Raw genomic sequence first — 72089 nt, 5'->3', positions numbered from 1 at the left:
ACATATTATCATATGAAGATGGATTGTGTTCGCAGGAGATATCCCATCACTCAAATAAAGGATATCTTACTGTATGATGAAGTGAAAGAACAGCTCTGTGAAGAGCATCTCACTAAACTACATTGGCCTAAGCTTCCATTAACATACATGTGGCTTTGAAGAAATTACAATAGGGAGATACTCTGGCAAGCAGATGTAAATGTTGAAATGGAGATTATGACAGTGTTCTTTTTTCTTCCCTTTTTTTGCACAAGTGGAAGAGTCAATGTAAACAGAAGAGGGAAAAAGAGAGAAAAAGTGTTGTGTTTTGTCACCCCCTCTGTTTAGACATTTGTTTGTAAATCTGATGAATAAATACAAAAAGGCTTTGCAGGACAATCTTAAATACAAATATTGAATCAGATTACTGCTCATCTGACCAAGATTCTATGCTAAAGGACATTGGTGTTTGATAGTTAAAGAAAAAAGAAATAAAACTGAAGTGAGAGGTTTGCTTAAATTTTTGTTCTTGAGAGAAATTTTGCAAATACCAACATTTTGTTTGTACACTTACATGTACATAGCCAGCCTTCAAAAATACATGTATGTACCTTGGTAGGAATTGGTGTCGAAAGCTTTTTGTGTGCTATAATATAGCTACAAGTTTACTTTCTTGCCTCCTTAGTTTACAACATGATTTGATCGAGATAAAGATCACAGATAGAAGCTACCACATGTAAGAAGGACTATGTGAATGATTTAATCAGATGTTGAAAATGAGGGGCATTTTCTCATTTGAAGGACAGCTTTTGTATGTTACAGATACTATCTTTTACTATTCTTGTATTTTACTCTGAAAGAGAGGTGTGCTTATCAGACCTTGCCTGTGGCAATCAACATTGATATCCTTTTTCCACAAGTTTACTTTCTTGCCTCCTTAGTTTACAACATGATTTGATCGAGATAAAAGATCACAGATAGAAGCTACCACATGTAAGAAGGACTATGTGATTAATTATTTAATCAGATGTTGAAAATGAGGGGCATTTTCTCATTTGAAGGACAGCTTTTGTATGTTACAGATACTATCTTTTACTATTCTTGTATTTTACTCTGAAAGAGAGGTGTGCTTATCAGACCTTGCCTGTGGCAATCAACATTGATATCCTTTTTCCACAAGTTTACTTTCTGGCCTCCATAGTTTACAACATGATTTGATCGAGATAAAAGATCACAGATAGAAGCTACATGTAAGAAGGACTATGTGAATGATTTAATCAGATGTTGAAAATGAGGGGCATTTTCTCATTTGAAGGACAGTGTTTGTATGTTACAGATATTATGGTTTACCATTCTTGTATTTTACTTTGAAAAAGAGGTGTGCTTATCAGACCTTGCCTGTGGCAATCAACATTGATATCATTTTTCTTTTTTATCAATGCATAGTGACAGGTCATTTTGTGATGCGAAAACCTTAAGTACAGGTAACAACCAAAGACAATTTCTGTATTGAGAAAAGTTGTCGCTTTCCTATAAAATTGTTATGCTTCTCTTGATGTAGAAGTATGTACCATGGTATTCATTTGAATAGTTTTAGTTATCCATTATCGTTGTTGTTTGAATATACAGTCGACTAGTGTTTATTTTCTTCAGAAAATATTGACAGATGGGTGTGTGTGTATTGAAATGCGACTGCATTGAAAAATACATTACAAAGAAATGGAGTACTGGACTGGTACATCTGCCATTCAGAAAGTAATTTGTACAGTATTGCCTCAGCCTACATTCCCATGCATACCATGGGATCACATAAGTAATTCTGTGTCAGATTTTACCCGTGCTGAAAATCCAGTCTTAATGCTAAACGGGTGTTGCAGACGATTTTCAGAATTTTGTGCCTGAAAAGTATATGAATTGATTACATCTGGTACAGTGTTCAGAGATGTGTAGCTGTCAGGAAGAGGATTAATGATGTGTTCAAATCTCATTACAAAACGCATCGAACAAAGATGATGACATTGCAAATGCAAAAATTCATATTATGTGGCAGTGTATTTCCATTTCGATAGAACGGCGGAACACAACTTTTGTGTGAATAACACCGGACAGTATCAGGTTATGTTGTACGTGCAAGGTGATGTATTTGAATCAAACATCAGATAAGAGACAGACAGTTTTTGAATGCTATTTGTTAACTTTCTTGCCTATATTGTGTCAAGCTGTGTTCCTAAAGCAAGATGTTCATTTTAGCTGCTTGAATATTTGTATTTAGTTGTTTTTAATTTCCTTCAGAGTTCTTACCTGTATGCATTTTGAAGACCATGTGAATGTGATCAAGTGGGATGTTATAAGATCATCGTGCCACTCAACTTATGTGTGAACTAGAAATGTCGCTTTGGCGACTGGTATGCCTCCGCCATAATGCATGATTTTCCCAATAGGTCTAGATAGTACATGTGGACAATGTGTGATTACATTTTCACAAAATTGGCAAAATATTGAAATGACAAGTTTGTCACAAATGTGTTGCATGTTCACCTTCCTTGACCTAGGTTTAATTGGATGAATAGGAGAGCATGTATCTAGGGATTTAAGGACTTTAACTTGACTTTGACCCATTCATACATTTAGGCATTGAGTAATTTTCAAAGTACAGGTGTGGAGAAAAAGTGCAATTTCTGAACTGAATAGTAAATTGTTACCATTTTCATCTGGCCCTTGACCCTAAAATTCATAAGATAATCACTTTCAGGTAGAACATGCATAATATGTACTAAGTTTCAAGATAACTTGAGCCACTTCGAGATATGGAGGAAAAAGTTAGTTCAGCACTTTCACTTGATCTTTGACCTTTTGACCTTTGAGGCAAAAAAAGAAGATAAAAAAAAAACTTTCCAGAGAATTTCTAGGTTACACATACATACACCAAGTGTAAAAAAATAATAACCCTGCTGGCATTGCATAAATATGAGGGAAATAGTAAAATTTTGAAGTGTTGCACTTGACCTTTGACCCCTGACCTTTGACCCCATGAACCCTACATTCTCTAGATAATCACTTCCAGTCAGTACATGTATATACTATGTTCCATGAAGATACCTTGAACAATTTTCCAAGGCACGGAGAAAAAAAAGAAGTTTTGATATTTTTACTTGACCTTTTGACCTTTGACCTTTGACCTCATGACCCAAACTTTCACCAGAGAATCTTAATTGGGTAATACATGTATACACTAAGTTTCAAGAAAATATCTTCAGGCATTCAATAGATATGGCGAAAATAGTGAAATTTCATGTATTTGACCCTGACCTTTTGACCTTTGACCTCATGACGCAAACTTTCACCAGAGAATCTTAATTGGGTAATACATGTATACACTAAGTTTCAAGAAAATATCTTCAGGCATTCAATAGATATGGTAGAAATAGTGAAATTTTATGTATTTGACCTTGACCTTTTGACCTTTGACCTTGAGCATGTGCACCCAAAAGTTGATAGGCACAACTTCACCCCCTAATACACATACATGCCAAGTTTCATTAGGATACCTCAACAGGTTTTGATAGTTACCTTGCCCACAAAATTCATTACGGACGGACGGAAGGACGGACGGACGGAAGGACGGACGGACGGACGGACGGACAACCCGAAAACATAATGCCTCCGGCACCACTTCGTGGCGGAGGCATAAAAATACTTCTTCTGGACAAGATTTGCGTGTGTGTGTGTAAAATAGCAACTTGTTTGGGGGTTTCCTCGTTAATACTTGCACGACTTTTGGTTCACAGAGAAAAAGAAGTTTTTCTTCCTGGGTAGCATGTTATGAAACCTCATGTGACTTTTTAGTTTATTTGGAATTAAAAAAATGAAGGAATGTACAACTTGAAGAAGAAGGTTACTTTGTTTACTTTTTGCTTCTCAGGTGTGTATGTTTGCAAGGAAAAACATTACTTTCTCTTCCAAACTGACATCAGCTTGCAAAAGGTCATGTGACTTTGTAGCAGTATGACTGATTTTAGTTCATTTGAAAAAAAAAGTAGTAAAAGTTGAGGAAGAAAGTTACTTTTTTTTTTACTTTATAGTTCTCAGGTGTGTATGTTTGCAAAGCATTAGTTTCTCTTCCAAACTGACATCTGCTTGCAAAAGGTCATGTGACTTGGTAGCAGTATGACTGATTTTAGCTTATCTGAAATAAAAAAAAAAAAAGTTCTAAAAGTTGAAGAAAGTTACTTTTTTGTTTGTTTGTGTTTGTTTGTTTGTTTGTTTGTGTGGGAGGGGGATACCCCTCCCACGGTAGGGACTTTTTGTAAAAACAGAGTATAAAAGTCGCTTTTGTAGAGCATTTTAAATCAAATATCTGAGGCATTAAACATAGTAAAAGAAATCACTGCGAAGGACTATGATAATAACTTATATGAAAACTTTTCATTTTACTATAAGTACGGGCAGAACGAGCGAGCCACTTTTACTTTGCAATCTATCTGAAATGTACTCATTAAAAGCTTAAACGTGATCGCATCGTTCGAACAATAAAACATATTCTTATATGCTAGAAAGCAAAGAAGAAAATGAAATGTGTAAGGTTTACTAAAGGTATGTTTCAGCGGGCACACTCAAGGACACGAGGCTACCATCTATACACTAAATTTACTCATAAGTTACTATTATTGTATAGATACAATAATGTATGTTGTTAGTGTATAAGGGGCGAAAATTTTTGCATTTTCAGTTATGAAATTACAACATTTAGACAAGAAATATGCCTTTATTGTTAATTTTGGTCTTTAAATCAGTGATTAATTATTTGTTACAGGGGGGCACTTTGGGGGGACAAAAACTCGTTTTGCCCCCCCAACATTTTGTTTGGGGGGGCAAGTGCCACCCCCCCCCCCCCCCCCCCCCGGGCCCGTTGCATAAAAAACTTACCGCAGCGGTAACTCCCTATTTTCTGCGGTAAGTAGGAAAACTGCGGTAAGTACAAGATTCAGCTAAAATTTGCGTTGCATAAAACTGTTGCGGTAAAGTTACCGCTCCAAAACTACCGTACATTGTAAGTGTACAAAAACTGTGGTAACCTAACCGCACCTTCATAAGATGCGGTTACTACCATAGTGACAAACAAAATGGCAGCTGTGCTACAAGCGTTTCGAGCTATCAGAGAGAGGGAGGAGTTTGAGAGAGCGAGAAGGAGGGAAAGGGTATTTAGAGACAGAAATCACCCGCTAGATGTGTACAACGATGAGGAGATATTTAGAAAGTACCGGTTCACACGCGAAGGGTGCATCAGGATCATCGACATGGTGGGTGATTCTCTCCAACACAACACAAGAAGAAATCATGCACTGAGCCCCAGTCAGCAAATCTTCGTAGCCTTGAATTTTTTCGCCACTGGGGCCGTGATTGACACCACCTCAACTGTCCACGGGATTACAAGGAGCACCGCCTCCAGAGTAATACACAGAGTTTCAAACACTCTCGCCACCTTGAAGGATGAGGTAGGTCTTGAGTCTACTTTAAAAAAAAATAAGATTAAGAATAATTTGATACTAGAAATAGAGTAGGCCTATGTCTACTTCCATGACTACACAGAGCAGTGTCTCGTCTAAAAGGCTTCAAATCATAAGCCCCTAGCTAGGCTAGTCTTATAATCTGTGGGCTAATTGGTCGTCAAATGGGTAAAAAAGCTCTGACAAATACTATAAAGCAGTCCTACAATAAAGTATTTTATAACTTATGATATGAACTGAGTTAAGAGGAAACGTGTGTGTGTGTGTGTGTGTGAATTGGACGGCCTGTACTCGATAAATTTAGGGCGTAGTTAGCCCGGCCGCGGATATAGCAGTTACCAAGTCTCGACAGCGCCGGTATCACCGGCGACATACATGGCCCGATAAACGCCCAATTTCTTTAAAATATATGGCTATAACTACAGTCTTAATTACACTCAAAAGCTACCCATGAACCTTGCAGTTCTATCATTACGTGACTTGAAGTAAGATAGCTTAGTTTATAGATGTATCGAGTGAACATTGTGAATTGGATCTTCTGAGTCGTCGCCTCAGTTAATTTATCGTCTTCAGTCCCATGCAATCACTTTCATGGGGTTTTGCCTTTGAGCTAGAAGTTTAACATGCGTTAGCTATGGCGCGGCGTACTAGTACGCGGTAAACACTTGTCAACTACTGTAAGGGGGTAGGATTTTAATGCACTTTTGGTTGGTGTTTCAGTCGTATACAGTTAAATGATTTAATTTACTTCAAATGTGGTTTACGCGAGCTCTGCCTCTTTGCTTTTCTCTGTATTAACAAAATTTCCATGAAAATATAAACAATACCATAACTATGTAAACTTACTTTATTAGCATTGGCAAGGCAGTCCACACTTGCCTCTAGCCTGCACTCGATCGAAACATACATGTGTACCTCGTCGAGTTTCGTATAGAGTACGTCACGCACGTCAGCTTTACTATCACGTACTCTATCATGTGCTATCTGACACGTGATCACGCTCTCTATGATGAAAGACCAAAGATTGGCAAGACACACACTGTAGTCACAGAACTCTACACAGAGAGAGTTCTGTGTGTAGAGTTCTGTGACTGCAGTAATTGACGGAGTGCGCTGGCCTTGATTGCTGGGGGACATGATAGGAGCACAGAATGTTTTGTGATGACGTTTTGTCCCTGCTCAGAGCAAGAGCTCTAAAAATAGCGGTACCCCAGGTACAGCTGTTTGGGGGGGGGGGGAGGGGGTGGGGGTGGGGGAACACACAGTACTGGTTGAGGGGGGATTCAGGTTCATAACATTCCTACGTGAAATAATAAGAAACCTGCTATGAAATATGAAAGAGCATGTAATTTTAAGAAATATCCAACGGTTATTTGATGGAAGTTGGTTTTCAAATGGCTGAGATATCCATAAATAGTGATAATAATAAAAGGTAATAGGGCACTGATCCCTTCATTAGGATTTCTTTGCTTCAACTTGTTTTTGGATATCTCAACCATTTCAAAATCGATTTTCATCAAATAAAATTTTGATACCACTAAGAATTGCATGATCTTTGACATCTCATAGATTGTTTTCTGAATATCGAGCTAAATCCTCACCTCAACCAGAACAGTGCACATCCTTAATATGGAGTGCAACCATGGACCCTACCACCTTCCGTAGGGAAAAAAAAAAAAAAATAAAAATCCATAAACGACAAAAACAACAATCAAATATTTCAAATATCATGGATCACTTCCATTCATTTCCCTGGGAATTCCCCCCCCCCACCCCCACAAATAATTATGAGTAGTATAATTTACAGGCATATGTTGAAAAATTTGTGGTGATTTTTCAGTTCAATTATAATAGTATTCAATGTATTACAATATGAAGCGTTTGTTTGCAAAAACCGATAAGTCCATATTTGTCAAATGGAGATATTTGCGATTAAAGGTCAAGAAAAAAAAAAGAGAATAAGAAAATTTTTGCTTCTTTTGACCATAACTTCAAAAATATACCTTTATATGTTGTGACCAATATATCATTTAAAAGGTATTATTTTGTACTTCATGACAGAGACCGTACATCAAAATCTTCAAAAATAGACTTATCGGTTTTTGCAAAAAAACTCTTCATATGTTGTTGACTTTTATTACATTCTATTCTGAGTGTGTGTTGCCTGTGGGAGGTGCACTCGGATAAAGACCTATGCATGTATTACGCCGTAGGGTGCAGAGGAGTGGATTGGGAAGAAGAATGTTTTTTTTTTTATACTGAAGAATGGTTAATGTTTGATTGCTGGCATGAGGACATGGAGGACGTTTGGGGATCTGAGGTAGAGACACTGTCATATTAACTAGGTTGGAGGTTTGGAAGACTGAGAGAGTACATAAGGGGCCTGCTCGGAGCAAGGTTATGGTTGCAGATGAGAATGTGATGAAGGATGGAAAGAAAGATTGTTAAATATCGCAAACCATATAGAACCTAAGCATTTGTCTAAACGATAGGATAGCTACTGCTAAAATAAACTCTAATATCTATAATAGTAGGCAACAGAATTGTGTGTGTGGGTTCACTACATACTTAATCTTACGTAAAGATACGTTGTCCCACGGTAACCTTTCCAAAAACAAAAAGTCTGCACTTAGCTTTTCTTTTCTCTTGTGTTACAGTCAGTACAAAGCCATAGAAGTACCAGCATATATCTACATATTGTAGAACAGATGAAGTTATGTGGACTGAGATGCACATACAATGTACAAAGTGTAAATGAGTTTGTTCGCATTGCATTTTGCTATGGTTTCAGAAGACCAAATGCCATGTAAATAGTTATGTAATAACAAGCGATCAAGGTTATTACATCTGAACCTAACGTCGTAGACTACAATTTCTTACATCGATCTGTCGATGAGGATGTGATCTCTGAAGCAGAGTCCAATAAAGCTGAAAGTCTAATCTTTGAACTACCACAGAAGATTGCCAAGAAAAAAAAAAAAGATACTCGAAAAGCCGTCAAGAAAAAACTAGAATTATCACTGAAGGTGATTAATACCCCCGCCCCTAGTGTTGCTTTATAGTATGTGATGTCATGAGGGCAATGGCGTTAGTACCAAGTTTGTGCACTTGTCGAATTGGAAACAGAATAATTTTAGTTTACTGTACAATTACAGAGTTGACACTGAGTATAAAACTTACAGCAAATGGAAACATGCTTTCCCCCAGTATCACTACACTTAAAGACCATCATACACACCAAATTTCACCTTCATAGATTAAATGGTTCAATTTGATACAAAAATGAGTGGTTACCATGGCAACACATTTTCTTATATTAATACATTGGTGTCTTGCATAACTACGTCTCCTGATCATCATAAATACTAAATTTAACTTTAATTGCTTGAATGATGTGGAAGTTATTCGATCTGCAAGGTTTTGGTAAAATTATGGTTACCATGGCAATGCTTTGTCCCACAAACACAAAAATTATGTGTTGCACATCTATGCCTCAAGGCCATAATGCCTACCAAATTTGATTTCAATTGCTTCAAAACTGTGGAAGTTGTTCACTCCACAAGATTTCGAAGAAAACATGCGGTTACCATGGCAACACTTTGTCAAGTACAAACACAAAGAGTGTCTTGCATAACTACACCTATAGATCATCATAGATACCAATTTTGAAATTGATTGCTTAAATACTATGGAAGTTATTCAATCCACAAGGTTTTGGTAAAATTATGGATACCATGGCAACGCATTGTCCGACAAACACAAAAAACATGTCTTGCACATCTATACCTCAATATCATCATTTACCCTAAGTTTCATTTAAATTGCTTCAAAACTGTAGGAGGAGATCAAGATTGAGATACTGTATTCAGTCGTAAGTTTTATTGTCTCATGAATCATTCATTTATATTAGATGAGACCAAGCAGAGACAACAGAAGAGGTCAAAGAGAGGTGCAAATTTGGGATCCAGGGATCCCACGATAGGGGAACATGGATAGATTTTTGATATTCTTGACTTTTGGACTCTCTTTCTGACTACGGATTTTCAATACAATAATAATCTTTCACAACACAACAATTGATATTTTGGCTCATCTTCAGTAGATGTGAATTTCAATACTTTTGAATTTGAATGCAGAAAGAAACATATTTGTGGTCTTAGTAAATCATCCATTTATTAGTAATACCAATCAACAGAGATGTTGCCATACATTCAAAACTTAGTTTGATGTGGTAAAGCGTACCTCATTAGGAAACAAGTGATGTATAAATGAATCTACTGTATTGGTTAAGTTGGTACTCTTTGGCATGGTTGCCAGACAGTACATTGGTATGTGAAGTATAAGTCCAGGTATTGTGGCAAGATAACTATGGAACGAATGTGTGTTATAGGAATCTATAGCAGACGTCAGTATGTTATAAAGGCATAAATAGGAATTGTACAAGGACGTGTTTACATGCAAGTATAGCATGTATGGATGCATTATAATGCATCTGCCCTCGATAAGTTAGCACTGTTCAGCAGGATTGATGCTTGGTGCAAGTACAGAGTATGTACACCCCCCTTTTTACCCTAACCCCCCCCCCCCCTCTTTTTCAACTCTGACTCGAGTATTGTCAACCCTTCTGGAGTGAAAATCCTGCACAAGGATAACAGTTTTTGTGCTGAACAAGCACAGTCGAAAGGTGCATTCTTGAATAGGGAATGGTACATGGTGTTAGCAATACAGAGCCTGGTGTTTACTTGCCGAATAGGCATAACTTGTTTTGTTTTTTTTTTTCATCAATTTGTGCATGTGATCTTAGTATCATTCCTGCATCTAGGCTGGAGTCTGGCAAGCAAGAGGACCTGTACCAACCTGGGTTCCAGCCACCGTGTTAGTTGGAGAATTTGGACCTTTTTGCCTGCCGTTGATCCCCCACCCTTCCCTCCCCCCCCCCCCCCCCATAGAATGAGTGATATATTTGACTTCACTTGGCATTATGGAGAGTGGTTCACTTTTATATTGATGGTTCACATTTGTATGTGAGGATTGTACTAGATGCCAATGCTGAAAATAAAAATTCTTATAATTATGTTATAAATGTTCTTGAAAGTTATGGAACAGGTTGGAAAACACAGACAGCTGTTTTTATGAGAAGAATCTACCTGTCATAGTTGCCGGGAGATAGAATCTCGAGGCCAGTAACTATAAGCGAACGTATGCAAATTGCTATGTCTTCTAAATGGCACTGTGTGGCACCAAACCAGTGACCATGTTAGGGAATAGTAACTGGGGCGGAAAAAGGCCATAAAAGCCCATCTTAGGGTGCAGAGAAGTGGATTGGGAAGAAGGTTTTTATACTGAAGAATGGTTAATGTTTGATTGCTGGCATGAGGACATGGAGGACGTTTGGGGATCTGAGGTAGAGACACTGTCATATTAACTAGGTTGGAGGTTTGGAAGAGTACATAAGGGGCCTGCTCGGAGCAAGGTTATGGTTGCGGATAAGAACGTGATGAAGGATGGAAAGAAAGATTGTTAAATATCGCAAATATAGAACCTAAGCATTTGTCTAAACGATAGGATAGCTACTGTTAAAATAAATTCTAATATTTATAATCGTAGGCAACAGAATTGTGTGTGTGGGTTCACTACATACTTAATCTTACGTGAAGATACGTTGTCCCACGGTAACCTTTCCAATAACAAAAAGTCTGCACTTAGCTTTTCTTTTCTCTTGTAATACAGTCAGTACAAAGCCATAGAAGTACCAGCATATATCTACATATTGCAGAACGGATGAAGTTATGTGGACTGAGATACACACACAATGTACAAAGTGTAAATGAGTTTGTTCGCATTGCATTTTGCTATGGTTTCAGAAGACCAAATGCCATGTAAATAGTTATGTAATAACAAGTGATCAAAGGTTATTACATCTGAACCTAACGTCGTAAACTACAATTTCTTACATCAATCTGTCGATGAGGATGTGACCTCTGAAGCAGAGTCCAATAAAGCTGAAAGTCTAATCTTTGAACTACCACAGAAGATTGCCAAGAAGAAAAAAAAGATACTCGAGAAGTCGTCAAGAATTTGTCCATTTTGTCACAAGAACTGTGGAGAGAAACTAACAAGATATATCGTACATAAATACCACAAACATGAGAAGAGAGTGAATTTAAAGATGCTTCAAAGTTCCTAAAGAAGGGCACTGGGGAGAGCAAGAGATGTGGAGAGGGGCCAATCAGGTGGCTAGTGCCCTTCATGTCTTTCGTTGCTCAAAACTGAAATCAAAATTCTGCAATGAAATTCACTTCTCATCTTAAAAAAGAACAACTAATTCTATGCAAATCCCTTTATGCTGATCAAGACTACAGTCATTGATGTACTATTAACAATTACTTCTGCAGCAGCCTTTCAGGCTGGAAATGTCAAAGGACAGCAGCCCCTTGCCCATCTCCATTCCCGACCAAAACCACGCAGGCCACACTGGAGGAGTATGCAGAGAGAGAGAGCACAACCTTAAGATGGCATGCATCAGGGTAGAGCATGCCCTCCAGATGTCGGCTCTGCAAAAAAGAGAACCAGAGACGAATGGAAATCTTGGAGCTCAGTGGAGAGAGAGTACATGTACCATTCTCGCCGATAAGAAAATGAATCAGGCTTTGGTTCTCCCAAGACTGATGTGTGCTCATACTGTAAAGGACACGATCGAGGCACGCATCAAGACTGAAAGGGATGACCGACGCAGAAAAGAACTTGTCACTGAACTTCTTGTTCAAAGGACAGGTGCACAAAAGTTCCAGAAGTTACTCTAAATAAACACTCATCATATCATTTGACCTGATGCAGAACCAACCTCTGCCAAAGGCAGCCATTGGTGACAGAAGCATACTATGCCCGCCAGCTGCGGTGTTTTGTCTTTGGGACTATAGGTCACTAACCAACAGGAGCAAGAGACAAGCAAGCTGAATGGAGTAAGAATGATGTGCAGTGAAAAGAGCAATAGATGGGGAGAGGGGCCAATCAGGTGGCTAGTGCCCTTCCTGTCTTACTTTGCTCTATTTTAAGACTAAAATTAAAATTCTGAAATGAAATTCACTTCTCATCTTAAAAGAAATGATTCAACGTAAATCCCTTTTAAGCTGATCAAGAGTAAAGTCACTGATATACTATTAACAAGTCATTCTGCAAAAGCACTTCAGGATGGAAACGTCAAAGGACAGCAGCCCCTACCCGATCTCCATCCCCGACTAAAACCATGCAGGCCACACTGGAGGAGTATGCAGAAAAGGAGCATAACCTTAAGATGGCATGCATCAGGGAGGAGCACGCTCTCCTGATGTCAGCTCTGCAAAGAGAGCACCAGAGACGAATGGAAATCTTGGAGCTGGAGAGAGAGTACCATTCTTGCCGATTAGAAAATGAAAATTGAACATGTGCACACTGTTTAAAAGCATGATGAACAACAGTAATGTACTAATTGACACCATTCTTCTGCACTATTCTTCCATTAACATTCAAGTAAAAAACTTAATTTGCTGTACTTCATTTGCATTAAGCATATTGGTGCCAAACAGCAATGCACTGTGATTTCTAGTAATATGTACTGTGTGTTTAACTCAATTAACATTATGTTATGCCTACTCAAGGATATCAGGTTATATAATGTTATTTATCTTTAGAGCAAACATATTGTCGTGAATACCCCCCCCATGTTTTTTTTTTTTTTTTTTTTTTTACTTTTTCTAAGTGCAGACTTTAGATTTTATCCAGAATTACGATTGTGATACATTACACATTCATTTTACACATTGTAGGCAGGAGGTATCGATAACACCATAGATTACAGTATGTGGGACTAAGTTGCGATTGTTTAGCGAACCCTAACTTGTCACATGAATCAAAGGTGCATACAATACCCGTTTCCGTAGCTGGTCAAGCTGAGGGGTATTCATACTTCTGAATTACCATAGTTTATTGTTTTTGATGTGTATCCTGAATAATTAAGCTTGATTTATAGTCAGAATCCCAACTGTCCCGTTTGTAGTTCACGGGTTCCCCTGTGTATTAGATGTGCAACTCGTTACTTGTCTTGGTGATAATGAACATGAACGTAGGGGGCGTAGTATAAGGGCTTAATTACGGGACTTTTAGCCAATGAGCGGCCAGGATCGCCGTATATATAGCCGACGGGAAGCTTGATTCGTCACTTTTCAGGAATTCACTCTCACAGCAAGCATTCACACTTCTACTACCGTTCTACTACTATCAAACATCCTCATCAGCCATCCATTGTAAGTCTAACTTGCTTTGCTTTTATGTCTTGTAGACTCATAGAGCTATGGTATAATATGTCAGTGATTGATGTATCTGGTTTGATAATGATATTAAATGTTGTTGACAATTAAGAATGGTTTTAATATTGTTGGCAATGATAGTATAGAAGGATTTCAATAGTAAAGTGACCAGAGTGTAACAACTTAGACTGATAGAAGACAAATATATAGATCAAGATTGAGATACTGTATTCAGTCGTATGTTTTATTGTCTCATGAATCATTCATTTATATTAGATGAGACCAAGCAGAGACAACAGAAGAGGTCACAGTGAGGTGCAAATTTGGGATCCGGGGATCCCTGGATACTAGGGGAACATGGATAGATTTATTATAATATTTTTGACTTTTGGACTCTCTCTCTGACTATGGATTTTCAACACAATAATAATTTTTCACAACATAACTATTGATATTGTGGTGAATACCCCCCCCCCCCCAGTACATTAGAAAAAAAAAATCTTTTTCTAAGTGCAGACTTTAGATTTTATCCACAATTACGATCGTGATACATTACACATTCATTTTACACATTGTAGGTAGGAGGTACCGATAACACCATAGATTACAGTATGTGGGACTAAGTTGCGATTGTTTAGCGAACCCTAACTTGTCACATGAATCAAAGGTGCGTACAATACCCGTTTCCGTAGCTGGTCAAGCTGAGAGGTATTCATACTTCTAAATTACCATAATTTATTGTTTTTGATGTGTATCCTGAATAATTAAGCTTGATTTATAGTCAGAATCCCGACTGTCCCGTTTGTAGTTCGTGGGTTCCCCTGTGTATTAGATGTGCAACCTGTTAGTTGTCTTGGTGATATTGAACGCGAACGTAGGGGGCGTAGTATAACAAAGGGCTTAATTACGGGATTTTTAGCCAATGAGCGGGCAGGATCGCCGTATATAAGGCCGGCGGGAAGCTTGATTCGTCACTTTTCGGGAAATTCACTTCTGCGAGCACTCTCATCAGCACCACTTCTTTAGTCACACCAGTTCTCTTATCAATCGTCCTCAACCTCCATCCACTGTAAGTCTAACTTGCTTTCTTTTTATGCCTCATAGAGTTATATTATATGTCAGCGACTGATGTATTTGGTTTGATAATGTCTATTAAATGTTGTTGACAATTAAGAATGGTTTTAATGTTGTTGGCAATGATAGCATAGAAGGATTTCAATAGTAAAGTGACCAAAGTGTAACAACTTAGACTGAGTGATAGAAGACAATTTATATACAGACCAAGATTGAGATACTGTATTCAGTCATATGTTTTATTGTCTCATGATTCAATTCATTTATATTAGATGAGACCAAGCAGAGACAACAGAAGAGGGCAAAGAGAGGTGCAAATTTGGGATCCGGGGATCCCACGATAGGGGAACATGGATAGATTTCTCTCTCTGACTACGGATTTTTCATACAATATAATAATCTTTCAGAACACAACATGGCTCATCTTCAGTAGATGTGAATTTCAATACTTTTGAATTTGAATGCAGAAACATTTTTTGTGGTCTTAGTAAATCATGAATTTATTATGTAATACCAATTTACAGAAACTTTGCCATACATTAAGAACTTAGTTCGAAGTGGTAAAGCATACCTCAATAGGAAACAAGTGATGAATAATTGAATCTACTGTACTGGTTAAGTTGGTATTCTTTGGCATGGTTACCATACAGTACATTGGTATAGACAGGTTATGATGTATTAAAGTCCAGGTATTGTGGTAAGATTACTATGGAACAAATGTGTGTTATAGGAATCTATAGCAGAAGTCAGTATGTTATAAAGGCATAAATAGGAATTGTATAAGGATGTGTTAACATGCAAGTATCACATGTATGGATGCATTACAATGCATCTTCCCTCGATAAGTTAACACTGTTCAGCAGTATTGATGCTTGGCGCAAGTACAGAGTATGTACACCCCCCTTACCCCCCCCCCCCCTTTTCAACTCTGACTCTGAGTATTGTCAACCCATCTGGAGTGAAATCCTGCACATGGATAACAGTTTTTGTGCTGAATAAGCACAGTCGAAAGATGATACATGGTGTTAGCAATACAGAGCCTGGTGTTTACTTGCCGAATAGGCATAACTTGTATTTTTCATCAACTTGTGAACGTGATCTTAGTATCATCCCTGCATCTAGGCTGGAGTCTGGCAAGCAAGCAAGAGGATCTGTACCAACCTGGGTTCCAGCCACCGTGCTAGTTGGAGAATTTGGACCTTTATGCCTGCCGGTGTTCCCCCCCCCCCCCCCGACAGAATGATTGATACACTTCACTTAGTATTAAGGAGAGTGGTTCATTTTTATAGTGATGGTTCACATTTTTATGTGAGGATTGCACTAGATACCAATGTTGAAAATATAAATTTTTATAGTTATATTATAAATGTTCTTGAAAGTTATGGAACAGGTTGGAAAACACAGACAGTTGTTTTTATGAGAAGAATCTACCTGTCATAGTTGCCGGGAGATAGAATCTCGAGGCCAGTAGCTATAAGCGAATGTATGTAAATTGCTATCTCTTCTAAGTGGCACTGTGTGGCACCAAACCAGTGACCATGTTAGGGAGTAATTGGGGCAGAAAAGGCCATGAAAGCCCACCGTAGGGTGCAGAGGAGTGGATTGGGAGGAAGAATGTTTTTATACTGAAGAATGGTTAATGTTTGATTGCTGGCATGAGGACATGGAGGACGTTTGGGGATCTGAGGTAGAGACACTGTCATATTAACTAGGTTGGAGGTTTGGAAGACCGAGAGAGTACATAAGGGGCCTGCTCGGAGCAAGGTTATGGTTGCGGATAAGAACGTGATGAAGGATGGAAAGAAAGATTGTTAAATATCGTCGTCGCCTGGCCCTGCGGGCCGTAAACGGGCGGAAACACGATGAGCGCCGCTGACTGGTCCTCCTCCTTAAAATCTAACAAGGTCACGTGACACACTAACAGTATAAAAGAAGGTACCACCACATTCTACATCATTCCGTTCTACTCTCTCAACGAGCAAACAACACAATGGCCGACTCTCAACCTATTTGCCACTGCACAGTGTGCAACAACGCGCAAATGGAGAACTGGGCAAACAACGGACTATCTGTCCTAACCCTGTTCTGGAAGTTTGCAATCAACATACCATACCAAATCGTTGAAACAATTCAATGAAGCGCACCATTCAATCTATCCGCAAACATCGAAGACTGGATGAACAGACTACTCGTCGAGTGGTGGAGTGACATGATCTACTACTAGGACATTTGGGAAGGAGGACAGCAATACATGAGACAATTCAAATGGCAGTGCGGAACCGTCATGTACATCGAGGTCTGGCGAGCAAAGGCGTTGTACAACGCATACTACCGTCTCTGGAAAAAGATGGTCGACTGTCTCTGTGTCATCTTGCCAACGCAAGAACAGAGAGTCCAGGCACGCGAGTGGTACACAGACATCTTCACCAAAATCGGAAGCGAAAAGAGAAAGGAACTCGCACAACAGGAAGAACAGAAGAAAGAAGAAAAGAAGAGGCAACTGAGACGACAAAAGATCAGACAGCAGAGACGACGAAGACGTCGTCTTGCCACACTCAGGCCACGATTCTACCGAACACAACTCAGAACGGGCAAAACAATCGAGAAGATGTAGGTCACTACATCTCAGGTCACTTAAGTCTAATGACGGTTGACCGCAAAAGGCCCTTTTCAGGGCCACCAAATAAACAAGAAAGAAACAAAAGATTACTCTAAAAAAAAAAAAAATTGTAAACAACGGAACTAAATGTAACAATATGATACTATGAATAGAAAAAAGAAACCTGAATACGCGCAAAAACAACTAAATACGCGCAAAACTTACTATAAATAGACAACCAAATCATACGAGAAATAAAGAAACATGATTGGACAAAAATAAAGTAAACAACATCACGCCACAAAAATACTAACAGTTCATTGGTCAATAAAAATAACAAGGTCAAAGGTCACACAAACGAGCAGGACACAAAAGACTATAAATAGGGAAAGAAACTTCAAACTCATCAAATGGGACAATTACTCTGTTTCCAAAGACGTCCATTTGAACAGTTCACAAACGAGGAAATAGCAGACAACGTCAACTTAATTTGGAAAACAGAACCAAAGCACAGCTACGACAACTACTACAAACTCAATTCTGGTACAACCTACAAGACATGGCAACAGGCCGATCGGACGAAGTAACAACAGAACAACAGTGTGCAACAAATCTACGCCAGGGAGCACAAAGAGCAAGGGACATTCCTAACGGAGAAAATGGTGAGTACAATTCACTTTTTAAGACATTTAACAAATAAAAAAACAAAACAAAACAAATAGATAAACTAATAAACTCTAATATTTATAATAGTAGGCAACAGAATTGTGTGTGTGTGGGTTCACTACATACTTAAGTCTTACGTGAAGATACTTAGTCCCACAGTAACCTTTCCAAAAACAAAAAAGTCTGCACTTAGCTTTTCTTTTCTCTTGTGTTACAGTCAGTACAAAGCCATAGAAGTACCAGCATATATCTACATTGTGTAACGAGCCAACCTCGTTACGGTCCTCTACTAGTAGTTTTATTCATGCCTTCTTTGTTTGTATTTCTTTCATCAGTAACGAAGCAGCGCCTTATTCTATTTCTTCACCTATTCTCTCACTCTATATCCTTCCGTCTGTTGCTATGTCTACTTTCTTCTCTTCACTCTCCATCTCTTCTCTTCTCTCACTGCTTCAGAATGTAAGATGAATTGTAAAGTCGCTAGAAGTTTATACTTTGGCGGTGAATTGTCATAGAAGTCATTAGAGTTGCTTTAGTCACGACAAGCATATAACTCATAGCATAAGTGATCCGAGAATAGAAATCTGAAATTTAGTCATTGGTCGGTATTTCAATATCGAAGTTTACGGCACTAATGACCTACGGTTGACCTATCCTTAGCTGAATTTGTTTTGCTTGGATACGTGTTAGAAGTATAGAAACGGTTAATGCACATTGCATTCAGCAACTTCATACATTCTATAAGGCATTGAAGAATGTAGGGAATACTCTTTTGTTATGAACTGTCGGCCAGGAATATTTTAATAATTGAAGGATTTAGTATGTGTAGCGAATATTTGAGTGGTAACTTACCCCATGTTGACAGAAATATGAAGGAATATGGAGTTTGAATACGATATCTTGTCCTGTGCGAAGGATCCAAAACACTGCCGATACTGGATGCACGTACCGCGTAGTAATCATTCAGGATCGTGTAGACCGTCCCTCGTTCATTATCTTTGATATTTTGGCTCTCATTTTAATTCATTTCCAAAATTCCCTAAATTCTCAATCTTTCAGAAAAATAAGGTGGAAATATTAATACATGAAGAATAATTTGGTGATAGATATGAATTTTATTACTCCTCGGAAGCTAACTTGCAAAATGATATAAGTTTGCATGCGAGCTTTGGCTTCGTATCGCTGTTATGACGTAGCCACGTCAGCGTGTGATTTGGATCCTTCGTGTGTGAAAATTACTGCTATTTTGTCGATTCTGGTCAATACTAGAGAAATTTGATTCGTTACATGTATCTGGTCATTTGGTAAATAACTCATAATTTATTGTAACACGGAACCCATACTATGGAAAGTGACATTTGTCGAGATAATAAGAGATTTGCGATGTCTAACTAGCACAAAATCTACGGAGTGTACAAGTTCAGCGCTTAGCGCATACCGTAGCTACCTCCGCGTAGTGATTCCCTCGACGTCCGCATAAAGCCTATATAAGCAGTAAAAATTTTCAGTTCGGCAGGAGACTCCCGGAGTCCGCTCCAGGTAACGAGCTACTCTCTGCTCACTCCTCAACACACTACTTTCTTTCTCCCTCCCCCTCCCCTTATATGTAGAGGAGACTCTTGGAGTTCTACTCCAAGTATCGAGCATCTGCTCACTCCTCTACATATCAACTAAACCCCCCCCCCCTTATGTCCCTATGTAAAATTTCAACTTATATTTTGGGATCTTTCGGTAATTCAAAAAGAGTTAGAGATATGCTTTGTATTAGTTTCATGAGATGTCATGTTAGGGATTCTGGCGAGTCAGAAACTAAGGGGAAATAGAAGAACTTGTATTCGCACGAACAATCAAACGAAGTGTATGCATGGTTCGGTATTAGAATTTATGAATTGGCTTAGGCATGCATTAATAAATGAGTATGTAACAGTGGCGATTTTGAAATGTTGTAAATGAAAGATTAAACTTTGATTTTTGTTTTTGTTGAACCTGAAATCTGAGTATTACAACCTTGTGTCTTTCTTTGTTTCTGTGTACGACTTACTTGACTTAGTTTCTATTTTCACACACTACACAACCCATACACAACATACACATCTACTACATACACACACACACACACACACACAAACTGCACATATATTCCTCCCCTTGCGTATTCCATCTTCCCTCCACGGTCATATACTTTGACCAAGAACTCATCCCCACCGAGAGACCATTAGCTTCCGAAAGGTCGATTACACTCTGTATATGTTTTTACCGCTCGGACATTTGGGCTTAACATCTCGCCCACGGAGTTGATCAATCTTTCTGGAAAACACACAACATCACACTACTAATAACTCTCGGTCCTTATATTATATTCTGTGGTGGTGGCGACAGTGCGCTCTCGACCAAACAACAAACAACAACTAAAGAGGGCGCCACAACACAACAACAACCAAACCAAAGCCATCTAAGGCCCGCCACAGTATTGTTGCTATTATTTAGCCGAATAGAAGTTGTAGTAGTAGTATTGTTAGTTTCTATAGTGTTATAATTGTCATCAAAATCATTATGACGTTTATAATTTTATCATTAATGTGGCGAATATGGCTCTCATTTTTTTTTTTGATCTCTTTTATTTTCCCCCACCCCTGTTCATATAGTACACTGTATGCACTGCTATTTCACAGTACATATTATTAAATCTCACATACACGATTTCGTACACGTGGGACTGATAGCGACGAAGGTTTAACATGATACGGAAGTAGTACTCACTTTGATGCTTAAAATCCTGTTATGGCTTGATTTGACCTAAAGATCTTTTCATAAAGGTGATAATTTACGGGTATTCAGAGAATTCTGATAAATATATATGCTACAGTTTTAGTGATTTTACTGAGCTCAGACACTGCACGAGTGATCGCGGCAGCTTAGTTTGAAATCATGCCTTTTCCCCCAGCACGTGCGTGATTTTACTTTTAACCAATGAATGCTTAGAATTATATTTGCCAAGAGAGGGTGTGGCTTAGGTGCCTTTACTCACTGGAAGACAGGGTTGGCCCCTGGATAGACCCTGGATGGCCCCTAGCATGAACAATGAAACCCGTCACGTAGCTAGAGTATAAAAGGAGAAGCAGAAGATGAAAATGTTACCATTTCATCAGCTGATTTCATCAAGATTGTTCCCCCCCCCCCCCTCACCTGAAGTTGTATCTGTACTACAAAGAATGTAAGTATTTACGACTTCCATAGGTTGTCATCAAACATTATTAAACATGATATTTGAAAGTATGTCTAGATTATATGATAGAGGTCTTGATGACCTAATAGATAAGATGAGGATATTTTATATTTCTGGTCTTGATGACCTTGGAAGGGAGTTCATCGTTATTGATGCTAGCGGTCTTGATGACCGTTGACCTTGAACTGATAATGATGTTTTATATTCTGTCTCAAATGTTTCAAGTCTTTTTTTGATTCAATATGAAAGAATGTTATTAGTATTAGAAAAGAGGAACACAGATTTTATAGATATGAAATGTCAATACTGGACAGTATTTCAGTATGATGCTATGGAATATTTTTCTATTAATGTCCCGTGTGATGTGAATTCCAAGGCGAGAGTGAGTTTCGATGTGTTTTAATACTGGTCTTACAATTCCAAAACTTAATGCTAAATTGAACACGGTTCAGGTGAAATTGGCAGGTAGGCCAACTGTCAGTGGCAACTTTGTTTCTATGGTCCATACTCATGCTGAGGAGATCACAGGACAATGAGAGAGTCACAGTCACAGATCGCAGAATGAATGTCTACCACATGTATTAAAGGGTACCAGCTCTAGCCAATCAGAACATTTGTAGCATTGAAAAAGGTAGTGCTGAGTTTGGCATTTGGCTATTGGTTGAGCATGCAGTTTGCTATTCTAGCTGAATGACACCCCCCTCCCCTTGTATTTGACTTCCTTGAAGTTTCCTTGAGTTGTATTGATTGACATTCACTTGTCTTTCGATAAGGGTTCATACCCCTGAAAGTATGTGGTGGCAGCTAAGTTATAAAGGAGGTTTAATAATTAATGGAAGGATGGCTCATTGGAGAATCTATTTCTACAAAGGGGCCAATAACCCCCTCCTCGCATCACACTATTATTACTAATATTAATGTAATTGCTAGTATTGTTGTTATTGTTATTATTATTACTGTTATTATAATTACTATTGTTATTATTATTATTATTATTATTATTATTATTATTATTATTATTATTATTATTATTGTTATTATTATTATTATTATTATTATTATTATTATTATTATTATTATATTATATTATATTATAAGGCCTTGTATTATTAATACTACTGATAACCATAACTATTTGTAATTTTATCCAAACGCACCATTTCGGCAAAATCGGGGGTATTTGGACGATTGGTCGCGCTCCACTCAATACCATGCACCCATGGTTTGTTATTGGAAGTGGTAAGAAAAAGAATGATAGTTAACATGAAAACCAAGAAAGTTTATAAATTAGTTACCTTCAGTGATATTTCTAGTTATAATTATTGCTTTGTTGTTTTTCATTTCAGACATGTTTCCTGCTATCAGTTGGTCAGGTGGCAGGACAGTAATGGGGCAGTGTCTAACGGGGGGGGGGGGGGATAGGGGTAATGGTGAGTGAGAGTGAGAGTGGTGGGGGTGTGGGAGAGGATGGAGGTGGGGATGAGATTGAGTTAGTGGATGAGATTGAGCAGGATGAGGGTGAGGAGGATGAGGAGGCATTTTTGTCACCTCTAGGCTATACATTTCACAAATGTTAATTATTACCGTTAAACCCCGGTGTATTAAATGTCGGGTATTTGCCATTTCATGTATGCTCGCAAAAATTACGTTCGCATCGTATGACCCTAAAATTACATAACACAAACTGCATGCCAGGGAAACTTGTGAAAATGGCCGGAGTAAAAAGCAGAGGACATAATTGGCAGATGGTGGAGAGAAACCCGTTACTGGAATTGATTGCTGAGAGAATTAGCATACTGAAAAAAAAAAAAAAACAGACATCAAAACAAACGAAGAGAAGAAGAAATCATGGGAGGAAATTACAAGGTTGTTTCAAACAAAGTTTGGACAAAAGTGGAGAACAGGGCAAATCAAAGATCAGTGGAAAAAACTTTGGATCAATGCAAAAAAGGAGATTTCGCCCTACCAAAAAGAGAGCCAAAAAACCGGGGGGGGGGGGGGGGGGTCACCTCCAGTGCCTCCCGAGTTCTATCTCCATCATGATAAAGGACATGTGTCCCCAAGATTTCCTTCAAATGAGAAATCCTTACGGCGACGACGCATCCTGTGATAATGAAGCGGTTACTGTGCTACAGTTTCTCTCGCGAGGTACCGGCGGAGCAAAGGAATACAATAAGAGGTCGATTATAAGATTAATTTTCTACATTAAAATCATATTGTATTCTTCAAGTGTTCTTTAAGCTAGGCCTGTAACACTCTGCCCATGATAAGAAGTAATACAGGAAACAGCACATCACAGACAGTGTAAATTAAGCCATCAAATCTAGCAATAGCATTAATATCAAACGAAATGATACCTAGTTATTGTCTGCACAGCTCCATCACAGCAGTGTGATTCCATGCATACAAAATCGTGAAGTGTAGAAATGACAAAGCACGAACCTCAACCGAGAGCATTCTAGTATTCAGTAAGCGTCTAGACTTGATATTGAAGAATGCGTCCAATTTTCAATAGCAGAAAGTTAACATTCTTTATAAAGTTGCTGTTTCAGTTATCCTTTCGCAAGAAGGGTCTTTTAATGCACTTACGGAAATGTAACTATGTCTACAAACAGCCAGTCAAGAGTACGTAATAAAACCAGTTTGTTAGCCTGCAATGATGCTCTATACTAAACTATTTGAAATTTGGGATCGGATCGATCGGGTGCACGATCACAACTTAATACACACGAATGTACGCAGCACACCCATGTGATTACATTATGCAGTCTAGACTTCTACCTAGAAAATTTGATGTTTAGCTTTTAATGGAAACGTGTTTACAAGGACCAAAAACGTGAACAAAATTTTCAGCATAACTAATGTAAAGTCTAGAGTAGATGTGAACTTCATTCTTTGTACGTCTCACAAGCTTGACGTATGTAGTACGTCTAGGTGGTGATCTTGCCTTAAAGCGATCAGGAGGCGGGGAGGGGAGGGGAGGGGGTAGGCCAATTGTTTCTCCGCCCCCCCCCCCCCATTCCTTAGGAACCTCATTGTAGCCTTTGTCTCAAAGGATAAGGATATTGTAGTTTGAAGGTGTTCTCAGAGTGCATTTGAATAAAACAAATCAAATTTTCAGTCATGAAATTATGTCGGATCTAAGATGAATTCTGATATATTTGAAGCAAAAAACAAAACAAAACAAAACAAAACAAATAGAATAAGCCAACCTAACAAAATCCTTTGTAGTTAACTCTCTGATTAGACTGTTTATTTGTCCTGCCTTTTCAACTTTCCACATATCTTTTTTTTTTTTTTGAACCAAACATATTTTATCTTAAGTCCTAACACTTATGAGATGTTGTTTTCATTCTAACTTTATTTGTTTTCAAATGGCACGCCTCTAGGAACTGTGTTGGTTGATGATGAAGATGATGATTCTGATTTTGAGGAAGCGACTGTGTCTTCTGCCACTGAAAGAAGATAAAAATTGAGGAAGAAAAATAAAAATCTCCAAATCAACCCCACTGCAACATAGGGCCTACATACTGATACACAAAATCCAGGTGCAAATGAAGAATATAAATCATGCATATACTGATATACACATGTATCTGTATATATATCGACACAATTTGAGATGTCCCAGATGGAAGTTGCTGAAAACCAGAAAAAAAAAAAAGAAGAAATGTTCTCATGCTTTTCATAGGTATATATATATGTACATATTGTAGCAAAATCGATCAATTCCGCTATATGGCTTTTGTACAGTAAGCCGGGTATCGATTTTTCATTATCGATCGAATCAAAGTATGATCGATCATTGTAGGTAGATAAGTTGTTATAGCGAGGTCCAAAATCACGGTTTAGGTCAGTTTTTCGGATATTACGTAAGTTAGGGGCATTGAGGGGGTAGTTGGCTACGGATTTGGATAGAGGTAATAGATACCAGTATTTTGATACCACATTTGTAGGGTTTCGGTCAGAATTGTTTCACAAATTGGTGTTTTAGTGGTGGAAGGTATGATTTGCATAACTACGGCAACAATTATGGAACGAAATATAACACGGCAATTTTGAATTGGTTTCGTTGTCGAGTTGGGACGGATATGGTAGGCACGTCTAGTTACGTGTTGAGTTAAGTCGAGCTCCCGAGTAAGAGCCTTGTACAGGCAGGTCTAGTGGAGGGACTGGTCAGAATAGCCTAAGTTCTGACAGCAGCCTAGATCTGTATAGAGTATGCAGGCAGGGACGAGACCTGGAAGAGGTACGGGACCGGGTCTGCGCGGTGGTAGAAGTAAACTGTGTACATACGTTCCGGGAATGAGCTGGACTGTTGTTGTGAAGAATTTTGCAAATAAAATACTACCAATTAACTGTTGAAGTTATACCAAGGACCGGAAGAGTGGTCTTTTCTACCAACAAGTCCCGTGCAGGTGCAGGTGAGTGGACTGGTAGTGGTGACTGGTAGTAAAGATATTTGGTAGAAGAAATTAATATAAAGAATGATGTGCGAAGCTGGTATGGTGGACTGATGATGGAGCTGATGGTAGATACGAACTGGTAGACTTGAACTGGTTGACAAGTATTGGTAGACATGAACTGGTAGGTAAGAACTGGCAGACAAGAATTAACAAAGATCTTTCCTGGCTCAGCCCATTCATATTCTTCCGATAATTCATTTCTGTTGCTACCACTATTGATAATTTCATCCTTTGAGAGGTCTTCATATTATTATACTGGGCAACATACTTTGCCTTGGCGTGTTACTCACACCACATATGGCATTTTCCTCACCCCCTTCCTTCTTCTTCATTTTCATTTTCTCTTTCTTACTGGTTTTCAACTGGTATTCAACTGGTCTCTTCCTGGTATTCAACTGGTCTCTTACTGGTTTTCAACTGGTCTCTTACTGGTATTCAACTGGTCTCTTACTGGTTTTCAACTGGTCTCTATCTGATATTCAACTGGTCTCCTACTGGCATCCAACTGTTTTTTTATTGGTATTCAACTGGTCTCTTACTGGTATTCAACTGGTCTCTTACTGGTTTTCAACTGGTCTCTTACTGGTATTCAACTGGTCTCTTACTGGTATTCAACTGGTCTCTTACTGGTTTTCAACTGGTCTCTTACTGATATTCAACTGGCCTCTTACTGGATTTCAACTGGTCTCTATCTGATATTCAACTGGTCTCCTACTGGCATCCAACTGGTCTCTTATTGGTATTCAACTGGTCTCTTACTGGTATTCAACTGGTCTCTCACTGGTTTTCAACTGGTCTCTTACTGGTATTCAACTGGTCTCTTATTGGTATTCAATTGGTGTCTTACTGGTTTTCAACTGGTCTCTTACTGGTATTCAACTGGTCTCCTACTGGCATGCAACTGGTCTCTTACTGGTATTCAACTGGTCTCTTACTAGAATTCAACTGATCTCTTACTGGCATTCAACTGGTCTCCTATTTGCATGCAGCTGGTCTCCTATTTGCATTCAATCGGTCTCTTACTGGTATGCAACTGGTCTCTTATTGGTTTGCATCTGGTCTCTTATTGGTTTTCAACTGGTCTTTCACTGGTTTTCAACTGGACTTTTACTGGTATTCAACTGGTCTCTTACTAGAATTCAACTGGTCTCTTACTTGTATTCAACTGGTCTCTTACTGGTATTCAACTGGTCTCTTACTGGTATTCAACTGATCTCTTACTGGCATTCAACTGGTCTCTTACTGGTTTACAACTGGTCTCTTACTGGTATTCAACTGGTCTCTTACTGGTTTTCAACTGGTCTCTTACTGGTATTCAACCGGTCTCTTACTGGTATTCAACTGGTCTCTTACTGGTATTCAACTGGTCTCTTACTGGTTTTCAACTGGTCTCTTACTGGTATTCAACTGGTCTCTTACTGGTATTCAACTGGTCTCTTACTGGTATTCAACTGGTCTCTTACTGGTTTTCAACTGGTCTCTATCTGATATTCAACTGGTCTCCTACTGGCATCCAACTGGTATCCAACTGGTCTCTTATTGGTATTCAACTGGTCTCTTAATGGTATTCAACTGGTCTCTTACTGGTTTTCAACTGGTCTCTTACTGGTATTCAACTGGTCTCTTATTGGTATTCAACTGGTCTCTTACTGGTTTTCAACTGGTCTCTTACTGGTATTCAACTGGTCTCCTACTGGCATGCAACTGGTCTTTTACTGGTATTCAACTGGTCTCTTACTAGAATTCAACTGGTCTCTTACTTGTATTCAACTGGTCTCTTACTGGTATTCAACTGATCACTTACTGGTATTCAACTGGTCTCTTATTGGTATTCAACTGGTCTCTTACTGGTTTTCAACTGGTCTCTTACTGGTATTCAACTGGTCTCTTACTGGTTTTCAACTGGTCTCTTACTGGTTTTCAACTGGTCTCTTACTGGTATTCAACTGGTCTCTTACTGGTTTTCAACTGGTCTCTTACTGGTATTCAACTGGTCTCTTACTGGTATTCAACTGGTCTCTTACTGGTTTTCAACTGGTCTCTTACTGGTATTCAACTGGTCTCTTACTAGCCGGGTTCACACGTACAAATTAGCGGGATGACGATCGCGACGCACATCCTGAGTTTTTTTTGCGAGCGTCCACACGTACCAAATTAGCGGGATAGCGATCGCGATCGGTATCCCGCTAATTTGGCGAGCGTCCACACGTACCGAATTATCCCGCTAATTGCCGATAGGCATAACAGCAAAGCCTGCAAACTGGGTGCCCTTCTCTATCACTGCCTGCGCGCACTTACCTTTGTCCATTGTCTTTTACGCGTCAGTGGTGTAGTTCGCGCGCTGTTGTTGTTGTGCTCCAAAGAGGTGAAGGACCTCTTCGCAGAGGCCTCGCTGTTGTGATGTGCGCATTGCATGATGGGATATAAAAACTCGAGATTCTAATCCCGACCGTTCACACGTACCAGTGCGGGGCCAATTATCCCGCTAATTGACGAACCAGCGCAAGATTTCTTGGGATTAGCATCGCGATGCTTATCCCGCTAATTTTCGGGTTTTTTCTGTCCACACGTGCAAAAAACTCGGGACGACGATCGCGATGCAAATCTCGAGATTTGTATCCCGCTAATTGGTGTACGTGTGAACCCGGCTACTGGTTTTCAACTGGTCTCTATCTGATATTCAACTGGTCTCCTACTGGCATCCAACGGTCTCTTACTGGTATTCAACTGGTCTCTTACTGGTTTTCAACTGGTCTCTTACTGGTATTCAACTGGTCTCTTACTGGTATTCAACTGGTCTCTTACTGGTATTCAACTGGTCTCTTACTGGTATTCAACTGGTCTCTTACTGGTTTTCAACTGGTCTCTTACTGGTATTCAACTGGTCTCTTACTGGTTTTCAACTGGTCTCTATCTGATATTCAACTGGTCTCCTACTGGCATCCAACTGGTCTCTTACTGGTATTCAACTGGTCTCTTACTGGTATTCAACTGGTCTCTTACTGGTATTCAACTGGTCTCTTACTGGTTTTCAACTGGTCTCTATCTGATATTCAACTGGTCTCCTACTGGTATTCAACTGGTCTCTTACTGGTATTCAACTGGTCTCTTACTGGTATTCAACTGGTCTCTTACTGGTTTTCAACTGGTCTCTTACTGGTATTCAACTGGTCTCTTACTGGTTTTCAACTGGTCTCTATCTGATATTCAACTGGTCTCCTACTGGCATCCAACTGGTCTCTTATTGGTATTCAACTGGTCTCTCACTGGTATTCAACTGGTCTCTCACTGGTTTTCAACTGGTCTCTTACTGGTATTCAACTGGTCTCTTATTGGTATTCAACTGGTCTCTTATTGGTATTCAACTGGTCTCTTACTGGCTTTCAACTGGTCTCTTACTGGCTTTCAACTGGTCTCTTACTGGTATTCAACTGGTCTCCTACTGGCATGCAACTGGTCTCTTACTGGCATTCAACTGGTCTCTTACTAGAATTCAACTGATCTCTTACTGGTATTCAACTGGTCTCTTACTGATATTCAAGTGATCTCTTACTGGTATTCAACTGGTCTCTTACTGGTTTACAACTGGTCTCTTACTGGTATTCAACTGGTCTCTTACTGGTTTTCAACTGGTCTCTTACTAGTTTTCAACTGGTCTCTTACTGGTATTCAACTGGTCTCTTACTGGTATTCAACTGGTCTCTTACTGGTTTTCAACTGGTCTCTATCTGATATTCAACTGGTCTCCTACTGGCATGCAACTGGTCTCTATTGGTATTCAACTGGTCTCTTACTGGTTTTCAACTGGTCTCTGTCTGGTATTCAACTGGTCTCCTACTGGCATTCAACTTGTCTCTTACTGGTATTGAACTGGTCTCTTACTGGTTTTCAACTGGTCTCTGTCTGGTATTCAACTGGTCTCCTACTGGCATTCAACTTGTCTCTTACTGGTATTCAACTTGTTTCTAACTGGTATTCAACTGGTCTCTTACTGGTTTTCAACTGGTCTCTTACTAGTATTCAACTGGTCTCCTATTTGCATGCAACCGGTTTCTTACTGGTATTCAATTGGTCTCGTACTGGTATTCAACTGGTCTCCTACTGGCATGCAACTGGTCTCTTACTGGTATACATTCAAATGGTTTCCTACTGGCATGCAATTTGTCTCTTACTGGTGTGCAGCTGGTCTTTTACTGGTATTCAACTGGTCTATCTATTACTGGTTTTCAGTACTGGCTTCACACTGGTATTTCAAAAGGTAATTTGTTATTTTATTCCAATTTCCACATTGAAACCAGTAAGAAACCAGTTGGCTTTGCTGGTTTCTACTGGCACGAGTTGGCTACTGGTTTCAACGGGTACCAGGTGACTAGAAAGCCACTGGTCTTTACTCTTTTGTTTTGTTTTGCTTGTTTTTTGTTTTTGTTTTTTTGACCTGGGTATAAAGCCAGCAGCATCCCAACCTTTCAATTTCAGCCAGAGGAAGTAAGCTCACACATATGTGATCATAGAGTTGCATATGTCATTGAAATACAAGCCTCCTTGATGCCACAATGTCACATGCAAGAGCATACATCCATATTTCATGTTTGATACCAGCAGCATTGTCCCAAGCATTTCCCCCCGCAAAGTGTCATATCTAGCATGGAGCATAGATATAATCTATGCAAATAATTGCTTAACTCACTCTGTGTCTTTCTGTACAGTCTTTCATGATAAATCTAAGTATCAGAGATGGGTTGCAATTATTATCACATTTCTAAGTGATATGAGCTCATAAAAACAGGAACTGTATTACATTCCAGAATCCGCAATATTAGCACCTTTTCTCGCCGTGATCGGATTTATCAAGAAATGCTACTGACTGTACATGTGTCCCACATATTGACCTTCGTGTGTGCTGTTATTGTTCGTTCGGTAATGTCGGGTTCGGACAGTAATGACAATGTTCCTCTGAATATTTATGTAAATCGCAGATCCAGTGATACAAATCCTCGCAATGAAAGTGATGGGAGTGATTTTAAAGGACTTCAGAGTCAAGATTTTGAAGATATGGACTCTGGGAGTGACGATGAACCCATTGCTCACCTCCCTCACTCCCTATATGCTGGTGCTGATTCTGCACAAGCCGGTCCCAGCCATGCCAACCGAGATAGTGATTCTGACAGTGACAATGAGCAACCGATTGCAATCTGGTTGGGAGAGGTGATCATGACACCAGTGACTCCGAAACAGCATCTAATAATGACGACTGGCGTGAAATACAACTGATTCTGCTGATGACGTTGATGTCCCTAATTTCACTGTGAGAGGCCCAGGTCCAAAAAACCTCCCCCCACTTAACTCTGCCCCCACCGTGTACCTACTCCTCTTCCTAACTCACGAGCTCTTGTCACTGATTGTATGTGAAACAAATTGATATGCAACAGCATTCCTGGCTTCGAAAGGAGCAGTAGATGAAGGACCATCCTCATTTGTGATTCCATCGCTGGAGTATAACATTACTGTCGCCACACTGAAGAAGTATCTTGGCTTGTGTCTGAACATGGGACCGATGTGTAGGAAGAATCTGACATCATGTAGTGTTTTTTCCCATCTGTCATGTCATATAACAAGTTTATCCTGATCAACCGCATGCTTCATCTCAACATCAACGAGACTAGGAAGGAATGCGGTCATCCAGGCTTTGACCCATGGCATACGTAAGGTTCGACCGGTCCTGATGGAATTCAACAGGCGGTACAAACAATACTTCATTCCATCTCGGACAGCAGTGTCCATTGATGAAAGTATTGTAGAAATGAAGAATCGGCAAGTGTATATCAAATATATCCCCAACAAACGACATTGTCGATTTGGAATCAAAAAGTTCGAAGTATGTGACTCAAAGACGGGGTATGCTTTGCATGTCAAGCTGTACAGTGGTAGTGATTTCCATATTGCATCAGAGGATGGTCAAGGGTCTGCATCTCATGAGGCTCACCTTTCAACAAGGGTACCACCTCATCACCGATAACTTTTACACGAAGGTAAAGCTTGCAGAGGATCTTCTCGCACAGCAGACGCTGCTCACTGGCACAGTTCGCATGAATTCAAGAGGATTTCCACACGAACTCATTGAAGCAAAGCTAGCGGATAGCAAGACAAAATACATGCAGAAAGGGCATCTGCTGGTGATGGCTTTCAAAGACAAAAAAAAAAAGCAACGAAAGCCTGTTCTGCTCCTCTCCTCATTCTGCCATGCAGAAAATCATCTCCAACCAAGGCGAGATGGACAGCTACGTGTGAATCCTGAAGTTGTGAAGGCATACAATGCTGGGATGGGAAGCGTCGACCTCATGGATCGAAAGATCTATCAGATATCATCTTAGCGTGCTAAGTATCGTTACTGGATGAAGATCTTCAGGAACCTTGTGGACATGTTGCTACGCAATGCCTACGAGCTGTACAGGCAAAACACAGATGATGTCCTGACATGCCAGAACTTAACTGCTGAAATCATGGAAAGCCTGTGCTTGGATGACAATGCTCAACCAGGAACCACAAATGTTGAGTGAGTCAGTACAGCACATGCCACCAAAATCCTCCCAGGTACAAAGGAAAGAGGATGTCATGTGTGCAGTGATCGCAAGAACAACAAAAGGCGTTGATCCCGTCACTGGTGTCCTGGATGCAATGTTGGGGCACATGACAAATGTTGGGAGAAATAAGTGCATCAACGTCGCACTGCCAAATGCAGCAGAAAGTGTGCTGCACAAAACAACAAAATTTAAGCTGTGACTCTGACTGTTGCTCGTCATGGCTTGAATCAGCCTTCTCTCTTTTGTAAGAGATACTGTTCATGTACAGTAGTATGTAATGTACAAAGTAGATGACATCCTGTCCTGTAGTTTGGAGTAACAATACGTGTACCTCATTCATTATGAAGCTGTAATATGTGATACGTACTAGAGTAACTTTTTTTTTTCCTTCAGGCAGTGCATGGATGTATATTTCCATTCAAGATAACATATGAGACAAACAAACAATGCAAAACACACAATTCTCAGTCTTCTTTATTATCATTTCAATCTTTATGCTGTATCATATACAGAAGTCACAGGAAAAAAAATTGAGTTTGTATATAAATGTGTACTACATGTACACTTGATCATATACATGTGTTCAGGTGTGAACTGAAGTGAATATTGACTTCCGTCGTTTGTGAAGAGGCATACCAATACAGCACATGATTTTACTTACCACGATGATTTCATATTTTTTTTTTAATGATTGCCTTGTAGATTATCACAAACTGAAGTGAAAACATTATTTGGCTCATTTTCATTGAAATTTTCCCATGCATTATGTACAAGTATCTATTCTCTTTTATATTTCATTGTTTTTTATTGCATGGAAATATATCACTTGTATAGGAGTGGGACAATATTCCTTGTTCAAGACATATATTCCCACAAATCATAACAGTTACAGGACTGTATAATTTGACTGTTTTTCCCCTATTATTTGTACACACAGAACCAATTTCTTTTGTATTTCATTGTTTTAATGTTTCTTCTATATCTCGAGAACAAAGTTACGTATTGACTTGGATTCTTTTTTCTTTTGTTCAGAAATAAACTGTCTTTGACTGTATAATGATTGTTTTTCTCTGTTGCTTCTGACATATTTTCAAATGCTGAGGTAATGAAGAAGAAATAGTGAAATCGATATGGCGGTCATGTTTGATATGGTACAGTGCACTCCCGTTACAACAAACACGGTTATAACGAAATTTCGTTATAACGAAGTAAATCTTCTGGTCCCAAAATTATCACCATTAAAGTCTATGGTACAAAATTCGCTTGTAACGAACGCGGTTATAGCGAAATTTCCTTTATGACGAAGTCTTTTCCGAGCACCACAGACAAAGAAAAACAAAAGAAATGTGCTCCGTTATAACGAAATGCGAATTGCTTTCAAAAATACGTAGCGGAACAAGCATTTATAGCGTCTCTGCATGGGTGAACGCTTCACACCACTGTGTGTTCGCTCCTTGTGTCACACACAGTTTCTGAGGGGAACTTGCGTTTATTATTGTAATACAGTTATCCCCTCACATTTCACATAGCTTTGCAGTGTATGATGAGTATTCAGCAAACATAATATACGTGGTTCCTTGCTTTTGTTATAATTGTATTTGTTCGGTTATAACGAAATTTCGTTATAACGAAAGAAAACTGCCGGTCCCGAGCATTTCGTTATAACGGGAGTGCACTGTATGTGTGACCTTGAAAGATGATGAGTGTGTTATGATTGTATGAAATGAGTACTAAAGTAGCTGATGTACTTAGCTTTATAAAAATGTACGGATTGTTACAGTTTGGATGCTTGTAGAGTCTGCAGTATGAGTGAAAACACACGAGTGTCCTCATGGCTGTATACCTATGGGCACTGTACACTACATACACTGGGACACTGCTAGGGTTAAATACAAATTTGTAAAGGTGCAGGAAAGAACTGCAAACCACTGGAGAGAGCAACTCCACATTCTGGAGGCCCGGGTATTCTGAAAGGGCCGGACTTACAAAGACATCCTGCGCTCTTGGAATTCCTGAGTCTCGAAGGCCAAGAAATACCACCTAAAAAGAACAAAGACTGGTAAAATGGCACTGTTTTGCTACCATATTTCTATAAACTAAAGGTCTATTCAAAACTGAGAAGTCAGTTCAACGAACTGAGCTGGACTGTCCAGATGACACATTCCCAATGGGCAGGCCACTTCACGGTAGGACCGGCGGACACTCCCCGCCCCCGCCCCCGCCCCCACCCCCTGATGACCATGGGGATATACAGAGTAAGTTAGCATACATGGATGATGGATCTGAACACAGATAAGTGTAAGGTTTTGACAATATCCAGGAAAAGAAGTAAGGTGCAACACGTGTATCATCTAAATAACGCCCCTCTTGAATCTGTTGAATCCGTGAAGTACTTGGGCGTAACCATCACTTCTGATTTGAAGTGGACCCAACACATCAACAATACTATCAATAAAGCCAATAACGTGCTTGCATTTCTAACTAGAAATGTCGCTACGGCGACTGATGCCTCCGCCATAATGCATGATTCTTCCAATAGGTGTATAGTACAATGTCTTGGCAATGTGTGATGACAGTTTCACATAACTGGCAAAATATCGAAATAACAGGTTTGTCAGAAATATCTTGAATGTTCACTTTTCACGAACTGGGTTTGCTATAATTGTCTATTAAAGAGTGCAGGTACACATATTTGGGGAATTGAAAATTTTTACTTGACTTCTGACCAACCTTATTATAAGTTTATGCATTGAGTATAATTTTCAAGGTATGAAGAAAGAGTGTAATTACAGTACAAATTTTTTTTTTCATTTAAACCTGACCTTTGACCCTTAACCTTTGACCTTCTGGCTGGAAATTTCCAAGAGAATCTCCATCAAGTAAAACATGTACATATATTAAAAACTTTTAAAACTAATAATGCAATCATTGCATATACTAGTATACATGTATGAGGGAAATACAGTAGTAACATTTTGAGGAGTTGACCTTGACCTTTGAACCCCTGACTATTGACCCATGACCCCTAAATTCCCTAGATAATCCCTGCCAGTCAGTACATGCATATGTACCATGTTCCATGAAGATACATTGAACCATTTGCGAGAAAAGTGATATTGCAACATTTTCACCTGACCTTTGACCTTTTGACCTTTGACCTTATGACATGAAACTCTCTCTGGAGAATCCTTACGCAGTAGTACATGTCTACACTAAGTTTCAAGAAAATAACTGCGGGCATTGCATAGATATGGGGGAAATAGCAACATTTTTAGCATTTGACCTTGACCTTTTGACCTTTGACCTCTTGTCAATGTCACTAGAATCTACTCAACTAATTGTCCCATCATACATCATCCTTGGACCAAGTTTGGTGAAAGCTGCTTCATCCAGTTTTGAGTTATCACATAAACAGATAAATTTTAGGATTTGACCTTGATCTTTGACCTTGATCTTTGACCTTTGACCTCTGTCCGATTTCACTGAAAAACTAATCAAGTAATTGTCCCATCATACATCATCCTCCAACAAAGTTTGGTGAAATTTGCTCCATACAGTCTTGAGTTATCGCGTAAACGGATACAATTTCATGATTTGACCTTGACCTTTGACCTTTGACCTTTAGCCGATTTCACCCAAAATCTTATCAAATCGTTGCCCCATCATACTTCATACTTGGACCAAGTTTGGTAAAATTCCAGTAAATAATACTCAAGTTATCGCGTAAACGAAAGCGGACGGACGTACGGACGTACGGACGTACGGACGTACAGACGTACGGACGTACGTACGGACGTACGTACGGACGGACGGACAACCCGAAAACATAATGCCTCCGGCACCACTTCGTGGCGGAGGCATAAAAAGCAATCTTCGCATAAAATCTTCTGATGTTAAAGCCACAGCTTACAAAACGTTGGTTCGTCCAATTGTTGAGTATGCTTCCACAGTTTGGGACCCATCTACCAAGAACCTAATCCACCAAGTGGAAATGGTCCAGAGAAGAGCTGCGCGATTCACTTTAAATCGCTACCATAACACCTCGAGTGTCACCAAAATGCTACAAGAACTTAATTGGACCACTCTGGAACAGCGCAGAGAAAATGACAGGCTAATTATGATATACAAAATACACAATAATCTCTTTCAGCACAGGACTATATTATCAAACAGGCTACTCAGTTAACGAGAGCCTCGCAACCACACTCCTATCAGGTACCATATTCGAAAACTGAATCGCATCGCCATTCGTTCTTCCCAAGAACTGTAAGGAACTGGAATTCCCTGTTGTCAGAAATTGTTTCAGCGCCATCTGTGGGATCATTTCGAAACTGTCTAACGGTTGATCACAGTGGCTAGTTTTTTCGTCAAATTTTCTATGTGCTTGTAAATATCTGTAAATAAATTGTATTATAATGTAAATAGCACCAGTCTCCAAGAATCTTCAGTCTATTGAAGGAGGCAGACTTAATAAGAAGAAGAAGAAGAACATACATATTACACAGATTCATAATATAATTAATCATTCTTGCTGGAACGGTTGCATTTTCGGGTAGCAATAGAGAGGCAAAGATAATTTATATAGAGACAGTACACAGAATTTGCATTTTATGATTTAATATGATTTATTATTTCTATATTTTTCCTTATCTAAATCATGAGTGCACTTTTCATGGACTTAAATGTTATGTCCCGAATAAGAATGAGGTATCACTCTAAATTTGTTTCACTTCAGGTGGTGGTCCTGCACCGAAAATAAACATCAAGTATGAGGCTGTGCTTGAGGTACAGAGTGCCAAAGCAGTGGAGGGTTTCACAGACCAGGAAGCAGAGACAGGAATTGAAGCAGACATGCCAATTGCTTATTACTTTTTTTTGTTGCTATATTTGTGTAATGTTGCAAGATTTTAGCATAAGATTAAGACATTAGACAATATTTATAATATTTTGAAATTATAGGCCCACTAGAGAGTTTGAGTGTACTGGAAGAGAAACAAAACATTAAAATGAAATGTTTAAAGTAAGATAGTCTAAACACAGATGCAAAAAACAAACAAACAAACAAACCCAAACAATTATATCTGCTTGCAGGACTTTGATTAACTGTATTTACGTGAATGCTAGTTACTTATCGAGTAATGAAACAGTACATGTCATTGTTATCACCCCTAATACAGCTGTTGTTATTTACACTGAGCAGTAAATTATGACAAATTATGCATGTGTTACGTCTGGTAACATTTTAAAGGTTTTTTGTTTATATCATGGTGTTGTTTAATACTGAGAATGAATTCAGAAAATCATTTATTTCATCTGTGTGCATATTTGTATTATATGAAACATTAATAATGTGTGTTTGCTTCTATTCTTTTCAGTTGCCTGATTGAAATACTCAGGCTGGAAGTCAAATTTCAGCAGCTCATGAAATGCTAATGAATATGCAGGGAGCTGCTGTTGAAGTGCAGGAGGTGTTCAATTTGATAGATTGCCACAAATACTGAGAACATCTAAGAAATGACATTGATTTCCTCTTTTACAACTAATCAACAAATGTAATCCATATATTATCTCTATTCATTATCTCTTCAAACATGTAACAATAAATGTTTCTTAGTCGCTGTACCAAATCTAATTTGATACAAAATTTCCATATCAAAATTCCAGATTACATGTCAAGGAAAATCAAATAGAGCACATGAAGTATTATAGAGAATACTGCAAAATTAATGATTTTTTTTTTCTTTTTTTTTCGCAGTGCTTCACTGATTGAGACTGGATCTATAACTTGAAATTGTGTGGCAAGTACAGTATGACACCCAATAGGAAGATTTAAATCCATTTTTTCATTCACTTGTTAAATGATATTTAAACATTTTAGATATTGTCCTGGAAAATGGAGAACTACATTTTGCATTGAGAGGTGAGCGAGAGAGGAGGAATGGGAAGAAACTCTACATGGCAAGGTTTCTGAGACAGGAGGAGATGAAGGTTGCCACTCTGAAAGAGATTTTGGATGTTCTGAAAGTTATCCCCAACATGTAGTACTTGAAGTATTAACGAATGAACTTCTCACCTTTGTGTTATTACGAAAGTTTGACTTTCTTATAGGTAATAAGGACTACCAAGTACTTGTAAAGACAAAGACATACACATGTTCCACGTGCATCAGCGTGATATGAGAAAGAACAAGAAGACAGCACCCAATGATCTCATTTTGAGGACAGAAAGATTTCAAAAATATGAAAAAAGGACTGTGATGACCACCAGATGAAATTTGCACACTGTCAATATTGCATTCATGAAAGATTAAAGACTCTTCGGGAATGGAGAATCAAAACTCAGGTGAGGTCCATTCCAATAAATAGATGCTAAAAAATGCAAGTGAAGCACCCAACAAGATGTCTTCCGCTCTGCAGGATGAAGAAAAAAGACATGAATCAAGTTCACAATGTAGGGGAAGGACAGACTACCTTTAACCCCATGGTGTCAGCAAAATACAGGCAAGACTTGCCTCCTCTCTAAAGAAAGCAAGAGGAAGAAAGTACATCTAACAGACAGCTATGAGTAGTTGTCTGCTGGACTGGCATGATGAAGAAATAATTTGGCTGCAGTTCTAATTTAAAGCCAAAAAGACAGCACCATATGAGCTCATTTTGACTTGAGAAGATTTTTCACAAATTATCATCACAAGTACTGGCATGACAAGGCAGAGAAAATTTTCTATACTGCTGATGGTACATGCATCAAAAAACAGAAACTTCCCTTGAATGGAGAATTAAATCTTGGGCGAGGTCCACCCTAATAGTGGTTATCATAAAGAAGAAGTCTTCCTTTTGTTAAGTATGTTGATAAGTTTTTCCACTATCTATACATCAAATCATACTGAAAAAAAGAAAGTGCTGTAGCCACAAAGTAGTGGCGATTTAAAGAACAGAAGCAAAAGGGCTTTTTACACTTGTAAATTTTTGCTTAGCCCCGGACTATCGGTGGGGCTAAGGGGGGGCCTTAGCCCCACCGATAGTACGGGACTATCCTTAGCCCACTTTCTGTTTACACTCGTTTTTGCCAAAGTGGGCTAGCCCCACCGATAGTACGGTACTATCTGGCCCTGCAAAATAGCAGGGGTTAGCACCGCAATTGCGGTGCCAAGCAAGTGAGTGTAAACAGAACGAAAAAATAATCCTGGGCTAAGCGACGGAGACGAAGTGCGACCCTCACTGACCAATCAGAAACGAGGTAATCAAGTGCTGCCGGTGCGTGCGTGTACGTGTACAGTACACAGCGTAATTATGAATATTCATGTGGTTTGGAAAGTCCGGGGCTAAGAAAGATGAGTGTAAAAAGGTCAGTTTTCTCCTTAGCCCCGGACAAGAGATAGTACGGGACTAATTGGCGAGTGTAAAAAGCTGAAAAAATTGGTACGGGACTAACGATAGTCCTGGGTCAGAGAAAGTCCGGGGTTAAGAAACACAAGTGTAAAAAGCCCTTATGTTAACAGGAGTGTGGGGAAAGTTAACAGGAGTGTGGGGAGAGTGCCGGAGTCCATGCCGAGACCATCAATGCAAGGAGAGCTGAAACGTTGCCTTTAATCATGAAAGATCGCAAGTCAGAGAACATTTTTAATGCTGACGAGACTGGCCTTTTCTATCAAATGACTCCAGATAAGACGGTGGCTTTCTGTGGAGAGGAGTGTCACAGCATAAAGCAGGCATAAGATCAGGTCAAGGTGATGCTGTGTGCGAACATGACAGAAAAACTATGGCCACTTGTCATTGAAAGCAAAAACTCCAAGGTCACTGAAAAATGTGCATGCTCTTCCAAGAGAGTACAGCGCCAACGAGAAGGCGTGGATGACATCCGAGAAGTTTATCGCATGGGTGAGGCAGTTGGATAGCAAGTTCACAGCCCAGAAAGAGTGAGTTCTCCTCTTTGCTAACAATTTCTCAGATCACCCCAACGTCGACAGACTGCAGTCTATAACACTTCAGTTCCTCTCACCCAAAACAACTTCTCATCTGCAGCCAATGGACCCAGGGGGTCCATTATGAGCTTCCAGTTGCACTATAGATGACATCTCGTCAAACACATGCTTGACAGGTACGAAGCTGGCGAAACTCCAAATCCCTGTCTATCACAGTGAAAGAAGCTATGGACATCATCCACTCATCGTGGCAGTAGGTCAGCCCAGCATGCATTGCGCACTGTTTCACAAAAGCTGGATTTCTATATCAAAAGGAAGAGGACAACTCTGTCGATCCTGTTGATGTCGATGCTCCCGGTCCCTCATCTCAGCCCACCACATCTGGGAGAGAATGAGACATTGACACATTCCAACCACCTCTGACGACCAGCCTAAATGATGTTGACAACATTTGTAGTCATGTCAGCTGCCACATCAATCTGAATGACATCTAAAGTTGAGATTTTCATGAATATAAACACAATTAACAAGGGAATGGAGAATTACAACTTGGAAGAGGTCAATTCCAGTTAATGGTTGCTAAAAAATGGAAATGAGGCTTCAAAGAAGATGACTTCTGCTTTTCATGAAAAATAAGAAAGACATGTGATCGATCAAGGTCAAAAAGGAGAGGAAAAAATCCCTCAAATTCAAAGTATCAGTTAAATACACACAAGACTTGCATCATCTCTCAAGAAAGAAAGAAGAGCTGAACAACCAGCCATTAGAAGTTGTCCGCTGGACTGGAATGACGAAGAGATGCTTTTTAGCTTCAGTTGTAATTTGGAAGCCAGTAAGACAGCATCTAATGATCTCATTTTGAGGAGAGATTTTCGAGAGTATAAACACAAGCCCACTGGCATGTGGCAAAGACAAGAGTTTTTGACGAATACATACTGTGATCTTGATATGCATTGTGTTTGACTGAAATGTCCCCCTGCATCTCTTTCGTCATTGGGGTGGGGCGAATATTCCAGGGGAGCACTGCCTAGGACTAGTTGTGCCGTACAGCCTTTTCATCAGGTTAACTACACTTTAATCTTCTGGACAGGAGTCTAGTGTGCTCATCTGCATATCATATGATGAAGAAAACAGAAGTAGACTCTACCGACTCATCTCAACTATGACCACAGAGCAATCCTCACCAGGTACTCAATAAACTGATAGTATGAGGCCAAGAGGAGAAAAGAATATATTCACCACTATGCCTACCAGAAACCAACGAATCCATTGCGGTAAAGCTGCACATGGTGATTGTTGGTTGACTTCATGATAGAGAATTAGAGGAGGAGGAGCTTGATGAAAAGCAAGAAAGTAATTAGTATCAAAAGAGAGGAATAAGCATTATATATAATTAATATTTATGTAGATAATATCCTTCATACTGGGAGTTGCCATGCTTCAGATATGGATCTGAAGCAAGATAACACACAGTATGAAAGGTTGAAAAATATTCAGCCTGAGGTAGTGTTAGCCAAATCTCGGAGGCGGCTCAGGTCTGCTACTGCCAGTATTACAGGTATCTCGATTTTAGGTTACGTCTAAATTCAGCGATCCATGAATGGAAAATTCCGTGTGCCACTTCTAGATTACTACTGCTGGGTCTAGGGCAATTATCCCGATCCTCCCACTGACCCTAACCCTAACCCTCATCCTAAATCCTGAACCTAAACCTAACCCTAACCCAAACTCTAACCCTAAAACTAACCCTTCACCCAATTTTTACTTTAACCTTATCACTAACCAGTGTTTAGCCGGAGGGTAATTTCTCTGATACGCTACTGCTGTATATACTATATATACGTAGAACTGCATGCATGCCTGCTATTGCCACTGGCATGCTGTGTGTTGTAGTACCAATAAGGATGAAAAAGCCAAAGATGATAAAGACAGAAATTCAAAGTTTCCTGCAAATTTATGGGCGACTTCACCAGCTGCAGGCGACTTGCATTTCAACCTGGCTCACCTTTAACAATGAAATGTTTTTAACAGCATGCTCACAAGCTGAGAGTAATGTTGTGTAATGATAGCAAAAGTTATACCTACCCCCTTCCATTCCGGTATGATGACCGCATATATCTCTTCACCTCTGACAAGTCAATGACCCTACATAAACTCTCCACCTGTATTGAGCCACTGACCTCCACCATCCTTTGAGTATACCACCAGAATGTTAGAAGTATCTCATTGTTCCCTCACTGAATCAAGCTGTATCAGAGGATGCAACTAGGGATATGATGAAGTTTGGATGCTGCTAGAGATTTCAGCGGAGAAAGTCAGATGCAATTTTGATGGGAGCAAGCTGAGATTCCCAAGTGAACAAAGGAATAGCTGACAGATTAGGGGTGACTGGAGTTACATACTCAAGAAAACAGTTCATTATCATACAAAAAAAATTATCCATCCAGTCTGACTACAAGAAACAGAGAGATTATAATGTAAAGGATGGGAAAAAGTGCAATGTCACATATTGCATGAAGCATGCGAGACCAATGTAGTATTCAAAGGTAAAATCTAAATAAATCTCATTAAAATCTCATACCAACTTCACAGACTACTAGTAATAGTATAACTCTTGCAACTGTGTTTGCTGCATTATAATTTCAATATACAAAGGTAACTGCAGTAAACTATCTGTACCTGTTTATCAAAGTTAATTTGTATTGCAGAGACTGATGACTTTGGAATGCATACATTACAATCGATATCAGTGAGGTAGTAAGTACATAAAAATGCAAAAGTGCCTCATTCAGACCAGTACATACTACGCCATATATTTAGCAAGTCTACTTTTTCGGAATCAGGACTTCCCGACAGTTTCCTGAGAGGTCAAATTCGTGATAGTGAGTACAGTTCTGAATGGAGAAATGTATGTGTGCAAGTCACACTAATGTCAGGATGAGAGTTTACATTTTCACGTTTATAAATCTGCAAATAGCACCCGACTCACGAAATTCGCGAAAATAAAAACCCTGCAATATAGTCAGCGTATACAGTACTGGGAAATGTGACCACTTATGTGTCCTGTCTGAGTCACGTGACACCACAGTCCCATTATCTGAACACATAGAATCTATGGAAGTAGTATTATATCTGTACGGATATCATGTACAATACAGCTTTCAATATAAGTATTTTGTAATGACAAAGGCATATTTCTATGTATGTACATAAACATGCTTTCAGCATATATGCAATTGATACAGAATTCAAGATTGATATTTCATAAAAGCACAGGAACACCGTGCACGTTTCACAGCTCACTGTGTGGGCTTGTCTCTGTCTGCTGTACACTGAGGAGGACTTTCCCCAGGGTTTTGTTCTCATCCATGTATCGGTGGGCTGCGGCTATTTCCTGCAGAGGGAAGACGCGGTCGACGATGGGCTGGAATACAGAGGTCTCTCCCGAGGACGAGGGTGAAAAGTGTGGCAGCGCCCTCTCTGTGAACGATCTCACCAGGTCAGCCTTGTACTGTGAGATTGAAACAAAAAGGAGTATTTTACTTCAAGATATACATGAAATCCCTTTTATCAGCAGAATTGACAGCAGTGAAAGCAGGAGACAACACAGCAAGCTTTAATCAAAACAAACTAAAATAAAGGGGCTCCTTTATCCAAGTTATAAAAATGTTCTTTGAGAAAATTCAAGCTTCTAATCACATTTAGCTGAACAACTGTATATGTGAGAGAAGGCACATCAGGACCACTGCAAGTTGTTTATAAAGTATGGTAAAACAATATGTTCACGAAATGAAATTTTCGCAAATTGAAGCCGACAGTAGCGGCATCAATTTTTTTTTTTTTTTTTTTTTTCGAATTGCCACTAGCATTCAATGCATATAGTGTAGGCACAAACTTTGGCATGCATTTTAACTTTAATAGCAAAGCTTGGCTCTTGCAAAATGTGTAAAATCAAAATGGATGCAAACATTTCTCATTTTACAGTAATAACTTTTGAAAAGGAGGTAAGCATATGTGCCAGTAACTGTGTAGTGACACCAGACTTGGGAGGGCTCTGTAATGCACAAACACACACATACACAAATAACAATAATCACTGTGCAATCTAACCTCATTTGATCTTGATCTCAACGTTGACCCCAGAATCCTTATGCGCTTGCGAAGGATGCTGCCAAGAAAGGCGCCCTCTACCTTTGGTCCTCCCAGTAAACCATACAAAACCCATGTGCCATCTACAGCACTGGCTCTGACATTCTTCTCCACATACGAGCCACCCACACAGTCCAGTATAATATTTACTCCTTTTCCTGTCAATGAAAAATCAAGGATGTCACAAGTAATAGTAATAGAAATTGAAATAACAACAATAATAATAATAATAATAATAACAATAATATCAATAATAATAATAATCATAACAATAATGATGATCATAATGTGGTCTTCTTTATACAGGGCAGTATTTTCAGTGTTGCCACTGTTCCACCAGAGGCCCTGCCACTGTTTTTACCCTAGTTTTACCAGCTACCCATTTCAGTTGAAAGGAACACGGTGGTAAAACATCTTGTCCAAGGAGGTAAGGCATTGGACTGGATTTGAACTTGGGTCCTCCAATCGGGAGTCAGGCATCTTATCCACTATACCACAGTGCCCCTACACTAGCAGCGTATAACAAGGCCTGCCAACCTCTGCTAATTAAAAATACCAGTGCAGAATGAAAAACGTTCTTAATGGGGGGAAAAAAAAATGCTTCATAGAAAATGTAACATGATGAATGCAACACAAAAATCGTATACCACATCAACAAGTCAATAATGTTTGAAATAAAGAATGGATGAAGACAAACTATTGTGGAAACTGCATACTGTTGTTTGTCATACTTCATGGTCGGTGGGGAATGGTATGATGCAGGTGAAATGACTGTGTGACAAGAGTGGTAGAAAATATCTAATTATACACTATGACTTCTCTGATGTATGTGCACATGCTTTCTGTATTTTGCTATCTACTTTAGATCAATTCTTACCGAACAGGGCTTTGGAGTCTGTGCTATTTATCTCCTCTCTTTTCCATCAAGAATGCATAAACCTATTCAATTTTCTTTGTCTCCTGGTACAAACTTGTCATATGGAACATAGAATTTATGAAGTCTATGATCTAGACTTCTTTAAGTATGGCTGATAGCGACACAGATACACAAAATAAAAACAACAAACAAACTCACTAACAAGCAAACATACTCTGATTAGATACCTTTGACCCCTTCCTGGGTGAAGGAATCACAAATTGCCATGAAAAACAAATGAAAAAGTGTGGGGGATCCCGAAATCTTGACAATATGTCAAATAAAGAGACATTTCTTTCTTCCACCCTCAAACCCTCTCACATCCTTTCCTGAACCCCACGCCCCAAATCACATTAACCCACTGACGAGGAGCTGATTTTGCTACAACACAAATTTTCCATAGACATATGCCAGAGTATTAGGGACTAGTCTTCGAAGGGTTAACTGCGACAAGATTTAAGTGCATACCTTCTGTCACTTCCAGAACTTTCTCAGCAAAGTCCACCTCCTTGTAGTTGAAAGCCTCCACCGCACCAAGACTCCTGGCCTTGGCTAGTTTAGCCTCAGTTCCAGCCGTTACAATAGGAATACCTCCCGCTTGCCTGACCAATTGTGTGGCTGCAGTTCCTACTCCACTGCCACCAGCATGGATCAAGACTGTGTCTCCTTCTTTCAAACTTGCTGTGGGAGAGAGTAAGGTTATACTGTATACGCTATAATTTTCGCGTACATAAATCTGCGAATTGCCGCTGTCACACATTTTCGCGAGTGGTTAAATTTGCGATTGGGGGACCACAGAAAATATGAAGTGGCAAAGAAAGTGTGAATTTTCAACTCACTAGCAAATAAGAATGATACTAGTTATACACTGCATGAAAAAAAAAAAAACTTACCAAACTCTCCGAAGTAGTAAGTTAGAATTCAACATTTTTGAAGTGGTTAAGTCCATCGCGCTAGATTTGTGACGAGTGGTCCCCTTGCGATAATGGATTGGCTCTCTACAGTATTCGTAAGTAGACGTGGACGTGCTATACGGTCGTGATTTGGCAAAAAGGTGTATGTCTGCCGTTTTACAGCGACTACAAAGCCGAGAAAATCGACTTTAAAGTTTTGGCAGTTTCCTTGACCGTAGAAGCCACCTAAACTGTGCAACGCTCAGGGATTCAATTCCATGATTTAGTATACACTTCAAATTTCATTTCATGATAATTTTCTTGCATCTAACTTTAAAGAATACTTCAGAATTAGCACTTTTAGCATGTTTAGAGACATACACCTTTTTGCCAAATCACGTTTACAGGGACTGCGACCCATGCTATTTTGGCAAAAAGGTGTATCTTCACATACACCGTAAGAAATCATGCATTTAACTTGGCAAAAAGGTGTATGTATAGAGATACACCTTTTTGCCAAATCACGTTTACAGGGACTGCAACCCACGCTATTTTGGCAAAAAGGTGTATCTTCACATACACCGTAAGAAATCATGCATTTAACTTGGCAAAAAGGTGTATGCATAGAGATACACCTTTTTGCCAAATCACGTTTATAGGGACTGCAACCCACGCTATTTTGGCAAAAAGGTGTATCTTCTCATGCACCGTGAGAAATCGTGCATTTAAGTTGGCAAAAAGGTGTACGTATAGAGATACACCTTTTTGCCAAATTAAACGATAACAAAATATACCAGAGATTTTGTAGGGAGAAGGGTGTATGTGAGACCATTTCTAATCAAATGTTAACTCTTGACAATCTTTACTTCATTATTACAAAAAGATTTAAAAAATAACAATAAAGAAAAATATCAGGATGCACAACTTGTTCATCAAACATAGAAAAATGTGCGCAAATTACAACTCACCCTAGAGTCTAAATATTAACAAAACATGGTCTCATGGATATGCATGGTTAAGGATTACAGCTGAAGAATTTTTCTTCTTCCTTCTCCTCCCTTTTTTTCAAAAACTTCCACTTCCAATGAGATGATTCATCATATTTTTAGCTTTGTGCCCCTTTTTTTCGACAAAAGGTTCGTTTGTTTTCTCTACTGAATGCTTTAGCAAACAAAGAGGCAGTTGTTTGCACATCATGTATCTGTTCTTAAAAACGCAGTTATCATGCTGCTCCCAATTTTTGCAATAAATTCAATAAATGTGAAAATTCAGGTAGGATCATTTAACTGTTTGCATCCACTGAGCACTTTGAGCAGTACATCCAAGTATCATTTCCAAAGACAGGGACACATCTTTCTCTAGACCTTTGTGTGTAACTGCCACTAAATGTCTGTTAGGTAACAGCCCCATACGCATAGCGTAATGGGTAGCCGATCTTACAGTCACACAGCACACCATTACACTATGTACTAACATACACAGCCCAGTCGCTGTACATGGTACGTCGCGACAGGGCTGTACGCGCGCGACCACCAACCACTAGGAGAGCGACGTAATCGTATTACGATAGCTTTGAATTTTGATACTTAACATCATTTTTGTCACCTCAAACTCAACGAGTATACTTTTCAATATTTACTCTACATCTGATGCTATCAGTATTCAAATGTACGCAATGAAACTTACCGGAATTGATCATCATATCCAGCATGTCCACACGGTACACAATCTTTCACGCCAGGCCTAACTATACACAGCCCAGTCGCTGTACATGGTAATGTACGCAACGTACATTACCATGTACAGCGACTGGGCTGTGTATAGTTAGGCCTGGCGTGAAAGATTGTGTACCGTGTGGACATGCTGGATATGATGATCAATTCCGGTAAGTTTCATTGCGTACATTTGAATACTGATAGCATCAGATGTAAAGTAAATATTGAAAAGTATACTCGTTGAGTTTGAGGTGACAAAAATGATGTTAAGTATCAAAATTCAAAGCTATCGTAATACGATTACGTCGCTCTCCTAGTGGTTGGTGGTCGCGCGCGTACAGCCCTGTCGCGACGTACCATGTACAGCGACTGGGCTGTGTATAGTTAACTGTGTACAGGCTTCTACATGCAGTGCACAGCACGGACAGTGCAGGGATCACTGTCATTTTGAAGCGTAGAGAACTCTCATCCCACAGCCACACTTGCCGGAAAAGCTGTCATTTCAACAGAAATGCTAGATTTTACGAATCTGAGCATCTAATGGCATAGAAGTGGCCATAGAAGTCTAGGACAAACGCCGTAGATCTGAACTTCTAGATATTAGGCTCTATCTACTCACCGACTAGCAACAAGGAGAAACTTCTGCAGTGCAACGGGCTGCCAGTTTGAGTCAGGTCGGAGCATGGCCCGCGGCCCGCCACCGCACCGACCGGTGAAACGGTACACATACATGCCAGCAGCACGTATAAACAACAGAGTATATAATATACACAGAGTATAAAAGATACACCTTTCTGCCTTATCATACTTCGCAACTATAATTCATGATTCATTCGGCAGATGGATGTATCTAAAGATACACCTATCTGCCAAATCTTTAAGCTCTCCCCAGTGTGCACGGTTAGAGGTGTATCTAGAGATACACCCTTTTGCCAAATCATGTAGTTCTCTATCCTGGTACGTCATTGTACGTCAAGGGTGTATGTAAAGATACACCCTTTTGCCTAATCAAAAGCAGGAAAATTGATAAAATAATACAGAGATAGCCCCAAGTATCTCGGAAACAAATGATCGATGACTTACGAAAGTTGGTCACATGAAAATTTCGGCATCGAAAACCCCCCAAATGGTAAAAACCAAAAACATGATATTTTTCAGACATACACCTTTTTGCCAAATCACGACCGTATATGTACATAAACAAGCTTAGCCAGTATGGTCTGTTCGGAAAGCCGTGACATGGTATACTAGTACTGAAATGTTCGTATCATCAAGGCAAGGGATTCATTTTGGAAGGTAATATTTTCGCGTGTTGTTAATTTCGGGAATAGCTCCCGACTCGTGAAATTCGCGAAAATAAAACCCCCGCGAAATATATAGCGTATACAGTAATCAAACCAGATGAGGCCAAGGAAAGGAAATAACCCCTGGGCACCGTTTCATTAAAGCTGTCAGCCCTGACAAGTTGTCAGTCTCTGACAATCACCATAGTAACAGTCAGTGACCAGAGCTCGTCAGCCAATCAAGGATTTTACTGCAATTGTCAGCGACTAACAACTTGTCAGGGCTGACAACTTTCAAAAAATGGTGCCCTGATGAATAATCTTGATGCACCAACTTAAGGCAGGGAAGTGGTGCACGCAGTTACGTTTTGTTGCTTTTGTTTGTAATATTGACTCCACTATCCCACGTTTTGCAGGGTCAGAGATTTCTTTGAAGTTACTTTGTTACTATTTGACTTCATGTACAATTTTTCATTCATTTGCAGACTTTCACTATCTAAACAGAAAAATGCCACCAATCAGGCTTTTGACAATCATAATGCATGTAATGCAAGACAGTTGGGGAGGGGGATGTGAAGTATTTCATGGAATAACTCTTCTGTGGGAGATGATGTCGTGATCTCGCAACGATGGCAGAAAGACATATCTGTTGCCTAGCAAAAGCTATTTCTAGTTTGTTATGATGTGCTGGCAATAATGCAATGAAGAAGAGGTGTTTACCTACAAAGTACAACAGCTGAAAAGCAGTCAGCCACACTTCTGGGATGGCAGCTGCTTGCTGTATGGTCATGTGACTTGGAACAAGCATCATGTGATCTTCATGGACTGCAGCATACTCTGCATTACCTCCTCCAGGCAGCAGGGCCATCACTCTATCCCCTACAGACCAAACAAAACCATTATTTTGAATCATATATTACGCATCAACATCACAAATTCTTTAAACAAGTAATGTCATATATATCGAGTATTCATCAAATGGAATATGTGGTCTGGAATATGTGATGAGATCAATGTCATACATTGTAGGTATGCTGAACATACAGATATCCTGACATATACAGTCACAATTTATTTCTTTAAACATAGAATTACTTTCACATACATGCATTTATTATTTTCACAAACATTACAAACATGCAGATAAATTTTTCGATTCATGAGACACTTTTGACAAGTTTCTGGTGATATTCTAGACAATGGTTTTGCTATATTAAGAGCTATGCATATTAAACTTGATATAAGAAAAGATGATGACATACCACTATTAAAAGAAACAGAAATTGGTTATCAGCAGTAACTAGTCTCTAAGCCCATAAATACTTCAATTATCTATACTAAATGTCCCCAGGAGAGGATGACCACTACCACTTGCCTTTCTTCCATCTTCCAGAGGTGGAAGGTCCCAGCTCATGGACCTGTCCTGCTGCTTCCAGTCCTAGGATGGTAGTAGCTCCGGCAGGTACGGGGTACAACCCTCTCCTCTGCATACCAATTATAAAATACAATTTCTAACCATAAACAACAACAATAATAATAATTAGAGAAGCACTCTGAGAGCTCAGACTTGCACCAAGCAGCTACTGAGTACTTTCCACCAATGACCATGTTCTCAAGGGAACATTCCCTTGAGAATGGCAAGAACATGCTTGCCAAAACGTTGGGATTGGGTAGGCCCCTTTTAGGGCCACACATTCCCTTGAGAACGGCGAAAACATGCTTGCTGAAACGTCAGGATTTGGTAGGCCCTTTTCAGGGCCACACACATACCCCAAAAAGAATACATCGTGCACCATGAAGCCTTCTACCACCCAACATTCTACTGCCATGGAAGCCTTCAAAGTTAGATTTCATCTCTAGTAGTCTCCTCATCCAGCGGTTCCAACACCAAAACTCTAAAAATTCATAACTTTTGCATCGATTGTCTGATTTTTCTCAAACTTTCACCGATATGTTCTACTAATGTTGCTGCTTTCACTCAATCCACATTTCTCTTTGGGTTTAAGTTTCCTTAACAGTGCACTCCTGTCATAACGAACACAATTAAAACAAAGTACAGCGATATAAAATTCAGCCTCGGGCCAAAAATTATCTGGTGGATATGTAGACAACATGTACACTTTATTTGTTCTGATATAATGAAATTTTGATTTCACAAATGAAGACTCCCTTTTGCTGGCTGTACAAGGAAATCCCATTTATGACAAGTTTGCCAGGATCGACCGCCAATTTTACTTTGTCATAAGGGGTACGTCCTAATACTACTACACTATTAACAACAGGCCAGCTACTGTAAGCAGAAATGGTGTCTATGTACAGAGATCGTAGTACCTACATTCTTTTAAATGGTGTTTTTTATTCATTTATTTTTTTTTAAATGGTTTGGGTTGAAGGGATTGTTTTAATTGTTAGAATGTAATTTATCTGCAATGCCTAGGGTCACCCTACAATCGTTATTTAGCAATGCACAGTTACACTCTACAGATTAACATTACAAGTTGTAACAATGCCTTGCTTGCAGCAAATTGAGTTTTGTGACAATCATGTGTGAAGATGGTGAATTGGCTGTAAGCAAACTTGACTTGTGCATCATGATCCGAGAGCAAGAGCTAAAACCCTCAAGTATGAATAACCTGGAGAATGTTATGACGTTATGAATATGACTGACTGAATATGTTATGTCAAGCGCAAAGAGAATTTTGTTAATTATTATGCGCTTTATAAATGCAATTTTATTATTATTATTATTATTATACTAGATCTACTAGTACTGTGTAGTAACATTTCAACCTGCAAGGTGTCTGCCCGATTGATAGCAGAGGCTGCTATCTGAATCAGGACTTCTCCTGCACCTAGCTGAGGGAGGGGTGCCTGCCCTACTCTCAGAACCTCCGGACCTCCATGTTCTGCTTGCAACACAGCCTGCATGGTGGATGGATGACAGCAAACCTGAACAACCTGTCATGGTGAACATAGTCAAGAGAGAAACGAAAAGTTCATCTTTGAATTTGATTACGAGGTCAACTGTTACAGACACAGTTCATTGCATGCATGCATCTACTTTACTGCGACCAGCCCCATACGCATAGCGTTACTATTATCAAACAGGCTACTCAGTTGATGAGAGCCTCGCAACCACACTCCTATCAGGTACCATACTCGAGAACTGAATCGCATCGCCATTCGTTCTTTCCAAGAACTGTAAAGGAACTGGAATTCCCCGTCGTCAGAAATTGTTTCAGCACCATCTGTGGGATCATTTCGAAACCGTCCAAACGGTTGATCACAGTGGCTAGTTATTTTTGTCAAATTTTATATGTGCTTGTCTAGGATCTGTAAAATATTTTAACACTGTTAAATAAATTGTATTATTAATGTAAATAGCACAATCTGCAAGAATCTTCAGTCTATTATATTGAAGGAGGCAGACTTAATTAACCGGAAGAAGAAGGCGGCTACACGTTAGGCCCTACTTTAGTAGGCCTAACACTACTATACAGGCCTACTGCAGACGTAAATTGTAATTAGATACAAATTTACTGTGGACAGTAAATTTACCTAACATTAGGACAGGTTGCCTATAAATTATAGGACCTAATTTAGATATGGGGTCTACATTTGCTATAACAATGATAACAGTTAGATCCTAAATTTAAATCAAAAATTTAGAAATCTATTACATTAATTAACAGGTAGATTCTAACAATTGTCAAAGGCAAAGCCAAGGTGCTAGACTCGTTTCTTGGTGGTTCTATTCTCATTATTCTGAGCGTTTAGATCCCGGATCTTATCATTTACCATACCTGATTGAGAATGTTGAGGAGGAACGTAACAAACAGCAGAAATACCACTTTCATTGATACTTCTTGGCACACACACGTGGGGATCTGTCGTGGCGCCAAAACTAATGTTCCGGAAGCGAACTAACGTCTGCACGACATGCACGCACGGTCGATCGGCGGTCAGGCAGCTAGGCAAGGTAACGGGGCTGGGCCGGATGCGTTGTCGCGATGGACTGAGGGGGCGCGCGCGGTGGCGTGATTGCTGAGGCTCGCTCGTTCGGGGTGCCGACGCGCGCTGTGATCACCTGATGTTTCGGCTAAACTAATCACGTGATCTCATGTCCTTGTTTACTTGCTCGGGCTTGCCAGGGAGGTGGGAAGAGAAGCGTTGTTTACCATCTACGGCAAGTACGTACACGAAACGTCAAACGAGCAGCGGTTCCAGCTGAGCGAGCGAGCCATCCGCCGGCGACAGGCCAGGGCCCGCGCCAGCCACCAGACCCGTTATTGCTATATAGCTAGTATATACTAGTACTGTAGTAGTAAACGTAGTATTAAAGACAACTAGGAGCACATGTGGAGCAGCAGACAGGCCCAGGTTTTAATTATGTGTTAACCGTTACTTCAATTTGTGGTGAATCTCGTCTGAAAGTCGCAGGTGGCATTTTCACTTTACATTTCCGCTTGCCGTGGTGAAGTTTCTGGCCTGGCCTGGTGCACTGGTGGTAAATACACACTGGGGCCAGGGAGTATAGCTCTATGCCCAGTGATATCTTTTTGATCGCATGCGAGTGAAAGATTAAACATGGTGGGAAGCAGAAAGAAAAGAGATGGAAATAACGCAGCTGCTGGACAAAGAAGGAAGATGAATCTAACTAGGTCAAGGAAAAAGCAGACAATGTCCACAACAAAAAATAAAGGTAAAGCAACCGCGAGAAGAAAGAAGGGAAATGATCGCAAAAATGTGACGCGAGAGATAGATCGGCTGAAAGCCAAGTTGGCATCGCAAGAAGGTAAAACTGTCCAAGGGCAAGCAAGAAGACCACAGGAAAATACGATGTCTGCATCCAAGGTAGGTTGGTAATGGCTATCAATAAAGTTCATTTTCACCTAACCAACAGAGACCCCAACACGTGCGCTGTGTTACTGGTCAACTAACTGCGACCAGCCCCAACACGCAGTGTTGGGCTCCCACAGTGTGTAACTGTGAACACGGAGCGTCCCGGGGTTACTGGTCAACTAGCCCCGCAACGAAACGAGATTATTTTCACCTTAATGCGACCAGCACAAAAGCTCCCACACTCCAGATAACAACTGGACAATGTGTCAATGGAGGGAGTGCCCCGTGGTTTAGTGTCACCCTCATTATTGCAGAATTTAGGAAGTTACTAGTGTCGACCAAGGCAAGGAATTAATCCTGAAGTAACTAATACATGTATCTGCCCATATGACATTCTCTTCTCTTTCTCCCCATGCATATATTGAATCCTACAATTTTGAATATTAGTATATATACATATTGTATGTACAATCTCTAGGGAATGCGTGGAATATGATGCAGGTAAACAGATGGTTGGCTGTGTGCAGTTGAAAATCCTTGTAAATTTAATGTGTTGCTCTGTCTCTGTTTAAGGTCATGTTCTTGTTTGTTTGTTTGTTTGTTTTTTGGTTCTAATTTAAGGTTATAACTAGACGAACACGCATGGCACTTTTGGAGACAAAGAGAAGAGCAGAACAGTCCAAAATTGAAGAGAGCTCTTTGGGAAAAGTTGATATCACCGCAGAGGACAAGGAAGGACTAAAACCTGATGGAAATAATGATGCCTCCACTTCCACCCCAGTGTCCGTGGACACAGCGGTAATGACTGAATCTCTGTTCAACATTTAGTCAGCTGCTTTATTCAAGTGCTAAGCATCACTCCAATTCATTTGATAATTTGCCAGGCTCATACTACATACTGTATACGCTATAATTTTCGCGTGCATAAATTTTCGCGAATTGCCGATGTCACACATTTTCGCGAGTGGTTAAATTCGCGATTGGGGGACCGGAGAAAATATGAAGTGGCAAAGAAAGTGTGAATTTTCACCTTACTAGCAACGAATGCTACCACAGCGACTGGGCTGTGTATACTAGAGATTCTAGTAAATTAGTTAGACGTGGACGTGCTATATGTACGTAAACAAGCTTAGCCAGTATGGTCTGTTCGGTAAGCCGTAAAATGATCGTATCGTCAAGGCAAGGGATTCATTTTGGAAGGTAATATTTTCGCGTGTTGTTAATTTCGCGAATAGCTCCCGACTCGCGAAATTCGCGAAAATAAAACCCACGCGAAATATATAGCGTATACAGTACCTACTGTAAATGTGCAATTGTGTGTATTGTACTTGTTTTTAACTTATGGGGAAAAGAAAATTTATAATAGCACAGTACATAGAACATGTTTATGACGAATAAGAGAAGACTGCCTGTTGCTTTTTTTTTTTGTAAATCATCTATATCTAGGGTTAGAGCCACATATGTATTCAATGTATTGTCAATATCATATTTTTTTTTTTCATGTTGACAGACTGACCCTTTCTGTAAATTACCATTTGATGTTAAAGCTAGATAAATTCCATCAGAATTGCTGAAAAATAAAGCATTTGATCTTGCACTCTACAGTAAAAAATACAAAAAACAAAAACAAATTACAAAGTTATCATTTCACCCCTGAAACTAGAGAATTTCTGATCTTGGATACATAATTATTGATTCAAACTTTCTCTCTTAAAATGGAATTAGAACATTGGCAAAGACCCATTTCTCATGCTTGCATTATTCAACAGGTCTATGCACAATGTGAGTCATCATTATCATTATCCAGTTTTTTTCTGGGTTGTTCCCAGATAAACTGGGGTGGCCAAATTTACCTCACTCTAACAGCAACCACTGTCAATACAATCTTACCTGGTTTGGGGCATCATTCTTTTAATCAGCATCATCATACACTCAGCTTCTCTGAGCAACTCGGTCCACACTAAGATCTACGCAGAAATGCCAATTCACAGTTCATTTATGTTGTTAACACTTCCGTTTATTTTCTTTTTGGGGAGGCGCTTGGGAAAAAGGGGGTGCCTCACCTACGTGTTTAGGTAAACACATAGGTGAGGCAAATTTATGTGACATGTGCCACTACATTCTGGATTCCAAGCTCCTCCTCCATCTGACTCTTTTCATGTCTGCTTGTATTGCATTCACTTTAAATTTAAATCTAGTACTTTCCTCCTACTGTAGATCATCGTTGCCATCCTCCCTCAACACATATTCATACCACAACACTTCATTTGCCCTTGCCAGCTGTGCCACTGATTTCTTTCACACAAGCAAGTCCATTGTGAATGCCCGTCAGAAAATAATTTTATGCACCATGTAGTATTTATTGTACATTCTTTGACAATAAAACAACACTTTTAGTATCAGTAGCCTTTGCTGTTCTCATTTTTTTTTTTCTCTTTTTCTAAAAGCTGTCAAAACTGGAAGACCTGATTGGCAGAATGGACACAGATGATCCAAGTCAGGTTCCAGACACTCTCACTAAATTAAAACACTTCATATGCAGTTCTTGCAGTAAGTACATTTCCTGCCATATATAACAAAAAAGTTAAAAAACTGTATGAAGACTAGTCATCGAAGACATGTACATTGTACATGTCATGCATGGATGTGTAATTCAGTTTGATAGTCAATAAAATTTAAAGAGTTCTTAGGGAAAAGAACTACTGGTACTGAACTTTTATCATTATGAGGGATAGAGTTACAGTTATTTGAAATATCTTTCATTCTGTAATGTGTACATGTAGCAGGCAGCCCATAGAATGATGCAGTATAATTTTCCTTGCCTACTCAGACTCCATAATTATTATGAACCAGAAAAGGTGTTAATACAGTCCTTAAACTTTTCTGCTCCTTGCTTCGAAGTGATGCATTTTGAATCCCTACAACCATATTTTGTAACTTTGTATGTTACCATGCACAGCTAAATGTCATTCTGTGGAGGTTGTCGGCAAAGCAGTGGAGCTCGGCATCGTCCCCAAGCTGGTGTCACTGTTGAAGAATGAGGACACATCAAAAGTACCTGTAAGAGAGTAGAATCTCTTCAAATACCAGAGAAGTGTTTTTTTTTTTGTTTTTTTTTTGTTTGTTTGTTTGTTTTTTTACATCATGATTCATTGACTGCTCCATCAAATAATGTTTGCTATGAAGTGCCATTGCATGTATTGCAATGAAGCATGTAGAAGTCATCATGTTGTTTTGGATACAATGTAGTTCTTGATGATGTCACCATCCAGGGACATTGTTCCCACAGGCTCTCCAACAAAACCTACAGTTTTCCCAATTCACTGCCATGAATCATGGCTGTTGCTATATTCAGGCCTTGGCTTGGACCACCATAAGATGAAAATATGATACCACTTTGTTTCAATCATTTTACAGCACACATTTCCCATAGACACTTACCTTTCAGAAGTATACTAGGGACTTGTCCTCAATGGGTTAAGGTGGGAAATCACTAGCGTCAGACAAATTGTTAGAGTAATGTGAAATTAAAAAAGAGAAAACATACTGCCATGGACTTATATATGTACAAACATTTTTATTGTGGCTTGGTATTTTTGTTGTGTTATTAAATGCAATTGCGCAAAATATACAGTAGGTTTAAGATATATTTTTAGTTATGAGTGTGAACAGATCAAGTGAGGCTAAGACCATTTCAAATTTCATTTTAAATTTCTTATATCAGTGCAATGGTACTTCATATTGTAGAATAGTACATTTCTGTACTAATTTTGTGTTTTCTTTTTTAGCTTTTTAGTGTAATCTATGTTTTTGTGATTGTTTATTTTCATTTACTATATATACAAAAGTGATTTTATGCTCATTTGTAATTTCAGTATGTGTTATTTGCATATTGCGTATTTAACCTACAGTGGGAAGCCTGTTGGATGCTGGTTAATATCACTTTCTATGAGTCAGACCAATGTGAGACACTGATGAATCTGGACATCTTGCCATCTCTTGTCAAGTTAGCCTCTTCCAGTGACCAAAAGGCCCAGGAAGGGGTGAGTTGTGAGATTTTTTTTCCACAAAGTTGGTATTAACAAGGAACAACAGAGTTCAAAAGTCACTATGATTGTCAGCGTTAGATGAGAGGCCTGTGTTCTCACATCATGTGGACTATACTTCTTCATTGGCCAAACAGGAATTTGTTGGTTTTTGGTCCTGTTTGGTGAATTAGAGGAGCTCTTGTGGCTCGGTGGATTAAGCCATTGGACGTCAAATCCATGGTTCCTGGTCCCAGTCCCCCTGGCTGCAACAGATGTCCCCCAATCAACGTAAATCGTCCTCGTTGCTTAGTGCTTTGCAGAAGACTTTAAGGTGATCGTATAGTTTTGGTTGAGACCTAATTTCAGGTTTCTAACATTTTTTGGTGAGATAATGAGAAACTTCTAATGAAATATGAAAGAGCATGTAATTCTATGAGGAATTAAATGTTTATTTGATGAAAATTGACTTTGAAATGGCTGAGATATCCAAAAAAGAGCGATTCTTATAAAGTGTGGGACCCACACTTTTTACAATCGCTTTGTTTTACTCTATTTTTGGATGTTTCAGTCATTCCAAACCCGATTTTCATCAAATAAACTTTGAATTCCTCTTAAAATGGTATGCTCTGTACTATATCATAAGTGTTTTCTTGGTATCTCGCAAAAAGTTAAAAGCTCAATTCTCATCTCCACCAATACCGTACCATCCCTTTAAGTTACTGGTCCAGCAGTTGCTTGATTTAAAGCACTCATTGCTTTCTTGGCAGCTACATAAAACAAATCAAGTTATTCAATTTAAGATGAATATGATAAGCCAAGTTCGAACCTGTCAAATATATGCTCAAACTGCAGTGATTATGTAAGAGAGGAAATTAAATTGTGATGATTTTCGTAGGTTTTTGTTTTTGTTGTCTTTGTTTTGTTTTGTTTTGTTTGTTTGTTTTTTGCAGGGGAGGGGAGGGGAAGATATATTTTTGGTCTCTAATGATGTTATTTTAATCTTAAAGCCCTCAAGTAGAATATCGATACACAGGATGATATGGATTGACATACTATGCCACATGCTACATATGAGCAGATTAGTTCAACCTTACAGGCAAGACTGTAAAGCTGTATTGGATTCATTGTGATTCCACGTTTAATATCTAACATACTTTATATATCCTGCTTATACATGTACATTAAAAAAAAATAAATGAATATTGCCCAGAAAGTTCAGTATTACAAAATACAAAATAGATTGGGGTTCTGAATGTTTCAATATGAGTGGTCACTTTAAACATCAAGGCCTATTCTAGGATGGCACAACATGGTAAAGCGAGTTCTGCATTTGTTCAGAAGAGTTTACACTGACTCATGCTGCTAAGTTCATCCATCAGAGTGTCAGAGTAAATGTTCAAAAGTGATGTTTGTCGAAGCCAGTAATGCAGAGACTCCAACTCTCCCGCTGAAAGTCCATTTTTGCAAAATCTCGCGTTCTCCCGCTTGAGATTTAATTTCTCCCACCCTGGCTCTGTGTCTCCCGCTTGAAATGATTTCTTACCTGGTGTCAACGTATGTTGAAAAATAAGCCTGAGATAGTAGGAGAGAGCATCTAGAACCCTACCCACCCTAGAGCTTGGACCTCGGCTGCAAGGAACTTCGCGCACATCAAGTTGGAGTCTCCCGTTTGCTAGGGGTTTCTGGTGGGAGAATCTCCAGATCAGAAGGTGCTTGGGGTTGGAGTCTCTGGTAACGTAATATTCCTTCAAGAGTGATACTTTATGCTACTGCATGCTGAGTAACAGAGCTGGAAACTTAATGAGTGCACGGCAAAAGTGTCAAGTGGCGGGTAGAAGTATTTTGGGTCAAGTACGTGACAAGATTGTCTAAGCAAATATGACTGACTATACCATTGCCCTCAAGAAATCACCAATCATTGAACATGCTAAAGGGATTTTCAGGTATTAAAAGATAACATGTGCAATGCAAAAGTTGCACTTTCTGACTAGAAATGTATGTGAATATCCACAAGATGTTTCTATGTGACCACTGAAGAAATGAATGAAGGCATCTGTACATGTTCTTCTCTTCATAATACAGGCATTCGATTTATTGAGGAATCTTGCGGGTTCATGTGCAGAAATGAGAGACAAGGTTCTGGATTCTGGAGTCAGTGATGTGCTTCTCAGGTAAAGTATAGTGCGACAGAAAGGCTGTAACCCATTGCCTGTTGGAACCTAGTCAGTGGCAAACTCCACAATCTTGGAGGGAAAATCAAACAAATATGGTATATACCATGCACGGAGAGGCTGTAAAACTTATTAAATCAGAAGTGACAGGAATATGTAGTTCTATTTCGGTGACTAAAGGAATTTAAATAATTCCTTAAAAGGCTTGAAATAGTGCATGATCTGTACAGTCAACCTCGCATATCTTGAATCAGATGGAACTGAAGGAAATGATTCAATTTATTCTATGCAAAGTTTGGGATTTGCATACGTTAGTTTTAAGAAGAGGATAAATAGGGACTGTTATTTTGCCCTTGATATTCATCTAATCCCATGTCAATGTATGTGACATTCAAGCTAGTTCTTTTATTTCATCTCCAACAAATTGAGGATACAATGAAATGTCTGCATAAACAAATAAGGAAACAAAATCAGTACAACAATGTGATAAAACATAGTAACATGTAATATATAAACAGGGAATTGTTAACCTGTTGAGGACGAGTCCTATGTATACTCGGGCAGGTGTCTATGGGAAATGTGTGTTTTAGCAATAACAGAGATACAAATAAATGCTATATCTTTATGGTACACTCCGAAACAAAGTTGTTGGAAATGGAGGGGACTACTAAAAAGCAGAGCTTGTAATATGCAGTCCCCTCATAAAAAGAAAAAAAAAAGAGAGACATTGACTGTATTTTGTTTTTATAGCCCTCCAAAAAAATTGTAAAAAAAAAAAGATAGTTATATTGTTCAAATAAAAATGCTCATACATTGTAGGATCGGTCTACTGCAGTAGTGGATGTGATTTACACAGTGGTGTATGAGGCAATACAGTAGCAGTGTAGACATACCAGGGTAAAAAAAAAAATAATGATAATAATCAATGGCATATCTCTGACAACATTCATAGTACAATTGTATAGTACACATACCACAAATATATTGTCAGGGTATAGCACAATAATCTCCATCTGCATTTTGTTTCAACATCATTAACATTGCAATGTTCTTTTTAGTCACATCATGCTATGTATATCAATCATATATTCTACAAACAGGAAGTCATTGCTAAAGAATGTATTGTAGGATAATCTGACTGAAATATCTGTGAAGTAGTTAATGCTCTGGTGCACAAAGACAGTAATCGACCCCTGTTGTCGCATTTTCATTTTAGGCTACTAGAAGCAGCTGATGAGGCCCCCCATGAAGTTTTGGATTGTGGGATCTCCCTCATTGCAAACTGTTTCAGAACAGCTTTTCCATTTCCAGAATCAGACAAGGTAAGACTGATGTTTGATGATGAATATAGTTCCATACCCCTTTGCCCAACACATGCACACGCTTGGCTCTTACCAAAAAAGGAAAAAAAAAAATCACAAAATAACTCTTAATCATAAAAAATGGAGTGAGATTTCTATGACTCAAGTTTGCTGGCTCTGCCCTGAGATTCTTCCCATCAGAGAGGGATAGGGAACATTGACCTTTGACCAAAACAATGATGGGTACTACCCCCTGGACACACATACACACACAAAAACAAAAACAAAACAAAACATTAATTGTATGATCCTTTAATAAGACGCATTGAAAGTGGCCATCCATGTACAGAGTAACAAGTGCAGAAAGTTCACCGACAACATCGGTCAAGATTTGCTAACATCGTATCTCTCAAGGCAGTGTCGGCTAATATTCATCATGCATATACATTGTATGTTTATTTTTTTATGTGAGTGTTTGTTCAATTGTTGTTTTTTGTTTGTTTGTTTGTTTGTTTTTAATGCAGGTTTCACCCTTTATTCTACCTTTGGGAAAGCTTTTGTCTCACAACCACCCATTGGTTGTTGAGAAATCCTGCTGGGCCCTGGATTACATTGCTTACGGACCATACAATCGCATTGCTGCATTTTGCACTACACATGAGGACAGCATTTGCCGGAAGTTGGTGTCACTACTCAGGTAATAATTCATCAATGGTATCATGTTTGTTTTTATTTGCATCATACACTGAATCTTCACAGCTGCATCTTATATCAATTAATGCTTAGCTACACATAAATGACATGAATGGCCTACTCATATTGACACAAAATGCTTGAAAGAATTACTGTATAAGCTGCTATTTTCGCGAGGGTTTAATTTTTGCGAATTTCGCGGATCACAGTTGGATCGCGAATTTAACAACACGCGAAAATGTCTCCATGCACTGTGTTGATAGAGCGTTAACGTAAGCGTCGGCGTCGATTCGCGAAAACAACATCGAGCGAAAATGTCTTTGACCTCGTTATTCGCAAAAATATCTGTACGCGAAAATAACAGCATATACAGTAATGAATCTAGTGGTGGATAAATCCCATGGACTGCCCAGGAAATAAAAGTCAAAGCCTGATTACTAGTGGGTTCTCTTCAGTGGTCAGGGGATATTGGATTGTAGCGCAGAAATCTGATGACAATCCACTTGAAGAATATAAAACATGTTATAAATGTTGAGAAATAAAAATGATAATCATAAATAGGCTTGTTATATGGTAATAAATATCATGATATTTTTAGGCATCCTTTCACAAACTCGTGTCATAATATCGTTAGATACTTTCCCCATACATATCAGCACACTCCAGTACGAACTCCAGGGTTTCAGTCGCAGGTGTTACCATTTCTGCCAGACAGTCATTCTTTACTTTATGCAATCAGCTCTCCTTCTCCTTTCACATTAGAAATTGATTTTTGATATGCAACAAAATAAATTCAATAAAAGGAAATTTGGATTATGATGATCACTCACAGGTGAGGTGCATTTAGATTAATCATCCACATTGTATGTATTGCACAGAGTTCACATGTGAAAGAAAGAGCAATGTTTGATAAATGTTTGTTTTTACTGGCTTTTTCTTTTTGCCATGCAGTCATGCCGACCAGAAGGTTGTTAATGCTGCAGTAGCAACACTTGGAGCTATCTCTAATGGAGCCATCTCACAAACACGGGTACGTGGGTTATTTTTTATTTTTTTTAATTTTTTTAAAAAGTTGTGATGTGTGCTTCTGCCACCAGAGGCAAAAATACTGCCATAATTTTGCAATCCTACAGACTGTGGATTCCAAGTAGATGCATTGTTCGTGACAGTACTAGGCTCCTGATATGATGAAATGATTACTTGATTGGCCTGATGTGAAGTAAAAGAAGAGCAATAAAAACAACAACACTAGAATTGAAATTTGAAGCAGTGTATGGAAAATTGCTAGCTAGCAGATAAATGACACTTACCATGAGTGCAGGTTACAATTACCTCTTTGTGCGTCATGGCCTTAGTAAGTTAATAGAGTCATTTGCATTCCATGGTGCTGTAAAGTAATATTCCTGGAATTAGAACACAGAATTGGTATCATTATTTTTTGTTCTGAAAGGAATCAATTCATAAGTGGAATTAATCACAAGTTTTTCCATGTCTAACTGCTCATACATGTAAGAAGAAAAAAATGAATAAATTAGGGAGCTATTTCACAAAGAGCAGCACACTTTCGTAAGTATCGTTAGTTGTAAAAACTGCAGTTCATATGGAAGCAGAAAAAGACCAATCTGCTTTGTACTTCATTGGCTATGGTACTGCACAATTAAATGTAAACCTTTTGAGTGAAATTAGTACAATGCATTACTGTATTCACACAGCTGATATGTCAAATACAACTGTGTAATGCCTTACACAAATACTAAACCAACACTGCAAATGATTTTGGGCTCTGGGTATTCCGTTCATGAATAAAGTGGTTAGTTGATGAATTACATTTGATATGTTTGGTAGGTTTTATGTGCGATCACAGCTTAATCAGTTAATATAAGGTAGAGGGAATAGCACCAATCAGCTATTGAAAACACCATTATAGCTGTATATATTTGTATATCTAATGTATTCCAAACAGGTTAAGTCAAATACTGCTCGGCATCTGGATACACATGATTGATAACAGACCATCAGTAATGTTTTCACATGTGCAAAACATTTTTTTGGAATGCATGCTCTTCCATGGGAAAACACTTGTTATGTAAACAAATGACAAACATGCATCTGTTGCAGTCGATAGCTGGCTAGTCGGCTGTGATGGGCTCACTTGTGATGCTGCAGAAATAGCATCCACAGACAATTATAGATTTAAGATATGTGTATTTATTACTCAAAACTGTACTATATTTCTCTTTCCTACCACTTCAGGCTATTCTTGGGAGTGGAGCGCTGGAAAAGTTCAAAGACTTATTAGAGCATGTTGATAAGAAGATAGTCATGAGAACACTTCTCGCCCTGTCAAATGTTGCAGCAGATGGCAGGGACCATATTAAGGTCAGTGGGCATTCTTTCGGTTCAAGTAGTCATGGGCAGCTATTCAGCATGGTCCTTCTTTTTGGAGAACTGGCTCAAACAAAACTTCTGTTTTCAGCCATGCTGTCATCTGGAATTAACATATACATGTGTGTACACAATTTTGATTAAATTAAATGCAATTTATAATGTAATGATTATCACACGACTCTGTTCAAAAATACAATCCGATACAAGTCTACGTTCATTATAAGATGCATTGTTACTCCAAATACCCAGAGTAAAACATGGATGGGGTGATCGTGCTTTCACCGTTATGGAACCAAAATTGTGGAATCAGTTACCTATTCAGTTAAGACAACTGTCATCTACAGAAACATTCAAATCCAATCTTAAAACGTATCTATTCCTCTCACACCGAGGACTATAATTACTATCTTATGATTATAATCTATAATGGTCGGAACAATCGTATCCTTTATCTGGTATGTGTTTGTTTGTTGTTTGCCATTTTCTTCTCTGTTGTCATGTTTGAACATGTATTTATCTATCTTTTCATTTTTGAAGTGCTATGAGCACAGAACGGTGGACCTGTGCGCTATACATTAAGGAGCCACTATTATTATTAAATATTATTATCTTATTATTAAATATTATTATTTTATTATTATTATTATTATTATCATTATCATTATTATTACTACTACTATTACTATTAATATTATTACTCAGAGGTAACTTGTTCCTACAGTTACAATGATATTGTAGGGAGAGCATGCATTATGTTCAGAACACAGTGGTCGGAATTCACAAAAGTGGTTTAGATTTAAGCCATGGCTTGTGCAAATTTCTTTTGCGTAAATGTGATTGACAAATTGCGTACGCCAGCAGACGTCCAGTACCAAACACATGTTGTAATGTGCATGTCACAGCTACACTTATTTCACACTTGTTTTAGACCATGGTCTAAATTTCTTTTAGCACAGGCTAAGTCCAAGCCACCTTTGTGAATATGGACCATTCAGTTTAACTTATTTTGAAATTTTCATATTTTTCTTTAACTGACATGTAATTCGTCTCACTTTATCAGCTCACTATATGCCAAAAGCTCATTCAACATCTGGTGTCCATCATGGTTTGTGCATCATACATCTTGAAGAAGTGGTGCATGTTGCCCTTTTCTTTTCTTTTTTTGTTTTAACCTTCCAGGCTGTTATAGATGCTGGCATTGTTCCCATGGCGATCACAGTTCTAAACAAAGGAGAGCCAGAAACGGCAAAGGATGCAGTGTGGCTCCTCAGGAACATGGCACTGGGTGGAAATATTGACCAAATAAGGTAATAGACTTCTCAGTCTAATTGATGACTCTGGTTTGGCTCTATAGAGATGGTCAAAGACTAGGTCTTGAAGGATTCATTGAAGATTTGTTGCTTCTAATACATGTATAACTGTCTTGTGAGAGCATAATTATGTGTGAATATCAAAGAATCCAACCCATTTTTTTTTTTTCAATTTGGTCCATCTGTTGTTGTTTTTTTTTTAATTTTTAGTCTGACTCTGTGTATTATAGCTATTAAACATAATAGTAGCTTTCCAAGTTGATTGCTTCCTCAGTGGCCAATAAATTGAATCCAAGCTTGACTCAAAAGGATTTATTCTCTCATATTTACAATTAAATGTACGTCTCTTGATTCACTGCAGCTTCGCATTAATATGACTAACTTATATCTGCAATATGCATTTATGAATGCATACATAAAGAAATTGCTTGCTTTCCTTGTGACTCGATCAACAGGGAAAGTCCAGAACAAGTCACATGATTCTACATGCACTCTGAACCTAAATACTCTATCTGCCATATATTTATTAGTGTAAGTTTTTGTGAATCGCGACTTCTCAACAATTTTGCAAGTTGTCTATTTCGTGATTAAGTACAGTGCAGTGTACTGATACAGATATTAACCCGTTGAGGACGGACTGATTTTGCTACAACACGCATTTCCCATAGACCCCTGCCCGAGTATACTCGGGACTCGTCCTCAACGGTTGAAAAGTGCATGTGTGCAAGTCACATTCATATTGAGATCAGAGGTAATATTCTCACAAGTTTTTGAATTTGCTAATGGTGAAATTCACAAAAACAAGAACCTCGCGATATATCTGGCACATACAGTACTTTGTTATTTTGAGGGGTTGCTGTATCAGTATTTCTTATAGCAGGAGCCCATTGTATGTCTTTGTAATGATGATGATCACATCAGTTTGATAACACTTTATAATGAAAACTTGCTATATTAGTAGCCTTGAAACCATAAGTCAATTGTATGTCTTTGTGCTGAAGAGGATCACATCAGGTTGATTCAGTCATTAGTGTTTCCTTTGCAGCCTTGCAAGAGATGCCTGACTCTACAAAAGAAAACTGACTAATGTTGTTGGGCAATTTTCAGATTCAGATTCAGATTTAGACATCCCTCATGAGTAATTTTGGATGTTTTTCACTTACAAGTAATCATGTACTGCAGGTGTAATAGGACTGATTTAGTCAAAGCATCATAAAGATAAAAGACCTACAATGTAAGTACAGTTTGACCTTGATTATCCGGCCATGTCGGGACCGGCGCTCATCCGGATAAGCGAATTGGCCGGATATGGGAGACACAATGTTAATGTATATAGCTGCTGTCCAAGCTGCCGTCCCAGTGCACTGGCAGCTAGTGTACCCCGTAATGTTGGTGTAATCCATGCTAGCCTGCCCAAAATTGTAGTCCCTTCTTCACAAAAACAAAGTATATCTTTATGTGAAAATCATACATGTTTTACCTCATTAGATATTGAGAAACCTATCATGCACATCTTATGAAATTAGTGAAATAGATCCATGAAAAGATGTTAAAGTCACTGTGTTTTCTCAATTTTTTGGATGAAAAAAAAAAGTCCTCCACTGCGTGAACACGTCCGGATAATAAAGATTTCCGGATAAAAGGAGGCCGGATAATCGAGGTTGAACTGTACATTTTACTCCTTCTCACTCACTACTCTTAGGTACCTCGTGGATGTCGGCATCATCCCTGCCATTTGTGGCGTGCTGACTCCAGAACACGTAGACTTCCTGGAACAGTCTCTGAAGTGCATTGAGGTATTCCTGCGCATCGGGCAAAATGACGCTGCCATGTCAGGCAAGCAGAATCGCAACGCCCAGATCATGACAGCTTGTGGAGGTAAGGTGGCAACTACACATTTTCTTGATGCTACCAGTATGTAAGAAAGTACTTAATAGGTATTAAAAAGTTGGCATTCATAGGGAATTGCACACCCATTCTGTGTCAAGTTTGCTTTTATGAAGGAAAGGGCAAACATTCAGAACAGTAAAGAGGTTCGTGTAGATTGGCAGTTTTTGAAGTATGCAGTTTAACATGTTTCTATGAATCAGTAATATCAGTAACAATTGTGTGTGGAAATTAGACGTAATGACAATCTCATCACCTCAAAATTCTCCCTTTTGATAGGCACATGAAAATATTGATTGAATATATTCTTCTTTTTTCAATAGTTCAGCAGTATTAGCTGTCATTCCTTGACTAATTCACATTTTGTTAAATAAATATAACATTTTATGTGAAGGATACATCTTTTTTACAAATTCATGTGGAAAAGGGGGATCTAGCAAAGATTGTTATGCCCATGAGTGGAAGACTTTTGAGGCTCATGACATTATCATATCATCTAATTTGCATATGTCACCAACTGATATTCCTGTTTTGGGAGACATGTCATATATTTTTAAAAATTCATAATTCGTACTTGTTATGTTTTGCCAGAATCAGTGAAACTTTCACTGATCTATTCTTTGGCTTTGCAGTGTGTACTAAAGTCAGTTTAAGCATGGAGTAATTTTTTTTTTTTTTTTTTGCTGTAGTACATGTATCTTATTACACAGGGAGGATGTGTGCTCTGATCTCTGCTAATAAATCATCACAAAGTTTTAATTATTTATGCAGTGTTAACATAGTGCCTTTTGATGTAACCCACACAACAAGTAAACCTTTTACATCCATATTTTTTCCATCACTTCTTTCCTTGGCTTTCTCTGATATTGCGCTTACTGTGGGTTACACATAAAGTACATGTATGGTTGTCAGAATACAACAAGCAATTACTTACGTGTTCATGATATTGTGTATTTCCATCCTGTGCTTGTGTGTTGTACCACTGGCAAAGCAGTGCTTGTTTCCAAATATCAATACCATATCTGATTATAAGTTGAAGATATTTGTCGTGATACATGGATTGGTCAGTAAAACATGGCAAAGAAAAATAGATATTGAAAATAAAGAAATGTGGTGCAATTATTTAGAGAATACTAGTATGCAAAATGTTAACCAATAATAATTTTTCTGTTGGCAACAAAGAACAGAGTGTGGTCATAACAAATTATGTTTGCACATTCAGATGAGTTTGTTTATTTGGCATGACATCCTAATCATGATGCTTATATGCTTTTTTTTCCTGCTGTTTGGATATGTGATGTATATGTTTGTAATACTGTATGTATAATGTTTGTATATTTAACCTGTATGTGTGGACCCCTCTGAAAACCAGCCTTTGGCTGACGAGGGTGTTCCACCCCATGAGTGGAAAATAAAAATTGAATTGAATTAAATAAAATTTACATAATCTACCATTTCAGGATCCATACATGATCAGAGTATTAGTGAGAGTTGAAATGTCTTTGAACTATTCCCCATCTTGTCTCTCTGTTTATAGGCCTGGCCAAGCTTCAATCCCTCACAAAATGTCAGGAGGAGGATGTGCAGCCACTACAGATGACCATTTCTGACCTCCTGTCTCGCTACTTTCAAAATCAGTAGTCACTCTTCCCACGACAGCCATGCTTTTCTTTGTACATGTTTTATGTCTTCGTGAAGTTTGCAAGGAAATTGTAGGACATTTCATCACATAGTGTGTGATCATTTGTACAGACTGCTGTTCAAAAGGCTTTACTATGTGCACTAACTGCTGTTCAATACGCTTGACTAACTGTGCACTAAACTATTTAAAGGTTTTATGACATACAAATGCATGTTGATTTATGTTGATTCATGATACAATGTATATCTTCAACATCACTTTTGCGGTGAAACGAATATCTACAAACAATCCATATATTTTTAAATAATTTTTCTTCTATTTTTCTTTAGATTACTAGGATACGCCCACAAAGAAAAGAAGAAGAAAAAAAAAAAAAAACTTTCCAAACCAAGATTCTGGTTGTGACCTCATCTGTCAATCATTGCTAAAGTACCAATATGATTAACAAAAGACAATGGAATGCACCCTCCCCGAGACCAAGCATAACTTGCATAATTATTCCCTCGCCATTTGTTTTGTTAGTCACACTAATATCACAGAAACATGCAAGTTATGCTGAGTCGAGGGAATGTGCATTCCAATGTCTTTTGTTAATCCATGTCAGTACTTTAGCAATGATTGACAGACGAGGTCACAACCAGAATCTTGGTTTGGAAGTTTGTTTGTTTGTTGTTGTTGTTGTTGTTGTTGTTTTTTTTTGGGGGGGGGGCGTATCCAAGTAATCTGAAGAAAAATAGAAGAAAAATCATTCAAAAATATATGGAATGTTTCTAGATAAATATATTCGTCTCACTGCAAAAGTGATGTTGAGGGTATCATGAATCAATACCAACCAACAAGCATTTGTATTTCATAAAACCTTTAACTATGCAATTATACTGGCTGTGTATTTCATAAAACCTGTAACTATGCAATTATACTGGCTGAACCCTTTGTCTGCTTTGAAGGCCTATTGAATAAGAAAACTGCAGTGTTGTAAATACTGTCCACATTCCCTAGTGTAGATAGGATTAAAGCTCGATGTTTGAGTTGACTTCAGTGCAGTTAAATTATACAAATTGAGTTTAGACAGGTGAATATTGGAGATTGGATTAAAAAGTTAGAGAATTTGAAAATTTCACGTTTTATGGAAAAGTGAAATTTGGTGCAACCACTTCTGCATGTATACACGTATCCTTCTTTACGATGTTTGAAATCATCCTATAAAAAGATTCTTCTCGAAATGTACCACTTGATTTAGAAATTACGCTCTTATTAGCTCCCGACTCCTGAACACTGTGTGCTATCGCTTTTTTCCTCTTCTCTTTTCTTCTCTTCTCTCAACTTTTTCCTATTTGGGTACCCCCTTACTCTCTCTACTTTTTCCTATTCGGGTACCCCCTTATTCTGTCCCTTTTTCGTTCTTTTATATTCCACCTTGTGTTGTCCTTTTGGTCAAATTATATTTGTAATATACATTGTATTATGCTATTTATTCTATGTACATGTGTTCTGTTCCTTCAGTTAAACAAAACAACAACAACAACAACAAAAATAAACTGTTACAAGCCATTATGTTTTGAAGCCATTGTGCAAGTTGAGCAATTTGCTTATTGAGGACAGTCTCCTCCACCTGTATACTTTAAGATTTGTCATGAAATACAATTGCATATGTACATTTGTATTATTCACATGACTATACTAGGCGTTACAAAAAACATTTCCCACTTTTGATCCTTAATAGTTCAAAAACTATATATCAGATAACACTGTCATTGATATGAGTAATACCTGAATAGCGTACAATTTAGTTGGAGATGATTTGAATATGAAAGCATGAATCCGTTTCTTTAAATTCATGATTAATTCTAAAGTTAAGTTCCAGATTTTCGTCGAATCTTGACCCTCTGTACAAAATTTAACTTTACACAAGAACCAATGATGTGTATGTGAGTGTGTGCTTACAATGAACCTGAACAATAGACATGAATACCACGAATACCACCTTTTCAGAGCTCTGCAGACTAGGCTTCTGGTCTCTTGCTCCAAGGCACATGAATGCTTTATTAATAATTCATGATGGATTGCCCTTGGCACTGCTAGCCTGAATTCATGTTAAAGGGTAAAATGCATGCACTTGAAAAAAACAAACAAACATAAGTACATGTTTTCATGTGCTTGCATACACTACACTTCAGGATGAATAAAGACTAGGTGTGATAGTGGAATTTCTCTTAAATTTGAAATAGAGCATTCAAATCCTGGCCATTGTTTAGGACCATTGTCTAGGTGTTAATCACACACTCCCATACACACCAATTGACTCCTGTGCAAAGTTTTGTACAGAGGGTTGAAAATAGAGCAAATTTTGATTTACCAAAATAAAAATTCCAATCCAAAAATCATCGCCGAAATCTGTACAAGAAAATTTGCTCACAACGATCATGCTATACATTGTATAAAATTTGCATCAGACTAAAGCCATATCCGTACATGGATAAGAAAAGATAAAGAAATGTACTCTGCTTCAGTGTTTTCACTTTAATTTATCTGTATATTGTTTGTTCCTATGTAATGAAAATTCAATA

The 72089-nt window shown here is 38.8% G+C and overlaps 4 protein-coding genes across 4 annotated transcripts; 3 read left to right on the top strand and 1 right to left on the bottom strand.

Moving 5' to 3' along the window:
* The first annotated feature begins 31753 nt into the window (after positions 1-31753).
* Positions 31754-32173, top strand: LOC140242304 (uncharacterized). The gene has a single exon (XM_072322047.1). The coding sequence runs from the start codon at positions 31754-31756 to the stop codon at positions 32171-32173; it is 420 nt and encodes a 139-aa protein (XP_072178148.1).
* Positions 32174-43596: 11423 nt separating this feature from the next.
* Positions 43597-52188, bottom strand: LOC140243073 (quinone oxidoreductase PIG3-like). Its single transcript, XM_072322809.1, has 6 exons — positions 52051-52188; positions 50636-50744; positions 49981-50139; positions 45838-46050; positions 44415-44611; positions 43597-43815 (listed from the first exon to the last, which is right to left on the bottom strand). Exons 1-6 carry the CDS (start codon positions 52186-52188, stop codon positions 43597-43599), a joined length of 1035 nt encoding a protein of 344 aa, XP_072178910.1.
* A 2568-nt stretch (positions 52189-54756) lies between these two features.
* Positions 54757-60305, top strand: LOC140243074 (uncharacterized). The gene is made up of 5 exons (XM_072322810.1): positions 54757-54900; positions 56550-56652; positions 57062-57162; positions 58014-58145; positions 60213-60305. The coding sequence occupies exons 2-5, from the start codon at positions 56580-56582 to the stop codon at positions 60303-60305; spliced, it is 399 nt and encodes a 132-aa protein (XP_072178911.1). The 5' UTR covers positions 54757-54900; positions 56550-56579.
* A 1438-nt stretch (positions 60306-61743) lies between these two features.
* On the top strand, positions 61744-69521 carry LOC140242303 (uncharacterized). The gene is made up of 6 exons (XM_072322045.1): positions 61744-61748; positions 63247-63325; positions 64549-64674; positions 65863-65990; positions 67696-67871; positions 69418-69521. The coding sequence occupies exons 1-6, from the start codon at positions 61744-61746 to the stop codon at positions 69519-69521; spliced, it is 618 nt and encodes a 205-aa protein (XP_072178146.1).
* Positions 69522-72089: the final 2568 nt, after the last annotated feature.

This window comes from Diadema setosum, chromosome 19, assembly GCF_964275005.1.
Source record: "Diadema setosum chromosome 19, eeDiaSeto1, whole genome shotgun sequence".
Taxonomy (NCBI): domain Eukaryota; kingdom Metazoa; phylum Echinodermata; class Echinoidea; order Diadematoida; family Diadematidae; genus Diadema; species Diadema setosum.
Note: the sequence above shows the minus strand (reverse complement) of the source record. Positions and strands in the feature narration are given on the sequence as shown.

Excerpts from the sequence above, each read along its gene's own strand:
- LOC140243073 (XM_072322809.1), bottom strand. The coding sequence starts at position 52,188 with ATGCAGGCTGTGTTGCAAGCAGAACATGGAGGTCCGGAGGTTCTGAGA. Across the intron at positions 50,140-50,635 it reads CTCTGGAAGATGGAAGAAAG|GGGATAGAGTGATGGCCCTG; the intron begins GCAAGTGGTAGT and ends TTTGGTCTGTAG. Across the intron at positions 46,051-49,980 it reads TCAGCTGTTGTACTTTGTAG|CAAGTTTGAAAGAAGGAGAC; the intron begins GTAAACACCTCT and ends TCTCTCCCACAG.
- LOC140242303 (XM_072322045.1), top strand. Across the intron at positions 65,991-67,695 it reads GGAAATATTGACCAAATAAG|GTACCTCGTGGATGTCGGCA; the intron begins GTAATAGACTTC and ends CACTACTCTTAG. Across the intron at positions 67,872-69,417 it reads GATCATGACAGCTTGTGGAG|GCCTGGCCAAGCTTCAATCC; the intron begins GTAAGGTGGCAA and ends CTCTGTTTATAG.
- LOC140242304 (XM_072322047.1), top strand. The coding sequence starts at position 31,754 with ATGGTCAAGGGTCTGCATCTCATGAGGCTCACCTTTCAACAAGGGTAC.
- LOC140243074 (XM_072322810.1), top strand. The coding sequence starts at position 56,580 with ATGGACACAGATGATCCAAGTCAGGTTCCAGACACTCTCACTAAATTA. Across the intron at positions 56,653-57,061 it reads CTTCATATGCAGTTCTTGCA|CTAAATGTCATTCTGTGGAG; the intron begins GTAAGTACATTT and ends TACCATGCACAG. Across the intron at positions 58,146-60,212 it reads ACCAAAAGGCCCAGGAAGGG|GCATTCGATTTATTGAGGAA; the intron begins GTGAGTTGTGAG and ends TTCATAATACAG.